This window comes from Amblyomma mixtum, chromosome 4 (assembly GCF_055824585.1).
Source record: "Amblyomma mixtum isolate Tamu chromosome 4, ASM5582458v1, whole genome shotgun sequence".
Classification (NCBI taxonomy): domain Eukaryota; kingdom Metazoa; phylum Arthropoda; class Arachnida; order Ixodida; family Ixodidae; genus Amblyomma; species Amblyomma mixtum.
The window spans coordinates 13,834,762-13,906,850 of NC_143015.1; the positions used below are offsets into that span (position 1 = coordinate 13,834,762).

Here is a 72,089-nt window from a genome sequence, read left to right on the forward strand (position 1 = left end):
CCCGTGAAGCTGCACCCACGCGTCAGACAAGCGGAACTGAGTCACGAGATCGCGGAGCGCGGGGGCACCGCAATAACGGCGACCGTGACCCTGTCCGCGGACGTCACGGTCGATGTTAAGTACACAATTGAAGTCACCGACGATGAAAGTGGGGTAGGGATCAAGGAGGTAGGAGTCGAGGCGCTCAAAAAAATCGGAACTACTAGTCTGCCGTGCTGGCGCATATACAACCAACGCACGTACCCGCCGCTGGTTTAGTGTGAAGTCGACCGCAAGAGTGCGGCCGTCCAGCCCGAAAGTGCAATGAGCACCCGCGCGCAGGCAGGGGTTTACAAAAACGACACCAACATCGCACATATGAAAATCAGTCAACGAAAAATAAGCAAAAACAGAAAACCGGGTGGTGAAATTCAGCACATCAAGTGAAGTACGGAAGTTGCATTCCTGTAAAAACAGGATGTCGACGGCCCTAGCCCTGGCAAAGTGCATCACCTCTCTCTGTCTGTCTACGGATTGAAATCCCCGAACATTCAGGGAGAGGAGATGCACAACCGCCATGACTGCCAAGAGCACCGACGGCATAGCATACAACCTAAAGAGCGCTGCCATGGGCGGCGCTTGGCGCGCGCTTCACTTTTTTGCTAGAACGTTCGTTAACAGTCCCTTCGGATTCCGATGATTGGGGGTGGGCACGTTTGAAGTCTGGTCGGGAAAAGTCCATGTTTTCGGGGCCGTCGGCGCTTGTGGCCTCGCTCACCGGTTGCTGCGTGCTCTTGGCGACGCTCGCAGATGAAGCCGATGCCGACGCCAATGTCGCCGATGGGAGGGTGTGGCTGGCTGGTGACGGGAAGCGCGCGTCGTCCGCACCTCCAGGAGTCGTCGGTCCTGACACCTGGCCGCACGTCAAGTCGCCTGTCAGGCGAAGCGGCCTGACTTTGTCCGGTACGTCCACCAGGTCGCCCGACGCCACGCTCGACTCATCGCCGCTGCTGCTCTCGGCGTTGAAGGAAGCTGTGCGGGGTAGGGGCGGCAAGGGTTCCGCGAAAACAGCACCGAACGGCTCCACCTCGTCTGAAGGCGTCCCTTCGAGCTGCTCCTTCACGGGCACCTCCATCGCGGGGGCGGGCTCGGGCTCCCTCGGGCTGCTGGTCGTAGGGACCACGTCGGCAACAGGCGTCCGGAGGGTTGGTGTGCTCCGTGTTTCCGCGGCCACGTTGTCTTTGCTCGGGGCCATCCTCGAGGCGGCGGCCGCCGCATACGACCGTGGCCGCAGGCAGTCCGCTGTGGCGTGGCTTCCACCGCAGCGCCTGCAAGCCGCTCCGCATCCTGCCGTGTCGTGGCCGAACACCTCGCAGCGAGCGCACCGCGGCGTTCGACACGCCGCGCCGATGTGGCCGTCCTGCCCGCAGCGGGAACACACCTTCCGGACGCCTCGGTAGTCAAACATGACGCGGTGGCCCTGGACGGTCAAGAAGTTCGGCACCGCCTGCTTCATCTCGATCCGGACCACGCGCGTCCCGTTGCCGACGTGACGACGGCCCTTGAGGACGATGTGGGTGATGTCAAGCACCTTGCCGTAGGAGCTCAGTGCCGCCGCCAGCGCCGCGTCTCCCACGAACAGCGGCACACGAAAAGCCGTCACGTGGACCACGGCAGGACCCACGCAGGCTACTGGGACGGAAGTGCCATTCACGTTGAAGGCGCCTTCCACTAGCATCTTCTCTGCCGCCGCAGCCGAGGCCATGGCGACGCAGAACTTCATGCCTCCATGGTGTTGGAGGCTCTCTAGCCCTTTCGGGCCGACAACCGACTCGATGCCGTCGACGATGTCGTCAGCCGTCGCGTCGGAAGTAACTTCGAACTGGAAACAGTGCGCCTTTGGGGGCGGCGCACGGAACACCGGGGGGGGGGGGGGGGCAGCAGGTCCCGGGCCTCCCATGACGTCACGGGTGGCCGACTGGGCTGCTGCTTGAAGGTCTCGAAGTTGCCCGAGCACCGGCAAAGGCTCGGCGCCTGGGCTGGGAGGCTGGTTGCGGAACCTCGGGGTCGCAGTGGATCCGAGGCCCGCCTGCACTTGTCAAAACTTCTCAGCAAGCCAGCGCCGAAAATTCTTCGCTGGATCTGGACGAGCTCGGGCGTAGAAAGAGAAGTTTATTTTTTCTGTTTTAACATAGAAAATACAAAACAAAACAGATGAACTTAATGCTCTGATGAGTCAAGCACATGCGCAGTGACGCAGCACTGAGCACGTCAGTAATGCAGTAAAAATGCCGATACTCGACCGCCGCGCAGGACGACAAAATATGTCGACCATTTGCGCAAGAACTCAGCCTCGCTCATTGACAGAGCGTCCACGCATGCTTGTTCAAAGAGGCGCGTGCGCAGGCGCTGCAACATTGGGAACATAGTTCTTTGCGGACGCCCATTTAAGGATGCCACTCCACGCTGCCGCCACAAAACGAACATGCCGACACACTAGAGCATATTTTGAAACACTTCAGGAGAACTAGTGCGCGCTTCCAGGCGGGTTAAAAACATGCGTGACACTAATGTCAAAAAGGTGCGCGCAACTACACACTCAAACATTGCGTGCTGCAAAATTTCAAGGAGACCGCACTGCGGGCATCGGGCGGAGGGCGCCACGCCCCAAGCCGCAAGGCGGTCTCTTGTGGGCAGGACCCGCCAGCCTCGCAGCCAGCCGAAGTCCCTGACATCTGCAGGAAGCACAGCTGAGGTCAGTTGGCGCCAGCGTGCCCGTCTCGTTTTCTGGAGTTGTTCGCGGGTCAGCGCAGCGACCGTTAGTGCTTCACACATCCTGGAGGGCGGGGTTTCATCAACATCGAGATCGGGCACGCTGGCAGTCAACGACGTCAGTGTGCGACGCGCGTTAACGAAAAATGCCGGCGGCTGCTCGGCTGTAGGGCCAACCACGTGTTGTGAAAAAAACACGTTACGCGCTGTACCCAGAAAGTATGTGAGGAGTGTTCTCCCGGGATAGTCTGGGTTGCGTACAAGATCTCGTACTCCTCGCAAGGCGAGCACATTGCACATGGTGCGGATACAAGGTATACCAAACCCACCCATGTACGATGGAAGGCGCATGAACATTCATGACACAAGTTCGGTTTTGCCCGCCCAAACGAAAGAGCCACAGGCCGAGGTTAGCCTGCGAGCAAACGTGCGCGGTGGGTTTGCGACGCGGGCGACAAAAAAACATGCGTCTAGGATTGTAGACTTAACTATATAGCAGCGCTCTGCCATTGAAAGGCGGAAAGTTGACGCCACCGAGAGGCGTTTCTCAGCGTTCGTGCGGAGGTTAGTCCAGGTTTCGCGGGCTACTTCTCCGCTGGCGAGGAATACTACTCCCAGGACTTTCACTCCCTGCACCCACTCCACCTCGCCCGCAAGGTTCGGTGTAAAGGTGCCAAACCTTAGTGCCTTGCTTTTCACCTGTTCAATAGGGCCCCAGATATCTCGCTGTACTCGAGACGAGCTCGGGCAGCAACAAGCGTGCTCGGCGGTCGTCGAACAGTAGCCCGCCGCTGCCGGCCGTGGTCTTTTTAAAGCTGATAGCAAACATTCGAGACAAAGCTTGGAAAGTTATTAGAACATTCTGGTGCAAAGTGAATCGGCTCCGCCTGGATGCGATCACTCGAGATAAATCTAGGCGCGTCTTGCGTTACAAACGAAGCGATAAAGTGGCGTGTCGGCAGCCTTGAAGCATGAACAAACAAACACTACAAACCTTTACAAAGATTCGCGGCACTATTTACAAATAATCGGCACAGCCATGGGAAGAAGGATGGCCCCCACCTACGCCAACATCTTCATGCATAGTATTGAATCTAAATTTTTGCGACTCTCTCATTAAGGCCATCATATACAAACGCTATTTGGATGATATTTTTTTTTAATTTGGACTGACAGAGAGCAAGAGCTCCTACATTTTATTGAACAATTCAACCTTGTTCACCTCTTGTCCAACCTTGTCCACCTTGTAACTTTTAAATGAGGCAAGAATTACATTGGGCAAACCGGTAAACGCATAAATACACGCTTACGCCAGCCCAAAACCTCATTGAATGGTGCTCCTTCATCAAATCTGTCCCTTCTTTGCAGAGATTCTCAACTGAACAAACCCGGTGTGTCCAAGGTGTCTAATAAAAAGGCATGCTTTCCACTGCTTAACAGGGCTAAGATTAAATTCAGACATCCAGATCAGCTGACTAGTGAGTTGTGTGAAGCGTATCACATTCACAAGAACAGCGACACGTGCGATAGCATACAATCTGTAAGCATACATGAGTGTGAAATTTTGTATCTACATTCGTAACTTTCTTTTGCGTGCTTTTTGCGGGAAGCGCAGGCGCTTTGGGTTGTCAGTTGTGTGCATATAATCTGTCTTTTTTCAAATAAGCTTTAAGTTGTTAGTAGCGCTTGTCCTTGTCCTTCCTTCTCTGTTCTTGTTCCTCGTCGCAGTGCTGGTGAACTTTTGAAGATGTACCAACTAGCTCAAACCATGATTTTGCTCCACCCCTACATATCGTTCACTCACGCGTACTCCCACACCACAACTAACTTCCTAGATGTTGAGATTTCAGTAAAGGAAGGCTCACATACCACTAGCGTATTAGAAAATCGACGGACCGTCAACAATTCTTACACTTTCAAAGTTGTCATTCTCGTCACTCTAAAACAAGTATTCCATACTCCCCGGCACATCGATTTAAAAAAATCTGTTCCCAAGATCAAGAGTTCATTAGGCATTCCAACCGGGTGCGAGAAGTCCTCACCAAGCAGCGATAACCACCCGCAATTGTCGGCGATGCAATTCAAAATGCATCTAAACTCAACCGAGAGGAAATATTAGAGGGACGTCGACGCAGCGAAGAAACAGATCGCCGGGCAAACTTGGTACTTACCTTCACAAGTAACCCACCCAACATAAACAGAAACCTTAAAAAACATTTTAACATTCTCGAACAAAGCGAGCGCCTTACAAAAATTTTCGCTACTCTCCCTCACGTAGTCCACATACGACCGAAAAACATTCGAAACATTCCAATACACTCATGAACATGTAACCACCTTCGTGCCGAGTACCCGTTACGGTAGCTCATTAGTTATCGCGATCAGACTATGCGGTCTTGCGTGCGAAACCAAGTCCCGACAGCGATCGTCGCATTTAAATGATGCGGGAATACAAAAGACGTTTGTTTGCACTGCGATGCCAACACGCATCCAACAAGCCCCAGTTGATGGAAGTTAATCAGGGCGCCTTCATTACAGAAGTTCATCTCCGATAAACCCATCATGTACTCTTCCCATCACACAGTTAAGGTGTATCCACAGATCGATATACCATATACACGCGTGTAATGGCCGCATGGTTTTTACATGATTTGGGTCAAAATCGGGGTTGTGGACACTACAAGAGGAAAAAGACGACAAAATAATTTTTTGTACTTGCCTTTATTAAACTAAAGTACTCAAAGGTGTTGGCAGAATAGAAATACAAAAAGAAAACGTTGGTTTGTTCACGAGCTTGCAAGAACGATAGCCCTCGTCCTCCTTCTCGCACCTCATCGGGGCCCCGAACGCGCCCCTGTCTCAGATCAGGAAATCCTCCGTCCCGTCTTGTTTGTTGGAGACTCCCATGACTTAAACCTTTTTTTACAGTCTTGAAAGAAACCGCGGCCCATGCTTCGATGATCCAGCCTCCCATATCTGCACAGGATGCCCTCGTCAGCCGACCAGTCAGTACTTCTTGTGGTACACATTTTCTTCGTCCAGTCTGTCTTTTAATGCGTGAGCATTGTATGGCTATGAAGGCGGTTTCGGCGTGGACTAGATAATCTCCGTTTTATAACGGAGGAGCTAGTTCGTTCTACGCATAAAGTTCTACATGTTTGCCGGCAGTAAATAGAACCATACTCTGAAACTCTTGCACCCCAGAATGAAGCGGCGCAAAACTTCGACTTAGACACATTTCGAACTGTTTTTACAAAGTCATCGGTGCGGCTGTTCCATAAATGCGACTTTACGCGCTTACACTGTACTTACTTCGTCTTTGCTTTACTCTTAACGAATTGTTGTTTTATTATATAATAGATTAAGCGCGTAAAAAATGTTGCATCTTAAAGGTGCCCTGAAACACTTGTTGAAGGAATCCCGCCTATACTACAGGGGGTCCTTTATGTCACATAGATGCGCACTGAAAAAGAATGACAGAAAACGGTGAATAGGAACGGTATTTATTCAATGAACAAATTTCAAAATACAAACAAACAAAATCTGGCCCTCAACTCGACTTTCGCGGTGCTTCCCATTCCAATTTCACTTTACCAATGACAACATTGGGTGGTACTAATCAAAACAGCCTATCGGAGCAAATCGCGGAAGCTGCACACCATATTTGCGTGTTCCCTCTAACTCCTTCTTGCCAAGGCTGGCAGCGTTGTTCCCGTGGTTAAAACAACCATGCGAACCCCCAGCTGGCACAGCGATGCTTCACCGTCACGTCGACGGCGGAGAAGAAAACATTGATCTATAGCCTTCCCTGACTTGTCCGAACTCGAGCGCGAGATACTACGACGGTGTGACGACCCGCGCGAGATACTTTTCAGCATAGCGTGTACCGCTACCGCCACCGCATACCGCGTGCCGTGTGCCACTGCGTGATATTGATGGGAATGTGGCGCCATCTGGAGCCACCGCCCGGTGATCCTGCACAAGTTGACGATGGGCACTTGTAAATGTGAAACGAATGACTTTGGCGTGTTGACGCATCCTTCGCTACAATTAGCTATAGGAAAGCCTCAATTATCTCTCTACTGATTCTGTCTGAGCGCGTGGCTAACACACGTGGTTTTTCTAGCCGTGGTTTCGTTTTTTTCGCAACGATCGCAAACGTTGCAAAGATATGCAAGCGTGCCTGGACTGCTAATGCTGCCCAGGTTTCTCGAGTGCTCCTGCAATCTGATGTTCAAACACCGGTCAGTCTGTCCAGTATAGCTGGCACCACACGCGAGAGGAATGCTATAGGTAACAACCGTTTGGCAGCGCACAAACGTTTCCTTATGTTGTTTCGCACAGGAACTGCGTCTGCCCTGCTTCTCCATCCTGTTGACCTGACACAGCGACTTCAGTTTTTTCGGAGCAGAGAATACCAGCTTAACGTTGTGCCTGCTGGCAATCTTTTTGATGCGGTGCGAGTTCCTATGCACATATGGAATGACGACTGGCCTAACCGTTATCTGTTCCACTCTTCGGGTGGTGGTCGCTTTCTCTTGAACCCATTTAGGCAATACTCCGCTACCAATCTTATAACATGTGCCCGGAAGCCACTTTTCGATAGCCTGTCAATCTGTCTGTCCAAGCTGGCTTGCACCTTGTGGTGGCAAGACTTCTTTATTGCCTTTAACAGGCATGTCTTTGCCAAGCCTCTTTTAAGAACCTTGGAATGGTCTGAATTGAAATTTAGAAGTGCCTTCTCGCACCTAGCCATATAAGACCAGCACGTGTGACCATCTACCAGGTCTATGCAAATGTCTAAAAATTGGAGACAGCCATCTTTTGGAATGTTCACTGTGAACGCCATGCCTACGTGCGCCGCTTGGAAAGACCCTATCACCGCTTCTGGCTCAATCATGTGGCTCACTGGTGCTAAGAGTAAGAAATCAACCACGTAACGGAAACACATAGCAAACCCTCGACTATTAAGCTCTTGTTCCAATGCTCTGTCACCTAGCGCCAAGACCAGGTCTGAAAGGATTGGCGCCATACACGAGCTATAGAGACCCCTTTGCACTGAGAGTAAAGCACGCCTTCATGTTGAACGAACTTCTAAATGCACCTGAAGGATATCAATGAACGCGGCTGCTGACGTCCCGCAAGTATTGTGAAACCAGATGAGGCCATATTTTTCGATGGTGGCCTCAGTCGCTTGTTGCACCGCACTATGGGGAATTTTATAGTACATATCCGATGCGTCAACGGAGATGCACGTCAGGGAGGCGCCGTCATCAAAAAGTTAATCAACTTTTTTCACTTATCTTGAACGGGTCGTCAGTGGGAAGAACACCAAGGTGCGTCTCCAAGAAGTTCACCACCTTCCTTTGCCAGGTGCCCTTGTCCTCGACGATGACCCTGAAAGGATTGCCTTCCATGTGCGTTTTTATTCTAAAAAACGCCTTAAGCGAGATCACAAGGCTGGCCTTCACTGCGACGTCAAGCTTTTCCAATCCATGCGACGAGCTGGCCTTTGCGACTTCAAGGCGTCTCTTCCTCAGACCTCGGTCGCTTCGTCCAGTCCTGCATCGTCTTGTTCTTTTTATACTCAGTGCATTTTGTGCTACAGATCTAAACTTGAAACACCAACCAGCCCCACTTATCACAGTGCTATTCTCAGATGCATGGAGAGTAACATTAAGTGCTGTCTGCTAGGTCATAAATGCATGTGTACAGAGATGTGCAAAGTCCTGCGATGCAAAACAATAGCCAGAGGCTCTGATGGTGCTTGTTAAGCATGAAATGCTTTTAGCTCCCGTTGTAGGCAGTGTGGTGACGTCACGCCGAGACCGAGAGCCAACATCCGGGCACTGAATTCCACTCATCCGGGCAGTGAAACGAGAACATCCGGGCACCGTACGAGATTAAACGAGATTCAACGAGACTCTGTGAGCCCTCCTACGGGACCGGCATACAAGCGCCGGTTGCTCTTCAAACGAGTCACAAAAAATAACTGCTGCCAGTGTCTTCTCAATGTTCATCAAGATATCACTCGAGCTGTGCATTTGATAATGCACGGAATTATAATTTCCGATTTCTAATAACGCGTGCAAAAAGCACATGCATGCAACAATACACTTCGTTGTCATACGTGATCTTTTAGGGGTTTTGAGAGAAGGCCGCTTAGAGAAAGACGGGAGCTCCAGGGCGAGAAGGGCTTTCGTCTGAAACACTGCTTTCGCGCCGTCCCCAAGGATGGCGCTGCGGTCCTACACTCACGCATATAAAAGACCGGCCTCTGGTCCTTCAGCTCTGCCCTTTCCCCCTATGGCAGGCAGATGTATACACGCTCGCGGAGTATTCGAACGCGCTGCATATACATTCTTGTCAGGCCTGCGTCTCGTCAACATTTCATGCTTACTCTACTCTCGGTTACGGGAGAGGCAGAATTTTTTTTTCTTCATTTGCAGTGCTTTTACGTAAAGCAACTGTGTTGGTTTTGGCGATCGAATGTAAAACCCGAAAACGTAACAAAACGTATCTACATTCATTAACATCGTTTTAAGTGTGTTTATTCTTTGTCCTGTCATGAAGCTCGCACCTCATGATGTCATATCCACTGATAAAAACCGGCACTGCGTGGTCAAAGCACTGGTCGCCATGAATTTGCTGTGATATACTCGCTACGACCGATGCTAATAACATCACTATACCTTATTATATGCAACCAACAGGCAAAACAATGCACTTAGAATGTTTTCTGGCATCTTTAATAAATATGTGAGCATCGTAAAGTGTGAGCTTTACCGTCCAGAACACAGACATAAACTATGAAAGACGATCTTGTGTAGGGCTCCGGTATACATTAGCCATTTCGTGAAACTAAGTGTCGCATTGATTAGGTTAAACTCAGAAGTACGTCCGGACATAAGTATGAAGACGCCGAAAGGGCACCTCTTGCACTGTCAGACGCCTCCCCCGAAACGGGCGGCGGCTTTAGTTTCCCCGAGGCTATCGATGTTTCTTATTTGTGCAACTAACTACGAGGCGATCCAGAGTTGAGATTCCTCATTGATCACTGCGAAGGTGAACCCATCACCATGTGTACTTGCTTTTTTTAAGGCCTGTCACTGTTCCCGCTGAATATAATCGTGCTGTCTAAGAAGCCTAGTTCAAATTTTCAGCTTGCCTGCACGTCGACCCAATAAATTTTCAAGACGAAATTCATTCTGAGTGAGACGAAGAACCAATGGCTGACTACAAAAAAATGCATGAAGCATGCAGGGATCGTGTAAAATTAAAATGACATCAGGAAGGCAATGGCTGCATCGCACAACATTATGGATGTGATGCCTGTCAAGCAACTACCCGCTGTACAGTACCTAAGCGGAGCACTACATGAATAAGTTGAAAGCAACAGCGAGAAATAATTTCCTTTAGTTTCCACCATTACCTTTTGCGCAATGCACAACTTTCCAATTCGCGGGAAACAGTATGACAGTGGACTGTAAAATGATCTGTTTTAGTTTCGTATAGAAGCTGGAGATACTCGAGCTCAAGAACACATCGCTCCTTCGGTCGGCACTGCTAAGCGCACTTCAGAACGTGTTCAGAACGAGATCCGCACGGAGACATCCGCACGGAGCAAATAGTAGCAAATAGTAGTTTTGCCGTCCTTGCGAACGGAACAGCAGATAATCCAGGAACAGAGCAGGTGTCTATACGCATTCACCTCACTGACAACGCAGGAACCGATGCTTGCTTTCGAGACCAGTTTCTGGGATTTGTAGAACTGGAGCCACTGAGCTCTGCTTTCATCGCCGCTGCGGTCTATAAATTTTTACCAAATGCCGGGCTGATTCATTTAAACCTTGTTGCACAGGGGACAGAGGTACGATGGATGCTTTACAATGGCCGGAAAAGAAGCTGGAGTGAACAGAAAATGGAGAGCTTCGAAAGGCACTATTCTTTCACTGCGCAAGTCAGAAAGTGAATCTCGTGATCAACCATTTGAACTAGGTCTCTAAAAATCTGAAACACAATAGAGATCGTCAAAAGAAAAGCGGAAACTTCTTCCGTGAGAGCGTGCTCCGAAGGAAATTGGTGCCCAACATTCCGATGTTGTGTGAAAGAATGTGGTATACACAATACAAGAAAATTAGGATCTTTTCTGAGCAATACGTGGCCATAGTCGAAACACTCGAGGAGCTCGCGTCAATGAAATCAAGCTGCAGCGCTGCAACTAGACAACCAGCTCACATCTTCTATTGTGAAACAAGGTCATCTTTCATCGCTTGCTTGCAGATTGTAGCAAAGTACAGTGTGAGACTGGAGCCAGCTCCGAACGTTCTGCAAAGTGTATTTAGGGACTTCCATTCTGTATAAGACACACATCACTGAGCTGCAGAATGTTCTTCGCAGCCACCGTAGTAACGCTGAAGAGCAGCTCTCTTACATCATGAACACAGCAACAGCCAATCGCTTAAACCTGAAGCCTCTCGGCAGGCCCACCGAGATAACTAGGGGATTCAGCCGCCGGAGGCCTACTCTCACATGGCAATGCATGTGCCCGGCTTGGACTCTCTCACTGCCTCTTTGGCTCGCCGCCTTTCTGAAAGCAATGCGAAGAACTTCAAATTTCTCCAGCTGTATTTAGTGTTAAATAGTTTGCCTTTATTTCACTTGTTAGGGCAAAAGTAGATTTTGACACTACTGTTTCCCTACAGAAAAAAAGTATATAATAAAAATAGAAAGCATAAAAACACAGGCGGTGCAATTTTTACATTAAATTAATATACTTGTTCTCCAGAACCGTTAATGACCCACAACCAAATATGACACCTGTCAATAAGACGAAAGCTTCCTGATTTAGTACTTATTCATCCGAGCCGCCGCGGTGGCTCAGTTATTATGACGCTCTGCTGCGGACCCAAAAATACGCTGGCTCGATCCCAGCAGCGGCGGTCGCATTTTGATGGAGGCAAAATTCTAGAGGCCCATCTACTGTGGGATGCCAGTGCACGTGAAAAGTGGTCGAAATTTGCGGAGGCCTTCAATACGGTGTCCTCAAAGCCTGAGTCGCTTTGGGATGGTAAACCCCCATAAAAATAAAGGCTACCAATTTATCTGATGACATACAGTCTCGACAGCCGAAGGAGCTTGTACAGTCGTGAGCAAAAAGATTAGCACTAGTGACGAGCCAATGGAGCACCGGTTATTAACACACCGATAAGTGTGCCAGGTGTGTTCGCAGAGTACGGTGCCGCGTCAGCCGTGGGGTGCAATTTTGACCCCTACGGTGAAGGAAATGTGCTAGTCTTTTTACTCGCGACTATACAGCCGTTTGCGTTCTCAAGTGTCACGAAACCGACAAAGTTAAGAGCGCAACCGGCAAGTCTGGTAAACACACGTACCAAGAATCTGCCTCAAAGTACTAGACTGCTGACACTAGATTAGCAATCATCTTCTAAGTTCGTTAATTTCGCATTTGCACAGATAAAAAAGATTTTAAGAAATGTGGCTGTAGTGCTATAAGCTGTCGTGTACTGCTCAACGTTGACAATAGCAGAAACTACAGTTGAGTCGTACACTACATGCAGTGAAAGCGTAATGCTCAACCTCTTTTTCAATAAATTTAGCTATGGCATACACGGAGAGCTTGTAATTCCATGATCCCTCCTCTCTTGTTACAAAAGCAAGGAAAATAATTTTTTAATCCTTTGAAATCTGGGAACATAAAGATATACCCCACCGTTAAAAAGCACAAAAAATGAGGTCGCCTTTTCTAATAAAAGAATCAACTCTGAGATATTGCGAGCAATAGTTTGCCACAGTCAGAATATGCCATAGAAACTTGTGCGCTTAATTTTATGGACATCTTTTCCATATAACATTCAAGCGGCATGCATCGTAGCGTTCACAGTATTGCTAAGCGAGAAGAAAGCCTCGTCTATATGGAATGTTAGTAATGCGATAGGATTTGAACCCTATCAGAAAAAAACCCGTCGTGGGTCATAAATATCGCCGATTGGCTCGAAAGAAGTGACGCCACCGTGACTGACATTTACACTGGCTGCTATCTGACATCAAAAGAGCAGATGGGACGGTACCAGACCAGACGTGGCGCCATTTCTGGTGAAACTATCAACAGTATTAAATGCTAGCGCATTGACAACACAAAATGTGATTGGTTGTGTGTGTGTGATTTTTTTTAGGGGTAGCTGCACAAACCACATCAGAAATGTACAACAGGCAGAAAACCTTAAAATACACCAACCTTACGTTCCAAAATCTATAAACTTGCCTCCAATTAATCTACATAAAGAAGAACAAGTTATAACCAAGGTGGTGTCTGTTTGAGGCGGTTTTGAAGAAATAAAATTTTTATGTAAATATACGGTTTGGTATAAAAATAACATCTGTTCTGGGTCGTAAAATTATTGCTATTGTGTTTTAAACACGGGCGTTTCTATCCCTGCATGAATACTGCACATCTGTCCAATTTTATGTGTTGCCCTTCACATTACTGAAAAAATCACCCAATATTTTTTTAGGCTGTGGCTAAAGTACCGTCCAGACGGAACTACAATTTGCGCTAGAGTTCCGTCTAGACGGAACTACAATTTGCGCTAAACTTCCGTCCAGACGGAACTGCATGTAGCGATGGGGTTCCGTCCTGACGGAACTTTATCTGACACCATACAGTTCCGTCTAGCATTATCTCCCACAAGAGTTATGTCAAGACGAAATTAAAGCTGGCGTTAGGGATTGGGAAACCAGTTTGCTTGCAGACTTTTAAATGTCCATTAAAAAAAGTGGCAATCCTGTTCCGCCTAATGTGTGACAGGATATTCTGCTGCATCATTTTATTGTTCAAGCAGTCAGTCAGAAATGGCAATAGAACGAGTTTTGGCTTGGGTTTGTTGGTGCATTTGCATAATGCTTGTTAACTGTTTGCGTGTCTTAGTCTTTTTCGCGCAGCACATCTTTTTCGCGCAGCACATCTTGCAGCACAGACAGCGGCAGGGCTCCACATCACTTGGCGAAGAGTTTCTGCACTATGCTTCTAACAGTGTAATTTTCCCGATCCTGCGTGCATGCACGGAAGTTATACCTTCTAGGATGTAACTAAACGCAGTACGCGGACAGATATTTTGGTGCCGTATACATGCGTAGAGAGAACATCTGGATACAGCTTTGTCAACTGGTTATTCCAGAGGGAAAGAAATGCTTTATGTGGGTAAAAATCACCCATTTTGTATATGGAGAGTACGGACATTAGACAGTTTTAGTTTTACGTACGTAGAACCTTCACGCACGTAACCGCGAGCAGTCTACGTAGCGTAGGCTCGTGTTGCTTCGTACAGTTTTAGCTACACGTACGGGACAAAACTGTGTAGATCTGCCATAGAAGCAAAAAAAAATCTCTGCCTCTCCCGTAACCGAGAGTAGAGTAAGCATGAAATGTTTGCGGGCCTAATGTCATCTCGGTGGACACCCGAACCGCACCGTACAGGAAGGGAGGAACGCCACCACCCGTTCAGCGCGATGCCTTGTCATATGAACGCAAGGTTTTTTGAGGAAAGGAAATGGCGCAGTAATTCTCTGCCATCTCGGTGGACACCCGAACCGCACCGTAAAGGAAGGGAGGAACGCCACCACCCGTTCGGCACGATGCCTTGCCCTTTGAACGCAGCGCTTCTCCCCCGGATCACGTACGACAACGAAGTGCAACATGCAATTTATGTGGTTTTTGCACGCGTTATTAGAAATCGGAAATTATAATTCCGCGCGTTATCAAACCCACAGCTCCACTGATATCTTGATAAACATTGAGAAGGCACTGGCAGCAGTTATTTTTTGTCTCGTTTGGAGACCAACCAGCGCTTGCATGCCGGTCGCGTAGGAGGGCTTACGGAGTCTCGTTAAATCTCGCTAAGTCTCGTACGGTGCCCGGATGTTCTCGTTTCAGAGCCCGGATGACTGGAATTCAGTGCCCGGATGACTCGATTTCAGTGCCCGGATGACTCGATTTCAGTGCCCGGATGACTCCATTTCAGTGCCCGGATGACTCGATTTCAGTGCCCGGATGACTCGATTTTAGTGCCCGGATGACTCGATTTCAGTGCCTGGATGAGTGGATTTCAATGCCCGGATGAGTTTATTTCAATGCCCGGATGAGTGGATCTCGGTCTCGGCGTGACGTCACCACACTGCCGACAACGGGGGCTAAAAGCATTTCATGCTTAAAAATGCGCTAGCATGTTGTTCCGCGCCATCTAGTATAGATGAATAAACCTAATTTTGTTTTGTCGAGCTGATTGGAGCAGAGCCAGGCCACGCCACAGTGAGGGCGGTAAATACTTTCTCCCTTTCTTCTAACAAACGTTGAGCGATTTCATTCCACCGAACTGTATGTTGCATGTTATCTTCAAAGAGATTGCATTCCTTAACGTCCCGCGGCGTATTTAAATCACTGCTTTTCGAGAAGCGAAGGCGCGCGGATGTCCCACTCATGTTGACGACGTGTGCGTATGGAGTCGAAACGTGCACCGTTTTGCTTTTCCCGGTGACTGTGCCGAGGGACTCGCGATATCCCGCGAGTCCGTCGGCACACTCGTTGCTATGACGACCACAAACGCTTCCCCGTTAGGCTTAGGAGCTGCTGAAACGGATTTATATCTGAAAAAAAAAACCTAGTTCTCCCCTAAAATTTCATGTGAGAGCAAGATTGGACCAACTGAAGGCAAATACAGCAGTTTACAGCACGACACCACGTCGAGGGATTAGCGACGAAGCTATTATCGTTGTGAAGCGGGCGGGCAGGGCGCCGTCATCTTGCCAACGCCACGTACGCAAGCAAGCAAAGTGAAGACCGCAACGCAAAGAACCGAATCTCACGTACGTCCGTGCAACCCACGCAGACACTTCACGTTCTGCGCATGCGCGCTGGTGACCCGTAAGCGCTCTACGTACTGAAGCTTCCACGTAGGTGAAACTAAAACTGCCTATTGTATTGCCGGAACTCTAGCTGCATAAATATTCCGCCTGGACGGAACTGCAGCAGCAGAAAATGTTCTGTATGGACGGAACTCTAGACACTCCGATTTTTTTAACCGCAAGCATGACATAATAAGTGCACCACTATATAGGGATTGAAAATAATTCTCTAGGAAGTAGCGTTATGATATCATCAAGTCAGGCAATGCATTGTAAAGTTTCGCCCATACAGTGTTTGCTATTACGCTCGTTTACTTGGTTTGTTTTGGTTTATTTGGGTTTAACCTCCCGAAGCAACTCAGGTTATGAGGGACGCCGTAGTGAAGGGCTCCGGAAATTTCGACCACCTGGGGTTCTTGACGTGCACTGTCATCGCACAGCACACGGGCCTCTAGAATTTTGCCTTCATCGAAATGCGGCCGCCGCGGCCGGGATCGAACCCGCGTCTTTCGGGTCAGCAGCCCAGTGCCGTAACCACTGAGCCACTTAGGCGGTGCGGTCGTTTACTGGTTTGAATAAACAACACGACTGAGAGCCTCACGCCGTTCTCTTTGAACTCTATATGTATAGATTACGCGCAATATTTCTCAATTCTCACTCCTTTGCTTATCCGACTTGTGCTAATTGTCAACGTTAAATTAGAAGCAACGTCTTAAGATAAATTCAAGAAAGTTGCTCCCCAGGTGGACCGTTCTTATTGTGTCAGTACTGGAGGCATTGTGTAGAAGTCATCAAACTTAATTGCGCAGGAGACATGAACGTATTTTTCAGCATTTCATTCAGTTATTAATTTTCAAAACAATAATAATCTTTGGATTAGCATATTCCCTAGATTACAAACATTCCGGCGAAAGTTTGTAGTGTTTGTTCATTCTTGAAAGCTGCCGGCACGCCGCTTTATCGCTTTGCTTATGATGCAAGACGCGCCTAGATTTATCTCAATTGACCGCATCCAGGCGGAGCGGAATCTACGTTGTTCGAGAGTGCCCTAGTAACTTTCCAACCTTTATCTAGAAAGGTCGCAATCAGCTTTAAAAAGACCACGGCTGAGAGCGGCGGGCATTCTGTTCGACGACCGCCGAGCACGCTTGTTGCTACGCCGCCGCCGAGTGCTTCAGTTCTTTGCGGGCGCAAGGCAGCCCAAATAAAGAGTTTCGTTTCGAAGACATTCTCGCTCTTTTCCTGTTCGCCGGATTGCAGTCACCACTACGCGACATCTGGTGGAGGTGCTGACCTGCTATCCAGTTATGCCCCTCACGATAGAACCTGGTGCACCGCCAACGCCCGTCGTGCTTCGCCAGCCCCGTGAGCCACCGACTTTCCGTGGAGAACCCCACGAAGATGTAGAGGACTGGCTAGACATTTACGTCTAGCCGTCGCGGTTGCAGCGCTGAACACCTGGGACGACAGCGCTAAGCTTCGAAACGTTTACTTTGCGTTGGACGGCCCTGCCAGAACGTGGTTTGAAAACCACGAATCTTCTTTTACGACCTGGGGGACCTTCAAGAAGCAGCTACTGGGTACGTTCACTGGCGTCTTACGTGAGGAAAGAGCGGGGGTCCTGCTGCAGTGAAGAATTCAACGCCCAAACGAGACCGTGATTCCTTATGTGGAAGATATTGGCATGTAGTGGTGACTTCAGTACGGCGAACGGGGAAACAGCGAGAACGTCTTCGAAACGAAACTCTTTATTCGGGCTGACTTGCGCCCGCAAAGAACTGAATCAATCGGCGGCGGCGTAGCGTGCTTGCCGGTCGTCGAACAGAATGACCGCCGCTGTCGGCCGTGCTCTTTTTAAAGCCGATAGCGAACCTTCGAGATAAAGCTTTAGAAGTTACTAGAACATTCTGGCGTAAACTAGAATCGGCTCCGTCCGGATGCGATCAATCGAGATAATTCTAGGCTCGTCTTGCGTCACAAACGAAGTGATAAAGCGGCGTGCCGGCAGCCTTGAAGCATGAACAAATAAACACAACAAACAAACACTACAAAGAATCGCGGTATTACTCCCCTCTCAAAGAAGCATCGACTCGATGCTTTAGAACATAATGCGGCTATCAACAATCAAAAACGTATTATGGAAAAATAAACACCGGATGTGGAAACACGGCGTCCTTTAGCTTGCATGATAGGGCTTTAAGCTAACGACATGGACTACTTCGGATCGTACGTGGCGTTGCTGGGATGCAGTCATTTGGTCAGGGACGACTTCATAGTCTAATTCACCTAGCCGGCGAAGAACCTTGTACGGGCCGAAATAGCGTCGCAAAAGCTTTTCGCTCAATCCTCGGCGGCGAATGGGCTTCCAAACCCAGACACGGTCTCCTGGCTTGTATTCCGCGCTGCGTCTTCGTAGGTTGCAGCGTGTGGCGTCGGTCCGCTGCTGGTCTTTGATCCTTAATCGGACAAGTCTCCGGGCCTCTTCTGCGCGTTGTAGGTAGGCGGCAGCGTCGACGCTATCTTCTTCGGCAACGTTCGGCAGCATGGCGTCCAGCGTAGTCGTGGCATCTCTGCCATGGACGAGCCTAAAAGGCGTCATCTGGGTGGTCTCCTGCACTGCGGTGTTGTAGGCGAAGACTACGTAAGGGAAGATCACCCAGATGACGCCTTTTAGGCTCATCTCGTCGTCTCCTGCACTGCGGTGTTGTAGGCGAAGACTACGTAAGGGAAGATGACGTTCCAGGTCTTGTGTTCGGCATCGACATACATGGCGAGCATATCGGCGATGGTTTTTGAGGCGCTCAGTCTGTCCGTTGGTCTGCGGGTGGTATGCAGTTGTTTCCGTTGGCTGGTTTGGCTGTAATGGAGGATGGCTTGCGTCAGTTCCGCCGTTAATGCTGTTCCTCTGTCAGTGATAAGCACATCAGGGGCGTCGTGTCGCAGAAGAATGTTCTCCACGAAAAATTTGGCGACTTCTGCTGCTGTTCCGTTCGGTAGGGCTTTTGCCTCGGCGTAGCGGGTCATGTAGTTGGTCGCTATAATGATCTACTTATTTCCAGATGTTGATTTCGGGAACGGGCCAAGCAAGTCTATGCCGATCTGCTGGAAGGGCCTTGAGGGGGGTTTAGTGGGGTTCAGAATTCCTGCTGGGCGGGCTGGAGGGGTCTTTCGTCGATGACAATCTCGGCAGGTTATCACATAATGTGCGACATCGGCAGATAGTCGGGGCCAGTAATACTTGTCTTGAATGCGGCGGAGGGGGCGACAAAACCCGAGATGTCCAGCTGTCGGCTCGTCGTGTGAGGCCTGAAGAACTTCTCCGCGCAGACTTGCAGGTACCACAAGGAGGTAGGCTGTCTTGTTCGCTGCAAAGTTCTTCTTCACGAGGACATCGTTCTGTAAACAGAACGAAGACAATCCTCGCTTGAACAAGGAGGGGGTGAAGAAACCTTGCCTTCCAAGTATTCGATGAGGCATTTTATGTCGGGGTCCGAGCGTTGCCGTTGTGCAAAAGAGCTGGAGCTTACGGGTCCCAGGAAGGCGTCCTCATCGTCGTCCGGCTGCGGTGCATCTACAGGGACCCGTGACAGGCAGTCAGCGTCACAGTGCTTGCGGCCGGGCTTGTAAACGACGGTTACATCAAACTCCTGGAGCCATAGGCTCCATCGAGCGAGGCGGCCGGAGGGGTCCTTCAAACTGGCGAGCCAGCACAAAGCGTGATGATCGCTGACCACCTTGAACGGTCGTCCGTACAGGTAGGGGCGGAATTTCGACGTAGCCCAGATGATGGCAAGGCACTCCTTCTCAGTTGTCGAATAATTAGTTTCGGCTTTGGACAGGGAACGGCTAGCGTACGCGATGACCTTCTCCACTCCGTGAATTTCCTGAATGAGGACAGCGCCTAGACCCACACTACTTGCGTCGGTATGAATTTCAGTATCGGCGTTTTCATCAAAGTGCGCGAGGATCGGTGGGGTCTGTAAACAGCGCTGAAGTTCTTTGAAGGCATTTGCGGCGCTTCCCATGTAAATCGCATATCTGCCTTTGTCAGGTGGGTCAGAGGCTCGGCGATGCGCGAAAAGTTTTTGACTAAACGTCCGTAATACGCGCACAGTCTGAGGAATCTGCGCACAGCTTTCTTATCGGCCGGTGGCGGAAACATTGCGATAGCAGCTGTTTTCTGCGGGTCTGGGCGTACTCCCTCCTTGCTAACAATGTGGCCTGGAAACAGCAGCTCTGCATAGGCAAATGGGCACTTCTCTGATTTCTAGGTTAGCCCGGACGATTTGATTGCGTCTAGTACTGTTCGAAGCCTTTCCAGGTGCTCCTCAAAGCTCGAGGCAAAGACAACGACGTCATCTAAATATACCAGACAAATCTGCCACTTCAGGCCTGCCAGCACTGTATCCATTACTCGTTGTAATGTAGCTGGTGCGAAAACAGAAACCAAACGGCATCACCTTGAACTCGAAGAGGCCATCTGGAGTGATGAATGCGGTCTTCTCGCGATCTCTTTCATCGACCTTAATTTGCCAGTAGCCGCTCTTTGGGTCCATCGATGAGAAATATCTGGCGTTGCAGAGCCGGTCCAGTGTGTCGTCGATGCGAGGGAGGGAGTAGACGTCCTTCTTTGTGATGTTGTTGAAGGGCCTATAATCAACGCAGAATCGAAGTGCACCGTCTTTCTTTCTCACTGTACAACAGGCGTCGCCCAGGGGCTCTTTGAAGACTGAATAACGTCGTCGCGCAGCATTTCTTCCACTTGGCTCCGGATGGCTTGTCGTTCTCGCGGCGAAACCCGGTAGGGTCTCTGGCGGAGAGGTCGGGGGTGCTGGTGGGTCATAATGCGATGCTTGGCAATCGGTGTTTGTCGGACCTTCGGCGATGACGAGAAGCACTCACTGTAGCTTCGAAGGAGAGTGCGGATCTGGTCTTGTCTGTTCCGGGGCAGGGCTGGGTTATGTCGAAAGCGGGCCAGTTGTCGTGGCCAGGCGAATCTTCTACAGATGGGTCGGAGAGCGCGAAGAAGTCTCGTACGTCGGATATTTCGTCGAGGAATGCAATCGTGGATCCTCTGTTAACGTGCCGGTATTCTTCGCTGAAGTTAGCAGTACTTCGGCTTGTCCTTTGCGGAAATGTGCGATGCCTCTTGCGATGCTGATTCCTCGGTCGAGAAGCAACTGCATGTTCCCCTCGATAACGGCTTCAGTGTTATTCGCTTCCGTGGCGCCTACGGTGATGGTAACGCTTGAGCGGGGTGGGACACTCACTTGTTCCTGCGGGACACTAAGCGCAACGTGACGTTCTGGAGTTCTCATCGATAGGATGGCCTCGTGCGGGGAAAGTGTGATCATCTTGGATCGCAGGTCGATGATCGCCTGATGCTCATTAAGGAAATCCATGCCCAAGATCACTTCGCTGGAACATTGCCGTAGCACTACGAAGGTCACGGGATAGGTATGTCCCTTCAGAGCCACTCGCGCTGTGCATCGTCCTGATGGCGTAATGAGGTGGCCCCCTGCAGTGCGAATTTGTGGGCCGTTCCAAGCGCTCGTTACTTTCCTCAGCTGCGCAGCGAATGATCCGCTCATCACCAAATAATCGGCTCCTGTGTCGACTATAGCGGTGACTTTCCGGCCGTCGATAACCACTTCTAAATCGGATGTCCTGGCTCTGGAGTTGCACGTCGTTCTCGGCGTCGGGTTGCGGCTTCGTCGGGTATGTGAATCGTGGGTGGGGCGTGTGGTCGGAGCTTTCCTTGATGGCGGCGTAGTTTTGAAGGCGGTTCGCGTCGTGGTCGAGGTTGATGTGTGTGCCGTCGGCATAGTAGGTGCGGCGTCTTCATACGGCGTGGTCGCTGGAGGATCTTCGTCGTTTCCTCGGGAAGCAACCTGACCTCCACAGGTTGCTTCGTTTAGTTTCCCCTACGGGGGCTAGGGGACCTTCCTCGGACAGCCGCGGCGTAGCTGCGGCCCGGTGATGCAAATCGAGCGGTGGACGGCGACGGGGAGCGGGAAAAAAGGCTTAAAGACCCGTACTCCCCTCTACGCTGGTAGTCGTCTATTTCCCGTGGTCGGTGGCCGGGGAGCGGTCGAGGGACGTCGATGGCGAAACCTCGCAGCCCGATGCGTTTGTACGGGCAGTGGCGAAGTATATGCCCGGTATGGCCACAATGGAATCACAGCGAGTGGTTATCGGGAGTCCTTCACTGGTCGCATTTCCTAGCTCCTTTGCTTCGCACGTAAGGTGGTCGGGCGGGAACTAGAGGTCGTCGTTCTTGTAGAGCTGGTGCCCGTCGAAGAGGGCTTGGGGGTCTCTTTGGGGCGCAGGACTGCGTAGTGCGGCGGCGTAGTTCTTGGCTTCAACTTCCGTTGGTGTCGTCTGTGGCGGGGAGCCAAGTGCATGCTGAACCTCTTCACGGATGATGTCCGTGAGCGACGCCACCTGAGGGTGCTGCGTCTGCTGCAGTGGGGATGGCAGCAGCGGACGAAGTTCTTCGCGGACAATTTCGCGTACCAAACCTCTCAGGTTATCCCCGCTTGGAGGGGTATCTCCTGGGGGGCTTGCCGTCAGCACTTAAAGTGGTCGGTGGTAGTGACGGGTCCGCGCGTCAAGGGTCTTTCCGATTGATGAAGCTTCAGCTTCAAACTCACCGACCGTTTTTGGAGGATCCCTGATCAAGCCGGCGAAGATTTGCTCCTTTACGCCATGCATCAGGATGGAGAGCGTCTTTTCCTCAGTCATGTCAGGGTTGGCGCTTCTGAAAAGTCGCTTCATATCTTCGACATACGCAGTCACGCTCTAGTTTGGGCGTTGAATTCTTGATTGCAAGAGGACCTCCGCTCTTTCCTTACCTACGACGCTAGTGAACGTACCCAGTAGCTGCTTCTTGAAGGTCCCCCAGGTCGTAAAAGAAGATTCGTGGTTTTCAAACCACGTTCTGGCAGGGCCGTCCAACGCAAAGTAAACGTTTCGAAGCTTAGCGCTGTCGTCCCAGGTGTTCAGCGCTGCAACCGCGACGGTTAGACAAATGTCTAGCCAGTCCTCTACATCTTCGTGGGGTTCTCCACGGAAGTCGGTGGCTCACGGGGCTGGCGAAGCACGGCGGGCGTTGGCGGTGCACCAGGTTCCATCGTGAGGGGTATAACTGGATAGCAGGTCAGCACCTCCACCAGATGTCACGTAGTGGTGACTGCAGTACGGCGAACAGGGAAACAGCGAGAACGTCTTCGAAGCGAAACTCTTTATTCGGGCTGACTTGCGCCCGCAAAGAACTGAATCACTCAGCGGTGGCGTAGCAACCAAGGCAGCACAAACCTTTGGCCCAATATTGTGAGTCTGTTGGCTATGTGTGGCCCTATACAGGGCCAATGTTGCCTTCATTGTCCCCATATTGGCACTGCCACAATGTGCCATTTCCAACACTGGCCCTACTTGTCCAATGTTTTCCCCATATTGGCAATGCCGCTTAGTTACACCTCCAACGACGACCCTCCTTGTCCGATGTTTTGCCCATATTGGCAATGCCGCTTAGTTACACCTCCAACGATGGCCCTACTTGTCCGATGTTTTCCCCGTATTGGCAATGCCACTTAGTTACACCTGCAACGATGGCCCTACTTGTCCGATGTTTTCCCCGTATTGGCAATGCCACTTAGTTACACCTGCAACGATGGCCCTAAATGTCTGCTGTCGTCCCCATATTATCAATGCCGCTTAGTTACACCTCCAACGATGGCCCTAAATGTCCGCAGTCGTTCCCATATTGGTAATGCCGCTTAGATACACCTTCAACCATGGCCCTAAATGTCCGCGTCGTCCCCATATTGGTAATGCCGCTTAGTTACACCTCCAACGATGGCCCTAAATGTCCGGTGTTGTCCCCATATTGGCAATGCCGCTTGGTTACACCTCCAGCGATGGCCCTAAATGTCCGCTGTCGTCCCCATATTGGCAATGCCGCTTAGTTACACCTCGAGCGATGGCCCTAAATGTCCGCTGTCGTCCCCATTTGGCAGTGCCGCCTCATTACACCCGCAACGATGGCCCTACTTGTCCGCTGTTTTCCCGGTATTGGCAGTGCCGCTGCACGACACACCGAAGGATGTCGCTGTGATTATCGGTGGTTATTTCTCTCAATTTGTTTTTTTTTGCAATATTCGGACTTGTTTATTTATTTCTTCTTTATGACCAAGAACAGCGCTAGCGTCGAACACTGACGCGAAATTACAATAAAAAGCGCGATGTAATTGATCGCGCGAAAGTGAGCAGAGGTCAGGTTCTTTCACGACGGTATACGAATGTTGAAAAGCGGCGTCTTTTGTGATTATGGTATGCAAAGAAAAAAAGAGAGAAAGAGGTGCCACAATCAAGAAAATGAAATTTCGATTCGAGCAATGGTATAATAACGCACTAATTAACGTACTGCCTCGCATATCTCTGCGGACACCCAAAGCCCCCGGTTATAGGTTGCCGGTTCAAATTCGTGTCTCAAGATATAGGCTCAACTTAAATAAGTTTATGCTGCACGAAACGCTGAACCGTATGACACAATCCGGAACACAATGCCTCACCCACAGGATGCTCACCCTAGAAAAAAACAAATAAATCGCTTTTTCCTCTACTACAATTCAACTAGGTCACAAATTATTGCGTGGCGCATTTGGAGAGAAGAAACGATCTGAGTAAAACGGGATTTTGGTTTTATCGCAAATAAACAGTTGACTTGCAGCACATTTACTGCGTGAAGAAGCAGCAGACAGGAAAGAAGATGTAGATGTATGTTAGATTTAAAAAATATAAGCGAACAAACGGCTCTGCTTCCTCACGCCGCGAAGCTAAGGTGGCTAGGTTTTTGAATGTCGCAAATTGTTTTGTTATTCTGCTGTGCTTTTTGGGTATTCTATATCGACGGCTCTTGCATACGTTTTTGCTTTATATTATCACGTTTATCAGATTAAAGATCGGAACTTTTTCCCGCTCGCATTTCCACTCGTTTTTGTTTGCCTTTTCTTTGCGCGAATCCTTAATACCATTGAGCCAGAACAGGCGCATTGCTGAGTAGCGCGCCGCGTCATTTCGAGCTAGCGCAGACACGCACGGGTGGGCCGCATGACTATGGCTCAGACCAACCTGCCTGCACTGGTGCGTATAAAATGTAGGGTATTCGTCACTCTAGAAGCGAATCATTGGATCATATTGATGAATGGTGTTTGCTTGGACGTATGTCATCCTACTTTGTCCGCCACAAGCATCATATATGAAACACTCAAAGAACACGCATTGTTTCTGCTAATTTTAGTTATTGTTTTATATTTCCGGTATTTTCATAGTAACACATTTATCTCAGCTTCCACCAAAGAGGCACACGACCGCAGAGATTACGCTAATGTTTGGAGCCGTTTTGACGAAATCCGTGCCCAAGCTCCACGTTTCCACTTCCAACATGTCCGCATTGTCGTTTACTTTCCGCTTTTCACGTGCCCAACTGCCTATGGCGCATCCTCCGGACATTCCGGAATTCTTTCACTCATTTCACCCCCCCCCCCCCTTCAAGTCCCATACACGCGCCTTTTGCCGGGCCGAGCCTCTTTCTTGGAAGAGCGCTGGCCCTCACCATACTAGGAGTTATTTTTTTCTTTGTGATTTTAGGTACACTGACCTTCTCTAACCTGTTTTCGCCTCGCGCCCAACTAAGTGCAACGTCGCGCATCCACCCTCCCTAGATTTTCTTCTACCCCTTTTCCAGCTGCCGTTTCTCTTGCTGCAGCAAATTTTCCGAAAAATATAAGAAACCTGTCCTATCGTCGTCTCCTCCTTTCCCCAACATTCGCCCAACGAGTATCGCCTGTAGCGAGCAAGGCGGTGAAAAGCCACACAACCAGCGTGCCGACGAAGCATGCGCGCTCAAGCTGACGCCGTTCGTTGTCGAGAATCCACATCCGATACGTTTTGACAATTTGACGTAATTCAGTAGTCTGGCTTGCAAGATTCTATTTGTGAGTACCACCATACTTTTACCTTGAAATGTGTTCGAAAATGAATATGGTTCTTGGCGTAATTGCCGCTTTGACTCAGCGCCGACCTTTTTTTTCTCCGGCAGGTAAAGAGAAAGCGACAAAGCACTGGCGCGACTTCTTAAGGCCAACTTTCACAGCGAAATGTCTAGCGAAAAGGCATGCACAGAATGGTGAGAACGTTATTTTTCAGCTTTGATGAAATGGATTTACCGAACGTTGACTATCTCTTCAATCACCGTGGCGAAGTGTTGTATGGCCCGACTTATACTGCGTTCATTACGACATTGGTCGTCTGTCGTTTGTGCCAGATGAGTATCAGAAGCTCTTATTCTTCCACTCCAGCAGTTCTCTGGCGGCATGTAATATTCCCGTGCCGGGTGCCTTTGTCTTGCAGGCGTACAAGAAAATGCGGAATTCCTGGTCCAAGCGAACTTCATCCATATTGTCTCTTAATTAATCTCCCATGGACTATCAGAAGAGTGGTTTCGAGTGGTTTTCAAGTAAGATTTCTTCTCCCCTGTTACATGCATGCGAAGCGACATCGATAATCTGCTTACTTAAAAAAAAAAGTGTATTCGGTCTCCTGCGTTCAGCACATTTCGCAAAACTGTGCAAGCCGTCTTTGCATGGAATATTATATTTCATAGAGAAAAAAAAAATATCTCACAGCTGTTCAAAGGGGAGGAGATACTACCACCTGTGTCATACTTTGCTGGAACAAAAAGGCAAAGAACCAGCTCGCAATAGACACATAATTTTGATAGGAAATGTAAAAATAGATTGCTTTGTATTAAACAGTATATTTATCTCTTTTTGTGACTTTTAATATGTATTTGAGGGTGTGACACGGCAAATTGGGATTACAAATTAGCAATACGGTGGAAAAAAATTGGTAATTTCAATTCAACATTTGCTATTAGTGTGGGGATTTATATTAAGCATAATTTAGTAATTATACTTTCAACATGTGTTGCTAGTATCTTCTCGCACACTGCGCTGCGCTGAGATCAATGTGTTATTTTATTGTCGTTTTTCTGCGATTGTTGTACTTACACTCATGATCACATCATGCATCTCTTTGCAGCTTCGATGTACAGCCAGGTCATCGTGCAAGAGCTTGGCGAGGAATTTGTTTCAAGGCACTGCAAAAGTTCTCTTACAAGAACAGTGCAACGATTAGTGCCGATATGACTCATCGATTCAGCGGCTCCGGGCACAGTGCATTTCACGATGTACTGGCACCTTAGATGCGATAAATTTCGTTCCTTCAATCCGTTCTTTATTTTTTGTATGTCTGCTGACTGCTTATATGTAAAATGTTACATATACAAGCTCCGGCTGGTGGAAAGCAAGCGCAATATGTCTGCATTGCTGTTGGCCAGCAAGAGGTGTGGTACAAAACTAGGTGGGACCCCCGATCGCATACAATTTCCCACTGGCCTTGCAATTCATATGCCACCTATAAAAGTTAGATCAAGAGTGGAAAAGCGGGCACAAGTCGGAGCGAGCCTGGGGCTTTTATTGATACTGGCTGAATTGGGCATAGTATTGGTGCGAACGTACGGCCGTTATTGACAGATCGGCTGAATGTGGGCACACTATTGGCGCGAATTGCGGGACATTATTGACAGATCGGCTGAATGTGGGCATACTATTGGCGCGAATTTCGGGCCATTATTGTCAAATCGGCTGAATGTGGCCATACTATTGGCGTGAATGTCGGGCCATAATTCATAGATTGGCTGAATATGGGCATAGTATTGGCACGAATATCGGGTCATAATAAATAGATTGGCTGAACATGGGCATAGTCTTGGCACGAACGTTGGGCCTTTGTGGATAGACTGGCTGAACGTAGGCCCAACCCAGGCGTGAATGATGGGTCAATGCTGGTAGCTAGACTGGCTGATTATAGGCCCAATCTTGGCATGAATGAAGGGCCATTTTTGGAAAAAGTCTCGCATTGCTTAAATGTCGGTGTAGGACCAATATCCATGCCAATTTCCGCCACTCTTTTGCCACTGTTGGACCAATCAATTTTTGCTGCTTGGGAACAAGCGCGCTCGGCGGTCGTCGAACAGAATGACCGCCGCTGTCGGCCGTGCTCTTTTTAAAGCCGATAGCGAACCTTCGAGATAAAGCTTTAGAAGTTACTAGAACATTCTGGCGTAAACTAGAATCGGCTCCGTCCGGATGCGATCAATCGAGATAATTCTAGGCGCGTCTTGCGTCACAAACGAAGTGATAAAGCGGCGTGCCGGCAGCCTTGAAGCATGAACAAATAAACACAGCAAACAAACACTACAAAGATTCGCGGCACTATGAAACGCCTTTTCAGACGCGCCAACCGTGACATGAATGAAAAAAAAGCTTTCCTTCCTGATGCGAGGCGTGAAGGAAGCAAGTCTTCGCTAGACTGATCCTGCTTCCTCTAACAACCGTCGCCGAGTTTGTAGCTGAAGATTTAACCATCGAAAAGACCCTTCACGCCTGGACCCGTCACCACAACCGAAGACGAAGTGCTGTCGAGATCTAATAGGCGAAACTGTTCGCGATAGGTTTGGTTCGGTTCATGGGGCTTTACGTCCCAAAGCGACTATGGCTATGAGAGACGCCGTAGTGGAGGGCTCCGAAAATTTCGACTGCCTGGGGTTCTTTAACGTGCTCTGACATCGCACAGCACATGTTCGCGATAGGATAGGATAACTTTATTCAGCTCTAGCACAAGTGCTTTTATGCGTTCAGATGAGTCCAGCCGCAACGGTCGGTTGCCCTTATTCCAGGGCTCCGCTGGATGCTGCCGTCAGCTGAGCTCGCCGTATCAAACTGATCTGGTCATCGCGGCAGTCGCTGGAGAGCAGACCCTCTCATTGCTCCGCACTTGGGTTTGGTGTAACGGGGACGACGTCGACTTTTTGACATGCCCATGCTATGTGATACAGTGTAGGTTTTCGTGAAAACACGGACAGTTGTGTGCGTAAAGTGTGGGGTGAATTTTACTTAGTGTGTTTAGATTTGGATATGACCCCGTTTGAAGTTGTCTCTATGTGACAGCCTTCTTCTTTGTTTAAGGATTTGTGCGGTGGTGGGTGCCGCATCCTGCTGCCTTTGTAGTTGTTGAGTATGACCGAGTATTCCTGAGGTACTGGCAGGGATTCCTCACGGTCGTTAACGTTGGATGCTCGGTAGTTAGTATATCGTCGAGCTAGCCTGTCCGCCTATTGGTTTCCTGCCACCCCAGTGTGCCCCGGTACCCAGATGATCGTATGTTTGATCGGTTTGTGTGGTTTTGCATGTGTTTGTTGCTTCTTGCAGTCTATAGTGCGGAGTATGCGGAGCGCTCTGTGACCGACTCTGCCGCAACTATCTTTGCGGCAGGCTGCTTGTGAATCAGTAAGAATTGCCAGTGACCGCCCAGTCTGATAGCCCTCCGCTGCCGCTAGAGCGACGGCCGCTTCTTCAGCCTCATCTATCGTGCAGTCTTGCAGTGAGGCGCGGGTAATCTCGTGTATTTCCGAGTTGACTACAGTTGCCACTGCGTTGTTGATGCCTTGTCCCCTTGTCATGGCGGATGTGGAAGCGTCCACATACACTGTTGAATGATGGGATGCGTGTGTTTTCTGTAAGCAGTCGGCCCTTGCCTCTCTGCGGTCTTTGTGGAGGTTAGGGTCCATGTTTCTAGGTATTGGTGCCACCCTGAGCGTGCTGCGGTACTCATCGGGGATCGTTTCAGTTCTCAATATTCCTCGAATTTGCTCGGTGTAGCCCAGTTTCTTTAAAAGAACTCTGCCTGTGGGGGTCTGTTGTAGTCTGCGCATTTGAGCAACATGCTGCGCTTCCCGTAATTCCTCGAACGTGTTGTGCAGTCCCAAGGCTAAGAGCTTTTCAGTTGAGGTGTTATGGGGTAGTCGAAGCGATGTTTTATACGCTCTGCGTAAAATCGAGTCCGCCTGTTGTATTTCACTGTTAATATGATTGTAGTACGGGATACTGTATGTCGCCCGGCTGACCACTAGGCTCCTGATCAGTTTGACTGTGTCTTCTTCTTGATTGCCATGACGTCTATGTGAGATGCGCGGAATCATGCGGGACACTTGGAGTGTAGATGCCTTCAATCACACCAGGGTATGAGCACAGCGTTGATTTGACTGTATCCACATCACTAGTACTCGTATGAGTGTCTTCTCTGGTATTGGTTCTCCTTCGAAGTACACTTGTAGTCGAAGTTCTGTACATGTAGGGACTGTTCGGCTCTGTTTTGCTCTTGAAACACGTAAGAAGTCAGATTTTTCGGTCGAGCATGCTAGCTCTCTTGCTTTGACTTAGTTTTCAATGCATGTGGCCACTTCTTGTAGCTTATCCTCTTTCCTGCCGAGTGAGCCAGTGTTAGTCCACATTGTGATGTCGTCGGCATAAATGTTATGGTGGATGTCGTCAATTTCTTTTAGTTGCTTCGCTAGTCCGATCATGGCCACGTTGAATAGCGTGGGTGAAATGACTAACCCTTGAGGTGTTCCCTTGTTAGGCGTTCGAAACTTCTCGGACCGAAGTTGTCCTATACCGGTGGTTGCAGATCTGTCTGATAGAAATGCTTTGACGAAGCTGTGAATCTTGCGCCCGCAGTTCAGGTCGTCCAGGACCGTAAGGATTGCTTCATGGCTGTCATTGTCAAAAGCCCCTGTGAGATCTAGGGCCATTATTACGTTTTCTCCGTCTCTAGGAATGTTCCGAAGTACACCTTCATATAATTGAAGGAGTACGTGTGGAGCTGATAATTTTGCTTTAAAGCCGAACATGCTGTGAGGGATCAGTTCGTCGTCTTCCATGTAGTTTTGAAGTCTCTGCGTTACCACTCGCTGGTATAGTTTTCCTAGGCATGACGTAATCGAGATCGGTCTGAGGTTTTTTTATCTGCAGTTTCTTGCCTGGCTTGGGTATCATCACCACTTTGGCATGTTTCCACTCCTCGGGGACAGTTTCAGCTTCCCACTGTTTGTTGAGGAAGTCTGTCAGTTCAGCGATCAGTGCATCGCTGAGGTTGCGGATGAGTGCGTTGTTTATTTTATCCGCACAAGCAGCCGTATTTCTGGTGGTGTTTATGGCCGCGTAGACCTCTTCTCGTGTGATGGGTCTGTCCAGATTAGCGTTATCGTCCCCACGGTACTCTCCTGTATAGATCGGGGGGTACGTGCTACCAAAGCATTTGGCGCGCAATCTGTCGAGGTGTTCCGAGTCAGTGCCTTCGAACTGATGAATCAACCGGTATATGGATTTATTGTTTTCACCTTTGTCTTAATCGGATCGAGGAGCGCTCTAAGGATACGCCAAGTCCGTGTCGTGCTTAGCGTCCCACTAAAAGAATCGCTGAATTGTTAGAAATTTTGTTTCGTCAGCTGTGTGGCGTATTCCTCTGGTTTCGCTGTAGTTTCGGTGATTTTAAGCTTGAGTTTCCTGTTGTGTTTTTGTTTTTTCCATCTCCCAGTGAGACTTCGCCTAGCATCCCAGAGCTTGAGCAGCCGACCGTCCACCTCGGGTGTTTCCGCAGTTCGGTTTATGGTTTCGGTGTACTTGTCTTGCGTATCCCTTAGCATGCTTCCCCATTCCTCTAACGACTGTATGCCATTCTCGGTAAGGTTGCTCTCGCATGCTTCGCGGAACGCATTCCAGTCCGTTATTTTTTCCGTGCCCAACTGGCGTCTCAGCCTGTCTGAGGTTACTTTCGTCTCGAGTATGTAGTGGTCGCTGCCTAAATTTTTCAATAGGTTCTCCCATTGTGTTTGTCCGATTCCTCTTACGAATGTGAGGTCGGGGCAGGTGTCGATGCTGACGCTATTTCCAACCCTGTTAAGGGTTGCTGGGTCCGCGAAAGAACTTCGCCGACTGCTGCCATCCCTAACACAGCCGACGCAGGAGACTCAGGTGGCATCGCTCATGGACATTATCAGTGAAGAAGTACATCATGCACTTGGCTCCCCGTCACCAACGACACAAACGGAAGCCACAGCGATGACCAACGCCGCAGCACTACGCAGTCCTCCGCCTCGACGAGACCCCCCAAGCCCTCTTCGACGGGCGCCAGCTCTACAAGAACAACTGTCCCTAGCTCCTGCACGCCCACATTGCGAGAGACGCCTCAGCTTTAGGAAATGCGACGTGTGGAAGACTCCCGACAACCGCTCACTGTGTTTCCATTGTGGCCACGCCGGGCACATACTTCGCCACTGCCCGTACAGACGCATTGGCCTGCGAGGTTTCGCCATCGACGCCCCATGAATGCTCCCCGGCCAGCGACCACGGGGAATCGAAGACTACCTGAGTAGAGGGGAGTACTCATCGTCAAGCCGTCTTTCCTGCTCCCCGTCGGCGTCCACCGCACGTTTCGCATCACCGGGCCGCACCTACGCCGCGGGTGTCCGAGGAAGGTCCCCTAGCCCCCGTAGGGGAAACTAAAAAAAGCAACCTGAGGAGTTCACGTTGCTTGCTTTGGAAACGACGAAGATCCTCCAGCGACCACGCTATTTGAAGACGCCGCACCCACCATGCCGACGCTGCATACAATTCTTAGAAAACATAGCGCAAAAAGGACACGGACGACACAGAAGTGGACAGGACAGGCGCTAACTTGCAACTTTATTTTTCGAAAAGCCCCCACGTCTAATATATACCAGTCGATCACCACCGTCAAGCGATGAGCATGCGCAAAGAAGAGCACAATCAGGATTACAGCGTGTGAAAAAATAAGCAAAAAAATTACGATAAAATAACAAAATGAAAGCACGGGGCCGGGGGAACACTGAAAGAAAAGAGACATCGTGTACTGAGACTTACTGCAAAAAAGCGCTTTACAAGCTTGTCAAGGTTAAGAGCCAAACAAATAACGCGGCAAAAAGGGAAAAAAAACAGATCGACTAAAAGAAGAGGGGAGTGTACAAGGCTCCACACTACGACAAGCACGTGGTGGAGAAAGATAAAATGACAATGGGGAAACTACATTTATGGGCATGGCAATGGAAGTAAAAGATAGCAGAAAATTAGGCCGAAAACAGATAAGGGCTGTGATACTATACATAACCAAATGAAAAAAGTAAAAAAATGAAAAAGTTAAAAGCTAGGAAATAACGAAATATATGTATATGAAAAAAACAGAAAGACCTAAACAGAAAAAGGATAAAACCAGAAGTATAAAACACGAGTGTAAAGGGCTCCACGCTAAAACAACGAGGGGGGGGGTGCGAATATGAGAAATGGAAATAACAAATGAAGTAAAAGTCAATAAAATGGAAATAACAAAATGAAGTAAAAGTCAATAAAATGCCAAGGAATAAAAGCAGCAGGAAAACCCAAAGGAAAAGCGGAACCGTTCTAGTTCACAACAACCAGAAAGGGTGCTTACCATAAGCATTCTTGACACATGGTTCACACCTACATACAATGACAGCCTCGACCACGACGCGAACCAACTTCAAAACGACGCCGCCATCAAAAAAAGGTTCTTCCAGACGCCCCAGCCATGATTCACATACCTGACGAAGCCGTAACCCGACGTCGAGGACGACGTGCAACTCCAGAGCCAGGACATCTGACTCAGAAGTGGTTATCGATGGCCGGAAATTCACCGCTATAGTCGACACAGGAGCCGATTATTCGGTGATGAGCGGACCATTCGCTGCGCAGCTGAGAAAAGTAATGAGCTCTTGGGACAGTCCACAAATTTGCACCGCAGGGGCCACCTCATAACGCCATCAGGACGATGCACAGCACGAGTGACTCTCAAGGGACATACCTATCCCGCGGTCTTCGTAGCACTACGGGAATGTTGCCGTGAAGTGATCTTGGGCATGGATTTCCTTAATGAGCATCGGGCGATCTTCGACCTGCGCTCCAAGCTCATCACGCTTTCCACGGACGAGGCCATCCGTTCCATGAGAACTGAGGACCTTCACGTTCGACTCATTTTCCTGTAGGAACAAGTGAGTGTCCCACCCCGCTCAAGCATAATCGTCGCTGTAGGCGCCACGGAAGAGAGTATAACTGAAACCATTATCGAGGGGAACAGGCAGTTGCTTCTCAACCGAGGAATCGGCACCGCAAGATGCTAGACGCCATGCTGCCCATTGTTACCGAAGGAGACAATGTCGACGTGATCGCCTACTTTTAACGCGCAAAAGCCCGAAGGCTTGCCAAATTATGAATCAAAGACCAGCAGCGGACTGACGCCAGATGCTACAACCTACGAAGACGCAACGAGGAATACAAGCCGGGAGACCGAGCCTGAGTTTAGACGCCCATACGTGGCCGCGGATTGAGTGAAAAACTTTTGCACCGCTATTTCGGCCCGTACAAGGTTCTTCGTCGGCTAGGTGAATTGGACTATGCAGTCATCCCTGACGACATGACTGCATCCCAGCGACGCCGTGTACGACCAGAAGTTGTACATATCGTCCGCCTGAAGCCCTATTATGCGCGGTAAAGCACGTTGCACTTACACCCTTGGTGTTTATTTTCACACAAATAGTTTTAGTTGGTTGTGGCCTCATTGTGTATTAAAGCATCGGGTCGATGCTTGATTGAGAGGGGAGTAATGCCGCGAATGTTTGAAGTATTTGTTTTTTCGTTCTTCAAAGCTGCCGGCACGCCGCTTTATCGCTTTGTGATGCAACACGCACCTAGATTTGTCTCGATTGATCGCATCCAGGCGGAGCGAAATCTACGTTGTTCCAGAGTGTCCTATAATTTAGATAATTTCCGCGTGGTGTTTGTGGAAAAAGTTGTAGTGAATAAATTCATTGTCAACTTTTATTTTCTCCTCAGGCGTAGATGTTTTTGGCGAACAATCGATGCAAAATACTGGTGTGTAATAAAAAAATTGTGCTCAGAAAAATGCCGGGCTGTAAATTCAAAAGGTTTAGATAACCATTTTTTGCTGGTAATGGAGAACGGCTAGGCTATATTCACCTACATTTTAGGGTCTTGCTTTTCTCTTTATAGAAAAGGAGGTGGAAGGCCATTTGAAGAGTCTAGTACGCTCATCCCAGCACGCTAAGGGAAAAGAGCTGGTAATGTACGTCTCGAGAAGTGGTGGAAGCTACACGATAATTTATATTTCTGCAGAGGCATGCACCAATATGTCCATTGTTTGTTGTAACTGATTTAAAATAAGGTTCATGGCCTGTCAGCACCACATGAAGATTAAATGCCGTGTTAATATTAAGTTCAAGACAAAATGTTATGAATTCGAATGACCAGCGCGAAAACAGACGGAGACAGGAGAAGAAACACAGAAGACAGGACGGGCCCTGACTAACAAGTGTTTATTTTCGAGGAAAGCACACCACAATATATGTCAAAAGTCACGTGACAGTCAGGGGGAAAAGATTACAACCTAAAGAACAGTCAGCACAGAGCGGACGACACAAGCATGAAACGGAAATAGAGCCAAATTTGAAAAAAAGGGCCAAAGATTATAACCTAAAGAAGAGTCATTACGGACGGCCGACACAAGGATGAAACGGAAAAAGGCAAATTTGAAAATATGGGGGCGGGAACCTTTATGACATCAAAAAGCACTAAAACCAGCATAAAAACCCAAAGAAAAAAAAACGCGCGCAAAAAACATCGCGGCCAAACGGCGGTGTCAATAACCCTTAAACAGCCACAACAAGCAAGCCTGAAGGGGGGCCCAAGCAAGCGAAGCAAAAGCTTCGCTTGCTTCGCTCAGGGAAGCGCATTTCTTTGTCGTGCAGCGAAATTGAGGGCGTGTTTACGCAAATGTCTCCTGCCTTAGCAATAAAGTAGGCCTCAGTGACTTCCCTTTCTGTTTTGTTTTTTGACTCTGCTAATACAGGTTTACACTTGTGGCGGGGCTGGTTGCAGCAGTCTGCGAGATTACCTCAAGTCCCTCTATCTACGTTGAGGAAGCGCTCCCTGGCACATATATTAAAGCATCTTCTCGTTGGCCTATGTACATAGTACCGCACGTTAGGGGTATCTGATAGAGAACCCCGTCCGACGAGGTGTGTACCGTTCCCCGTGTCTCGTAGTGCAGGCCGCCTGTCTTGCCCTATTGTTTAAGACACATACATATCTTAGAAGGCTTGCACGGTGCGGAAAAGGCTACCTGGATGTTGTACCGCCCAGCTACGTTTTCTACGTTGTGGGACATCCTGTGGAGGTAAGGCATGACTGCAACGCGTTTCTTCTCTCGCTCCTTCCAAGCCTTAATACCCTCCTTCAACGTTTTCAGCATGGCCTCTCATAGATTAGCTACTAACGAAGGCAAGTACCCAGTAGAGTAGAGGCGCTGTAGCATGTAAGTTCATGTTTGCTGTCGATGTTCATGTTCGCTGTTCATGTTTGCTTGTGCCCACACTTCTCAGGCTTTTGGCGCGGCTGTAATTGTAATTAAAGTTGTAATTGTTTTACATGTGGACTGTTAGTTTTCTGTCAGTGTTTACCTCTTTGCCTTCCCAACATTGAAAAACCTTTTGCTCCTTTTTTAGGCTGTGTTCGTTTGTTTTTAGCGACATTTGTGGGATCTGTAAGATTTTATGTCGTTTTATCTGATTTTAGTTTCTGACTGCTTTTGCTTCGCTTGCTTGGGCCCCCCTTTCAGGCTCGCTTGTTGTGGCTGTTTAAGGGTTATTGACACCGCCCTTTGGCCGCGATGTGTTTTGCGAGCGTTTTTTTTTTACCTTCCGTTTCTTATGCTGGTTTTAGTGCTTTTTGATGTATCATTTCATAAAGGTTTCGGCCCCTATTTTTTAAAATTTGGCTTTTTCTGTTTCACACTTGTGTCAGCCGCCCTGTGATGACTGTGCTTTAGGTAGTAATATTTGGCCCTTTTTTAAATTTGGCTTTTTCCGTTTGATGCTTGTGCCGGCCGCCCTGTGATGACTGTGCTTTAGGTTTTAATCTTTGGCCGCCCTGACTGTCACCTCACTTTTGGCATATATTGTGCTGGGCTTTCCAAGAAAATAAACAGTTGTTAGGCAGCGCCCGGCCTCTCGTCTGTGTTTCTGCTCTTGTGTCCGTCTGTTTAAGCGCTAGTCATTTCGAATTACGTCCCACCAACTCACCCAATCAGCAATTTTCATAGAAAATGTTATTTTGATTTCGATCTGATATTTTACATTTCGTCATTCTTATCTCATTTTTTCGCGCTGTTTCTGTACCCCGTCGAATATGAAGTATTATACACATAACAGCGTCCTTCAGAGAAACGAAAAAAGAATGAGAATCTTCAATGTAGCTGTGCCACTTTTTCTGTGTGTCCGGAGGAAGAAGGCATCTGTTCTTCCTTTACACTACCTATATGGGTACGCAATAAACGCATGCTCTGGCACTAGTCTTCTGCAGCCTATAAGTGTGTAAACTATTTTTGGAGTGCAGCTTCAGGAAGCTGCAGGAGATTTTATTGCAATTATTTCCGACATCAATTCGTTTCCTAGCTACATCAATCACTCGCTTAGCCTTTTTCATGTTCGGTAAAACTGCACCACACCCGTCCCCTTTTTTAGAACCTTAAGAAAATGTTCATGAACCGAAATGAAAATCTATGTTGCCATATTGCAGTGGTTTCATTAAATCAAAATAAGCAGTTTTAAGTGGTTGTTTCCTGACAGATATCTTTATACAGAATTTAATCTATCAAAACAACTGGAAGATATAGCTGCAGACATCAAAGAGATAAAAGAAAAACGGTTGACTGACATAGAAACTAAACTGGACGCAGTATCGAGACTGGTAGCCAAAATCGTTCTCTGTCAAGACCAGCTCGAATCTATGAATCGTGTAATTCAAAACCTGGAAAACAGAATAGATGATTTGGAAAACCGCAGCCGTAGATCGAACCTAATTGTTTACGGCTTCAAAGAAGAAGAAGACGAGACTTCTGAGTTTCTGGAGCGTGATGTTAATGAAAAGATCATTCAAGACAAACTTGATCTCGCACCAGTTACCATAGAGTGCATTCATCGTTTGGGAAAACCTGCAGAGAACAAAACTAGGCCAGTTATATTCAAGCTCCTGGACTCTCGTCAAAAAACCGAAATTCTAAAGCAAGGACGTAAACTGAAAGACAGTGGTATATCGATCGGTGAAGACTTTTCCTATAAAACAAGAGACATAAGAAGAAATCTCTGGAACAGTACCAAGCCGAACCGCGATAAAGGCGACAAAGTTTCGTTAGTTTTCGACAAAATTTTTATCAACAGTCAAGCCTACGTTTGGGACTATGAAAAGAACGACAAGGTGCCTTTGCGAAAAAACTATCGTACGAAACAGACACGACCCTTAACGCCTTCAGTGGTGCAGTCAACTCCATAGATCACGCAATTCTAAGCCATAAAAAGGTCTCTGCTTCTAAATACCGATTTCCCCAACATAAACGTTATAGAGGCGACAAAGGAATTGCGACAGTGACAGTGAATAAGCATCTCCGAATAATTAATGTTAACGCTCGAAGCGTCGCCAATAAAACCGAACAGCTTGAAATCCTTTTCCTACAACATGACCCTCACGTTGCGGTTATAACAGAAACTTGGCTGCACAGCGAGATTACCGATGACCTCATTTTTCCACCCTCGTACAAGGTATTTCGCAAGGACAGGCCCTCGAGAGGTGGAGGAGTCGCAGTACTCATTAAAAATAATATACAGGCTGTTTCGCTAGAAGATGTACCTGATCTTGAGTGCCTTTGCATGAAACTGTTTTTCTGGGGACATTGCTTTATTTTATATGCGGTTTACAGGCCTCCTAATGTAACACAAGATTATCTAACTAAGTTATAAGTTCACATGTCAAATTACAAAAAGAGTAAAATATTGCTATTCGGTGATTTCAACTTACCTGGCGTTGACTGGGAACGTCTGCATCCATGTTCCGGGTACAAAAAAAACGTGGATATTGTATTCGACATTATGTTCACGCACAACTTGTGTCAAGTGGTTCGCGAGCCAACCCGCGAATTTCGCATGAATAATTCAGTGTTGGATCTTGCATTTGTTCCCCATGTTTTCCATGATTGCAACGTGTCTGTCGCACCAGGACTTTCAGATCATCATCTTGTTAGTGTTTTCATTCCCATAAAACCGCTTGCCAAGACAAAAACATGTAAAGCACATCCTATCATGGACTTCACACGTGCCGATGACGCCTCAGTTATTGAGCATCTTGAAACATGCATTGTCGAATTTGATGGAACCGACGCCTGCGCACTCTGGAATCAGTTTAAGAAAATGTGTCACTATTGCCTTAAAAATTTCATACCTGTAAAATACAAAAACATTCGCAAGCAGACGCCTTGGATGACACGCAGTATCATTCATCTCAGACGCCGAATCAAAAGGCTAAAAAAGCATCGCGCACAACAGAGCACAATCAACCATTTAAGAGAAAGCCTCGCCCTTGCTGTACGCCGTTCAAAAGAATATTATTTCAAAACAACTCTGCCGAACTTTATAAAAAACGACCCGGGTAAATTTTTGCGCCACATTAGCGATAAAAAAGTCCCTATATCAGAAATGACTATCAACGGTACAACGGTTACCAATCAGCCTGCCATTGCTCACCATTTTAATAATTACTTTCACAGTGTATTTTCCCAACCAAAACCGTACGATGCACCAAGCACAACTTCAGCACATCCATCTGAAGTTAACTTCATCTCGTATGATGGTGTCGTTTCAATGTTACTAAACCTGAAAATTAAATCATCCCCAGGGCCCGACGATATTCCTAACGTTTTTCTTCGGAGGTATGCTGAATCTCTGGCCAGGTTTTTGGTTATTATATTTCGCGTGTCATTGTTAACCGGGTGTGTACCTGAAGACTGGAAGATAGCCCGAGTCGTACCTGTATTTAAAAAAGGCGACCGCCTTCAGGTGACCAATTATCGACCTATATCCTTAACGTCATCTTGCTGCAAATTAATGGAACATATTGTCGCAACTAGCATTAATGAATTCTTAGATCGCAACAACATTCTGACAGATTACCAGCATGGTTTTCGCAAAGGGTTTTCCACAGTAACTCAACTACTTTCAGTTATCCATTCATTTGCGGCATCACTTGACAATAACAGCCAGATTGACGCGATCTTTCTAGATTTCAGTAAAGCGTTTGACAAAGTTCCACACCACAGCCTAATTCTAAAACTAAAAACTATTGGACTTCCGCCTATTTTTATTTCCTGGATAAATGATTATTTAACTAACCGGAGTCAACATGTTTCAATCGGTCGGCACCAGTCTGGCTGTCTCCCAGTCACATCAGGTGTGCCACAGGGAAGCGTACTGGGGCCACTACTCTTTCTAAGATATATTAACGACATCATCGATGAAGTTTGCCCTGGCGTACATATTCGATTATATGCTGATGACTGTGTCCTATTTCGCGATGTTAGCAATGAAAACGATCAGAGTGAGCTGCAAAATACGCTTACTAATATTGTACAGTGGTGCAAGCGCTGGGACATGACACTGAACGCAGATAAAAGCGTTTCTCTTCGCATAACTAACAAGATAAACGCTCTAGAATATGTATATAAATTAGAATCATCACCATTGCAACAAGTAGCGTCCGTAAAGTACTTGGGTGTAACACTTACTAATAACCTTTCTTGGAACTCTCACATAGATAACATCTGTTCGCTCGCATTCCGTAAGCTCTGTTATATAAGGCATAAACTTCGAAACGCCCCCGCTAACGTTAAGCTCTCAGGTTATAATACTCTAATTAGACCCAAGCTTGAATATGCTTGCATAATTTGGGACCCGTATACTAAGTCTAACATAAGAAAGCTCGAGAACATTCAAAGGAAAGCAATTAGATTCATATATTCAAAATATTTACCCACTGACTCCCCCTCAGACTTGATGCATGCTAATGGTATTGAAGAACTACAGGTAAGAAGACAAAATTTTCGTTTAGATTTTCTTTCATTACTTCTTAACAATAAACTCAGACTAGACCCTTCTGCTTATCTTTCCCCAGTGCCAACACGGAATACACGACACTGTCACAAAGCTCTTTTAAAACCATATTTTGCCCGGACTAACTCGTTCAAGTTTTCCTTTTTCCCACGCACCATATCCGACTGGAACTCATTAACCGAACCTAATCAACCCTGAAAATCAGACGCGTTCCTCAGCCATCTTTTTTGATATTGCGTATTATGTATTTTTTTTCTGCTTTGTCTTGCATTGCTGTATTGTTGTTTTACTGCATTATCTTTGCTGTATTGTTGTATTTTTGTTGCTATAATTTTGCTTTTTGTGCACCTGCCCTTCCTGCTTGGACCTAACCATGGTCTGCTGTATGCACATAAATAAATAAATAAATAACTTTTTTCGCCACTCTGCTGGTTTCTTTATATGCAGGGTGCCATTGTCAAAAATTTTGACACGTGGGCCAAGGACCTGGGCCGCCAAGATCTCTGCTTTACTGTTACCACGGCAGTTAACGCAGTATATTACTGGAAAGAGGAGCCACATTTAGCAAAGCATAACGAAAGCGATATAACAAAAATAACCAGACGAGCGGTAAGAATACTGAAGAATCTGTTATGCTTACGTTTTATCTGAAAGCACTGATTGTTCGGTCATCACAAGAGCAGGGCTTCTATTCAAGGCTAACAATGCTATGGTTTGGCTTTTGCCCTTGCTTTTATCACCGCAGGAGGATGTAATTAACAGTTTCGAATCATGACTCTAAACACAATTCACGGAAATGCCTGCAGTACATGACCTATGAACAGTGCTACACGAGTTTCAAGACTTCTTAGATTGTCACATCATTTCTGCTCTATTTGTCAAGAATTGAACGCTTCTTGAGGAACCACACTAATTTCATCCCTGCGTAGGTTTACTCACCTCATTCGTTGCCGATGAAAATGGCGCTGCTGCCAAGGTACTTTTGGTATTAAGCGCCGTAGAACAAAAAATTGTGAACAACAGCTGTATCTTAACAGTACTCGCCTATGGGGCAGAAACGTGGAGGATAACGAAAAGGGTTAGGTTTAAGTTAAGGACAACGCAGCTAGCTATTGAAAGAAAAATGACGGGTGTAAGGATAACAGACCGGAAGTGGGCAGATTGGGTGAGGGAATAAACGCAGGGTTAATGACACCCTAGTTGAAATCAAGAGGAAGAAATGTGCTTGGGCAGGGCATGTAATGCGAAGGCAAGATAACCGCTGGTCCTTAAGGGCAACGGGAGTGGATTCCAAGAGAAGGGAAGCGTAGCAGGGGGGGTGCAGAAGGTTAGGTGGGCGGATGAGATTAAAAAGTTTACGAAGATACGCAGGCCGCAGCTGACAGAGGAGAGAGTTAATTGGAGAGCCATGGGAGAGGCGTTTGCTCTGCAGTGGGTGTAGTCAGCTACCGCTTTAAGTCGGGCTAGTTGGTAATCGGTATCACACATATTTACTAGCGAAATTCACACACATAGGACAAGAGAAGGCGCGTGTTCTGTCGCCTTCTCTTGTCCTGTGTGTGTGAATTTCGCTAGTCAATATGTGTGATTGTGTAGCCAGGCTGATGATGATGTCACTCGTGAGAATCTTCAGGAAATGATCCTTGCCTTGCAGCTGAACCTCTGTTTCATGTCAAATGCCATCCTCAGGGAAGCGCATCAAATGGGTATAATGTAGTGAAGCCGATTTAGCATTCGTCCTTATTAGAACAAGCGCTAACGACCTTGCCCACCGTCACTGATGTGTTGTTTCGAAAGGCGATTACGTCAGCTCAACTCTCGCCGCCACAGTCTAGGTGCGGCACTAAACAACTCGACGGCACACTGTGACACTTCCATTGGTTCAGGGTGCAACACTGAAATATTTGTAGCACTTACAGGACGCTCATGAAGAGCAGCGCGAATTCGGCGGTTTTCCACTGGGCCGTTATTTATAGCCGATGCGCGGCCTACGGAGGATTGAAAGCTCGGTCCGCTTGCCGAGCACGAGGCGCCACCAACCTCCTTCTCCTCATCGTCGGCTTAGTCACCAACGCCGACCACGCAGAATAGGTATCGCCTTTTCATGGGCGTCAGAGTATTATGCCTGCTAAACCTTCAAGCAATTTTTTGTTGACTGCCACAGAAAACTCGAACAATCGTCTACGCTAGACACTTTACGCGAAGCTTTGTGCTTAAAGGAAATACGAGAATTTATTGTAAAAAATAACGGGATTGGCAGGGGTTTGCAAGTCCTGCCCAAGATTGAAAGAATGCCCTCTCCGGAGGCTTTGCCGTTCGTCTGCTCATCCGAAGGTCGCGGAATCGAATCCTTGCGGCAGCGAACGCATTTCCATGCGGGTCCACTGCAATGAAGTCCACGTTTTGTGAGGTGTGAGCTCGCAATAACCGAACACGCCGCGATCTAAAAGAAAAAAAACAGAAGCGCTTTACTTAAACACCCGTGACAACCAATGTGTCTCTTCGGTCAATTTACTCCATAATTCTTAGATCTGACCATAAAAAATTTGTCGCGGCCTTGGTCTCAGGACATAAACGCAGTTGCCACAAAGCCATCGCTAGGGCTGGTCCATATGCTAGCTGAACGAGCAACATCTTAAAGAGGACCTTACGCTGCAAAACGAAAGAATGATACTCAAATTACATTAAAAATATAAATAAATTTAATAATTCAGGTCTTGACTGATGCGAATTCCAGTGGATTCCGTAGGTCCATGCCCAGAAATTATAGATAAGCGTGGTGTTTGTACAGTAAATTCTTTCTGAACTTACTATTTTTAGTTCTGAACGTACTTTTTCTAGTTTTGTAGTTTCCTCGGGGGACCGGTAGTTTTCTGCTGTAATTACAAAAGCGCCCCAGTAGTTTTCGAAGGCTGTCTTAACTCCTCGGTGCGAGCCAAGGACAAATTTTGAAAGCATCATTTTGCTATCCCTCGGAAAAAGGACCATTCCCATGAGTATGTTAATAATATTGTTGTTATTACCAAAGGAGCTGTGTTTTTTCGATCACCAAGCAAGGTCTACACCCAGTGGCCCTCACGTGCGAGTGGCCCGCTTCGTCGTCGTTCGGGTTAAGCGCGGAGGCCACGTGGTGCCAGGAACGTAGGTATAACCACCCCAACCGCATCTGTACAATCCGCTCTAGTTGACAGGAGGGTGTTGCTGCTCAGGTAGCATGGTCGGGTCGAAGAGGGGATGAGGGAGGTCGGAGACGAGGTTACGGGAAAGACATGAAGAAGAACTTTATACAAGTGAATTTACATTATATACAAACAGCAACTGAGAGAACGGCTCAGTAAGAGAGTCTCAAAACAAGGAGCTTGATGACAAGAAGCTACTCCGCCGTCCTCGCTGCCGAGTTTTATATCGTTTCTTTTCCCTGGGCTCCCTAGATGGGGGCCGGGCTTGTCGGGGAAGGAGTGTCCTGAAAGTACACTGAGGCACCCATCAGACATCTTTTCATTAAGGAACACGCCCCGACACGTGTGGGGAGAGAGAGAAGGATGCCATCTGCGTCGCGCAGACGCTGGAATGTTCCCGAGCAGCGTTCCCGCGCTTTTCATGTGGTCGCACGTGCAGGGTCGCACGTGTGCGGTGTAGGGGGAACGGTCGCTGACCACTTCATCCTGGAAGACGGTTGCTTCTGTCAAACTTGATGACTGGACCCGGCTGACACCCGGGCCCCTTGGAATGTCAAGTACTGACGACCGTGGCAGCTAACTTCTTTCTGTTTTGGAGGGTGCACTGCAGAGCTGGCTGGCTAGTTGCGGGTTGGATTGCTGACGCCGCTTCCGTGGCTAATTCAGGCGTTGACCCCGCGTGCCTTTCGTGACTCATCGGCATTCCGTTGCAACCACGCCGATTTTTCCTCACGACGAAGGCGAAACGTAACAGACTGCCCCGCCGGGAGAAGGAGATCCCGATGGACAGGGGACTGCATCCGCTGTCCGGAGGGATGTCGCTCGAGGCTGCTTTTAACCGGAGTCGGTCATCTCTCACTGCTTCTTGAGCTCAGCGCACCTCGAAGGCTTCCTTCGCACGTTCAGGTTCACAAAGGGCACTGCAACGTGACTTCAAAACGACTGGTTCCCCGTTAGCGTTAGAACTACGCCGAAAACCCAACCGGTCAGTCAGCAAGCACTACACAATCCCCACCAAGCAATGCCAGGCTCTTTTCCTCTTATTCAGTCCTTTAATCCCTGGGAGTAGTCCATCAGCACCCAGTGTCCACAAATCTCCACATTACACTGCAAAACCCGTCTCACTTTGAAACAAAAAAGCAAAAACAATGTTCAGAAGCCTATATCAGGAAAAAAAACACCAGTAAGCAGCAACTTTGAGGCTGATTCTTGCGCTAGAGACCCCGACTTAAACCATCGGCGTTACCGTTGAGACTCCCCTTTTTGTAATGCACCTCAAAGGAATATTGTTGCATTATATTCAGGAACTGTATATATTCAGGAACTGTATATTCAGGAACTGTTGTATTATATTCAGGAACTTGTATCCAGTACCGGACAGACGGCTAAACTCTGGAACAAGGTAAATGCTCTTACAGGACGGAAACAGAAGGGGGAACAACCACAAGAGATTTCGTTAAATGGACGCTTAGTGAGAGACCAGGAGCTTGCTGATGCATTTAATCAGTACTTTGTAACAAAAGATACAGACCAGAATGCTCGTCCTAGCAATGACCTCACAGCACCTAGAAACAATAATTCCATTTTTTTCGCGCCAACTGACAGTGAGGAGGTGTGTTCCATTTATCTCAACCTTAAAAATTCACGCAGCTGCGACATGGACGACCTGCAGATACGGCCTGTTAAATATGCCATACGTGAACTCGCCCCTATACTGGTGTACATTTATAACATGTGTATCTCTTGCGGGGTTTTTCCCGACAGAATGAAAACCGCAAGAGTAATTCCTATTTTTAAAAAAGGCGACAAACAGAATATAAAAAACTACCGTCCAATATCGATTCTCCCCATTTTTTCTAAAGGTTTTGAGAAAATTATCCTCAATAGGCTGTCTTCATTTTGCAGTAAACACCAGCTTATAACCGAAGCACAGTATGGATTTCAGAAAGAGAAGTCCACAGAACTAGCGCTTTTAGATCAGAAAGAGCACATATTAAGAAACTTTGAAAACAAGCTTTTAACTCTCGGTATATTTGTTGATTACACTCAGGCGTTTGACCATATCAATCACAATATTCTCCTCAATAAACTAGAATGGTACGGCGTAAGGGGCACACCTCTCGCTTTATTATCTTCCTACCTCAAAAACAGGCACCAATTTGTCTCATTAAGCGAATTCAAATCGCAAACCCAGAGCATAATCTCAGGTGTACCACAGGGAAGTATTCTCGGGCCGCTACTTTTTAACATTTATGTTAATGATATAGTATCGATTTATCAAGAAGCAAAATTTATAATGTACGCAGATGACACGAGTATTTTTTTATCGTCCCGCAATTACACAGAATTAATAAGAATGGCAAATGAACTTCTCGGGAGACTTTCGATTTGGTCGAAAAAAAATTGCCTACAGGTTAATTGCAGTAAAACAAAAGCAGTAATTTTCCGAACTCAAGGAAAAGAAATCCCACAGTACCATAATATACTGTTCGAGTCTATGCAAATTGAGGTTGTTAACTCAATTAAAATTCTTGGTGTAACCTTCTCCAGCAGCCTACAATGGGACGAGCATGCAGATTCAGTCCTCAAGAAGCTAAGCAGTACGGTTGGTATGCTAAATCGCAATCGACACATTTTTCCTACTTTTGTTAAAATACTTTTGTATAATGCCTTGTTTGCCTCGCACATTAATTATGGTCATTTAGTATGGGGTACAACGACACAATCAAATCTTAATAATATATTAATCATGCAGAAAAGGGCTCTACGTATTATTGCCAATGTATCCTTTACGGAACACACTGAACCACTCTTCGAGAAGTATAACATAAGAAAGATTCACGACATTTACACATACAGACTTCTGCGGGATTTTTACTATAGCAGCAGGAAACATAATTTTACGCTAGTGAAAATCGCGAACCTGCATCAGAATGTACCTGCCTACACCACACGCCGCGCAGAAATATGGAATGTTTCGAGATACAGAACTAATTATAGCAAACAGATGCTTGAGAATAATTTACCAAGGTTGTTAAATTCTCTAATTGAAATGGGTATCGACATTCTAAGCATGAACCCGTCAAACTTTAAAGCCTTCTTACGCTCCTATACTGCATAAAATGTAATATAATATATTTTTGTCTTTATTATTTCCTTAATACCTCTGTCTCTCCTTCATACATATTTGTGAATGTTTCTATGTTTTGTTTTGGGCTTTCTTTATTCACTTCTTGTGTTTTGATGAGCTGACTGCCACCGCCGCTCTGCCAAGTGTACACCAGGATGCAGGACCGGTCAAGCCTCCAGGAGGCTTTTTGCCTGCCATCCTCGACATTATATCTGTATGGTGTAATGTTGGAATAAATATTTGAATTTGAATTTGAATGCGAGGCTCCAGCGCAGGAGACGGCCATTTTTGGATGAGGTCTGCAGCCATTGGAGAGGGCAATGATCCGTCTCCATGATAAACCTCGAGCCGGCTAGGTAGCACGATAATTTCTGAACGGCCCATATGGGACACGCGCATTCTTTCTCGGTGGCGCTGTACGCCTGCTCACGGCTGGTCAGCTTACGACTAGCATACAGGACAGGGTGCTCCTCTTTTCCCTTTTCCCTCTGGCACAGCACAACGCCCATGCCCCGCTCACCAGCATCGCACTGAATCACGAAACCTTTAGAGTAGTCAGGCGATCGTAGCACAGGCTGACTCGTTAGAGCGCTCTTTAGGGTTCTAAAGGCTGTTTCCATTTTTTTCCTCCCAGACGACTTTTTGTCGCTCTGTTTTCCTGACAGCATCCGTCAGGGGACTCGCGGTATCTGAATACCTGGGGATGTACCTCTGATAGTAGCCGGCGACACCCAAGAAAGAGCGGATATCAGTCTTTGTGCGCGGCTGCGGGAAGTCTCGTATCGCGGCCACCTTTATTTCAGAAGGGCGGCGACGGCCCTGCCCATTCACGTGACCGAGGTAGACAACCTCGGCCTGTGCCAACTGGCACTTAGGAGCCTTGACCGTCAAGCTCGCGTCGCGCAGGCGGGTTAAAACTGCCCACAAGTGTGCCTTATGCTCAGGCCACGATCCGGAAAATATTGCTACGTCGTCTAAATACGGCAAAACGAACTCTTCCTGTCCCCGCAACACTTTGTCCATGAGGCTGGAAAAGCAGTACGGCGCATTCTTCAAACCAAAACTCAAAATTTTAGGACGGAATGTTCCCTTTGGTGAAATGAACGCCGCATATCTACTAGCCTGCTCTGTAAGGGGAACCTGCCAGTAGCCCCTGACTAGATCTAGTGTGGAGATAAACTGAGCGTTACTAACTTCCTCGATGCTCTCCTCGATGTTTCGAACTGGATAAATTTGATCCTTAGTGATGGAATTAAGCTTCCGGGCAAGGACGAGGGTCCTTGCCCGGTACCTCCACTAAAATCAAAGGGGAGGTATAATCACTCTCACAAGCCTCAATAACAACCAGCTGAAGCATTTTATTTACCTCAGCTTCCATAATATCGCGCTGGCGCAGCGGCACCCGGTACGCCTTGGACCGTACTGGCTCCGCCGAGGTAAGTTTCATGTCATGAGTAAGCACGGAAGTCCTACCTGGCCTATCAGAGAACTGACCTCGACACTCTTGCAAGAGCTCGTGCAGCTCGGCTTTCTGCTGCTCAGGCGACAGCGGTGCTTTCGATACCAAGTCATTAATTACTTGCTCAGTGCCTTCCCTGTTCGCCACTGAACACAATCCCGGAAGCTCGACTGGGAGCTCTTCGGGAGCGTTTACCACCATACACACCACTGCTTCCCGTTGTCTACAAGGTTTGAGCAGATTACCGTGGTAAACCTACTGTACTTTACGTTTTCCCGATAGGTTCACTACGTAGTTAACGTCGGACAGTTTTTGCACAATTCGTGCCGGGCCCTCTCACTGCCCATCGAGCCTGTTTTTGAGCGATGTCCGTAAAATCATTACGTCATCGCCCACCTCAAAACGACGGGCCCTTGCTGTCCGATCATAATAAACTTTGGCCCTCTGCTGGACGTTTCTCAGTGCTTCACCTGACAACTCCTGTGCCCTTTTTAAACGTTCGAGTAGCCCCAGCACGTACTCCACCACGACTGGGTCGTCGCCCCGGCCTTCCCACGATTCTCGAAGCATGCGTAGCGGTGACCGCACCGTGCGACCGTGCACAAGCTCAGCTGGCGAAAACCCCGTAGCCTCATGGGGCGCGGTTCTCAATGCAAACATCGCTGCAGGCAAGCATAGCTCCCAGTCTGTTTTCCTTTCAAAACACAACGCTCTCAATACCCGCTTCATGACGGAGTGGAGCTTCTCCACGGAGTTTGACTGAGGATAATACACGGAGCTATGTAAAAGCTTTATTCCACACCTTTCCAGAAAGGCCGTGGTCAAAGCGGTTGTAAACACCGCGCCCTGGTCTGACTGGATTTCTGCAGGAAAACCAACCCGCGCGAATATGGACAGTAGTGCATTAACAATCTCAACCGAGCTGAGTTCTTTAAGCGGTACGGCCTCGGGGAACTTTGTTGCTGGGCACATCACAGTCAAAATGTGTTTGTAGCCTGAGGTCGTTACCGGCAGTGGTCCTACTGTGTCAATAACGAGTCGTCTAAAGGGCTCCGTAATGATAGGCACCAACTTCAACGGCGCTCGCGCTTTGTCCTCAGGTTTTCCCACACGCTAACAGGTGTCACATGTCCTTACAAACAGTTCTGCGTCACGAAAACACCCCGGCCAATAATATTCTTGCAAAAGACGGTCCTTAGTTTTTTTAACTCCTAGGTGCCCGGACCACGAACCTCCATGCGACATGCGCAACAAATCCTGACGATAGCGCTGAGGCACGACGAGCTGATCGAACTCAACTCCCCTGCGGTCGAGATACTTGCGGTACAGGATCCCACTTCTTTCTACAAAACGGACATTTTTCTGGGCGATCCCTTCTCTTACATTGCAGTGGATATTCTCTAGGCTGCGGTCCTTTTTTTGCTATGCTATCAGATCAGAACTGGGGATTTGGTTGGTTGGCTGATGCGTTTTAACGTCACAAAGCGACTAAGGCTATGAGAGACGCCGTAGTGGAGGGCTCCGGAAATTTCGACCACCTGGGGTTCTTTAACGTGCACTGACATCGCACAATACACGGGCCTCTTGAATTTCTCCTCCAAAGAAATTCAATCGCCGCGGCCGGGATCGAACCCGCGTCTTTCGGGTCAGCAGCCGAGCACCATAACCGCTGAGCCACCGCGGCGGCGAACTGCGGACTTCTAGTAATCTATTAAGTCCCTCTGACGTAGGTGCGATGAGCAGGTCTGCAGATAGTTCCTCTATTTTTCCGCTGTCCGGCATTCTCTCTAGCACATCCGATGCCTTCAATGTTTCAGGCTCCTTTCTACCCAGTGTAGATATGCTCTCAATCTCAGTGTGTTGTACCTCCGACTCTTTTTCACTGTCCGGCAACGTCGCCTCCGCAACTACCGCCTTTGTAGCAAGCTCCAGAGCTCTCGATCTAGTTCAGGCCTGAACACTAGCCTCACCAAACACAAGTCCCTTTTCGCGGAAGAGTTGATCGGACCTGTTTGAAAATAGGTATGGGTACTGAGGGGGGAGCATAGATGACACCGCGGCCTCTGTCTCAAGTGCGCCGAAAGGTCCTTCAATACGCAGTTTTGCTACGGGCAAACACACGCTCTGTGCTTCTACGGCTTGTTTGATCCACGCGCACTCGCCGGTGAACATATCGGGTTTTACGTACGAGGGGTGAACCACATCCATCGTTGCCGCAGAATCCCGAAGAACTCGCCACTCTTTCCCGCTCACAACGAGGTCTCGTATGTACGGCTCGAGAAGTTTCATGTTCGCGTCGCCACTGCATACTGACAAAAGCACGAGCTTTGTTTTCGCTTCGGGACACTGCGCCGAAAAGTGTCCCTACTTCTGGCAATCATAACAGACGCTCGGCTGCCTTGCCTCGAACCTCTTCCTGCGTTCGGCTTCCGCCGCCTCTTTGCGCTCGGTCGGACCGTTTTCACTCTGGTCCGCACCACGTTTGCCCTCCTTTATTCTAGTGGGCGTGGACTTCGGCCTCTCAAATTAGAGTCGAATTCACTCTTTTGACCGTCCTTAGCTCCGCGAGCCCGACGAGTCACAAACTCCTCTGCTAGCTCGGCGGCTCTCGCCACCGTACTAACGTCTGGCCTGTCCAAGACCCAGTACCGAACGTGCTCCGGTAACCGTCTGTAAAACGGTTCCATCCCGAAACACTGCAGAACTTTCTCGTGATTACCAAACGCCTTCTCTTCTTTGAGCCATTCCTGCATGTTTGACATAAGCTTGTAGGCGAAATCCGGATATGACTCATTTTTGTTTTTCTCCGTTTCGCGAAACTTCCGACAGAACGCTTCCGCTGACAGCCTGTACTTTTTCAGCAGACTGGATTTCACATGATCGAAATCCTCCGCCTTCTCTTTCTTCAGGCGAGCGATTACGTCGGCCGCCTCAGCGGGCAAGAAAGTGAGTAAGCGCCGTGGCCATGTTTCAAGAGAAAACCCGTGCTGCTCGCACGTTAGCTCGAAGTGAACAAGGAACAAACGAATGTCCTCTCCAGTATTAAACGACCGCATCAAGTCAGTCATTTTGTACGATACCCGCTCTCCTGCACCGTGTGCCTGACCTGCACTACGAGAGCGTTCCATCTCTACTTCAAGACGCTTTATTTCCAAAGCGTGCTGACGCTCCCGTTCCTCTTTCTATTGTTCCTCCTCCTTTTTCTTTGCCAATTCTCTCTCCTCAATGGTCTCAACGCATTCCGAAAGCTCGTCATCTTCAGCCTCCAACGCAAGAATAGCCTTAGCAGCTCTGGTTTTCTGAATTTGTCTGAGACATCCAGACCCAACTCTTTAGCAAGCTCCAGTAACTTTGGTTTGCGCAGCGTCTTCAAATCCATGGCTACTCTGAGTGCTGCTTTCTCTACTGTCCGCTATTGTCTTGCCGCACTAACCCGGCAGCAATGACAACCAATTACCACCTCTGTTCCTGACACTAACAAAAAGCCTGGTAAAACTTAGTAGAGGAAAGTCCCGCGCTCACGAAACCTCGCAGCCAAGAATCCAGCGCAGTCGTTCCCCTGCAGATAACAAGTCATCGCACAGCGCTATTGCACTGCTCCCGACTCGCCGAACTGCTGCTCAGCAAACCGCTGACCACGTCTCTCCGCTGGCGTCCGTTGTCTCGATGCTACCGCTGGCAACCAGTTGTTGCGGCTCAGGTAGCATGGTCGGGTCGAAGAGGGGATGAGGGAGGTCGGAGACGAGGTTACGGGAAAGACATGAAGAAGAACTTTATACAAGTGAATTTACATTATATACAAACAGCAACTGAGAGAACGTCTCAGTAAGAGAGTCTCGAAAACAAGGAGCGTGATGACAAGAAGCTAGTCCGCCGTCCTCGCTGCCGAGTTTTATATCGTTTCTTTTCTCTGGGCTCCCTAGATGGGGGCCGGGCTTGTCGAGGAAGGAGTGTCCTGAAAGTGCATTGAGGCACCCATCAGACATCTTTTCATTAAGGAACACGCCCCGACACGTGTGGGGAGAGAGAGAAGGATGCCATCTGCGTCGCGCAGACGCTGGAATGTTCCCGAGCAGCGTTCCCGCGCTTTTAATGTGGTCGCAGTGTAGGGGAAACGCGCAGTGTAGGGGTGTGTGTGCGGTGTAGGGGAAACGGTCGCTGACCACTTCTTCCTGGAAGACGGTTGCTTCTCTCAAACTTGATGACTGAACCCGGCTGACACCCGGGCCCCTTGGAATGTCAAGTACTGACGACCGTGGCAGCTAACTTCTTTCTGTTTTGGAGGGTGCACTGCAGAGCTGCGCTGGCTAGTTGCGGGTTGGATTGCTGACGCCGCTTCCGTGGCTAATTCAGGCGTTGACCCCGCGTGCCTTTCGTGACTCATCGGCATTCTGCTGCAACCGCGCAGATTTTTCCTCACGACGAAGGCGAAACGTAACAAGGTGAAAGTCAAGTCTGCACTTGTGGGAATGTCCTTTAAACGCACCACATGCATGACTTCAGGCCACTAACGCAGTTGGCGTTCCAGCGCCGAACTTTTGTACAGTCCGAAATACCGATGAAGAAGCTTTTCACACAGCCCTTTGTGGCGCCCAGGGGTCCACACCCGCACCTGGCCGCCGTGTTCGTACTGCAGTTCCGTGTGCTGAAGGATATAGACCAGATTTTTTTAGCCTCGTCAGCAGCTCACGGACGGCGCCATACTCTCGACGCCAGACGCCGCCTCCCGGAGGGGACTGCGGGATTTGTCGTGAGCGTCGTCTTTCCGAATGCGAATACGACGTTGTGTGGTCGTTTTTTGTTGTTCTACTTGTCGTTCCTGTGGTCGATGCATAGAAAGTGTTTGTCAATGTACAGCAGCTATTCCTCTGGACGGCACTGCGCTGTCGTCGGTTGCCCCAACAACCAACGAAAGCGCAAAATGCTTTTGCAAGGCATGTGTGATGTGCACCAAGACCAAAGAAGCATATGCATGTGCGGCGTCTATTCCTTTCATAAATTTCCTGCCGCAGAAGAGTGCCGACGGCAATGGGTCGTCGCGTTGAACAGAGAGGACTTCGAACCTAGCAAGCTTGCTCGCGTAAGTATCATGCTTCCTTTGGAAGCCGACGACATGCGCGTTGTCAAACTGGGTATTGCATGATGTGTTTATCGCGGAACTCTCAACTACTTGCAGGTTTGCTCTGTCCATTTCATTGACGGCAAACCAACGAAACTGAACCCGTGTCCGATGCTGAACCTCGGATACGCAAGAAAGGTGAGTTTTCAAGGACTTGTGGAAGTACGGGGCTAGTGCGCCGAACGAGCATCATGAATTTAGAAGTCTCCTTACCGCGGACGGTTTCCGTGCGCGCTGAGATTTCGTAAGCAGGGCACTTTCACGCCTATAACTATATATATATATATATATATATATATATATATATATATATATATATATATATATATATATATATATATATATATATATATATATATATATATATATATATATATATATGTCGCCAATATTAAAACTGCGTATTGGGGGCATTGGCGACGTATCTTTTTCATCGGAAAAATTTGTTGCGATTTAATACTGTCCGACACGCGAGGAAAAAACAGCAGGCTGCTCAATTTAATGAAAAGACCACGATCGAGTGCTTGTTTCGACTGCAGTAGGCTATGTAAATTTTCTTAATGAACCTAAATGCAGCTACCATTAAATATTACGCCGCAAATTATGACGACGACTTGTGGAGCGCGTCGTTTTATTGCATCGGGCTGGTATTTAGGTGTCAGTGTATTTATCTCGGCGCGGATATTTCATTTGCCCGAAACAAGGTGTGCACTTAGCTACATTCGAAAAAATGGCAGGGAGTGCTGCCCGCCACGGTGGATCAGTGGTTTAGCACGCTCGGCTACATAGCCGGAGTACACGTGGTTCAAACCCTCCCGCGGCGGCCGAGTTTCGATAGAGGCGAAACGCAAAGGGCGCCCGTGTGCAGGCGATGTCAGTGCATGTAAAAGGTCCTAAGGTGGTCGAGCCCTCCACTGCAGCATCTCTTTACTCCAACCTTCCTCAATTCCCCACTGCGCGCTTCAGGCGTCAACCGAATGAGAAAGGTACATGCTGCGCGCTTCCTTTCTGATAACCAATTATTATCAAATGCAAGATCAGTGATTACTGATATCATTAGCAGCTAACCCATGGGTGCAATTAATTATGATCTTTGGCAAAGGTTAGGCAGACTTGACTTTCCATTCTGAATTATTTAGGGCCCTAAGACAGGACGAAGGTAGAAAAACATAGGAGAAGGCGAGACCAAAACCAACTAGCCCAGCAACAATTTCTCTTAACTTTCCATAACAGCCTCAGAGTACAATTTCCGGATTTAGCCACTTTTGTTAGACCACTGAGTATTTGGCACGGAAGGTAGATTATAAATGTGCGATGCAGGTAAGATAGAATAGTCAAATGTTTAGAAGAAAGCTCGTAAGTAGGTGTGAATACCTTTATTTGCAGATAAGAAAATTTATGGCATCATTTCAATGTGAAATGAAAAATTTACTTAGCCTACCAGCTATTACTGACAGCTGCATCCATGACATTTAAGCAGTAACGTCCGATTTCTGTTCACTTAGCAAAAAAAAACAATGTTTCAAAGTAAGGAAGCACGGATTCTCTGTATTTTGGTTACATTTGGGCGTTTCTTCTCCACCAGAATATTTCAGCTTTGGTTCTGGTGACATGTCATGACTTTAAAACACTGCATGTATAAGACACCTTGGTAGTCTTGCACTATGTGGCCTTGAGCCATTGAACGTATTGTTATTTGAAATGTTTGGACATTGTTATAGTACTTGATAGCAAGTTTTATGCAGTGGAAATGAAAAATACATGCCTGTAAGGACAAAATGGATCTAAAAAAATTCAAAATGCGCAGGTTACACATGGACGAAGGCAAATCCTCAAAAAAGGTGAACCATTGGGGCATGTTACTCCAGGTGTCACTGCACAGGGATCAGAAATAAAGGTAAGACTAATTTCTGCACAGCTTTTTCTTAACCCTCCCGTACTCTTGTTATAGCTACATGTATGACCATGCTAGATGCAGGGTGACAAACTCGACGGGCCTGGCAACGTCACTGCTGTGCACACCAAGTGAATTGTGTGGTGATTCCTGTCATTACCTGACGTATTACTTAAATCACATTGAAGAGAGGGATGCCCTACCCTCATTCCTCAAGAGGGCTTGAGTGCCACACGTTTCACTTGAAGAAATTTTTTGCCCGTGCGGAAACCGGTCACTTAGGAAGGATGCTTCCCACCTTCCTCTAAAATTGCTGCAAGACACTGACCTTGACCGAAGATGGTGACTGCACCAGTTGGTGTCTATTATGAGTGCTTGTGTGCGTGGCAGTGAAGCTGTGGTATGTCACATATCGCCCTTACAATCACTATTAAGGTGTTAGTACAGCGGGGCAATTTTCGCCAGATTTTTTGCATCGCATCATGGCACACAACACACAAAATAAGGGGAATGTACAAAAGCTTGCAGAAGCACCTCTTCTGCATGCCCTGTCTTCTGTGTTGAAACACCTTCAAAGCCTGTTGTATCCTACGTATGTGCTACCACCCTTCGCAGCTGCAATCTGTCAACACGAAACCCACATTTGTCAAACCAGAGTAACTGTTGTGCCCTAGAAAAGGTGTTGCCACATTAAAGAAGGCAAAATTCAGGTACAGTCGAGCCCACCTGTAACTGCCAGAGATATAATGAACGCTCACTTATTACACACTAGGAGGGAGCTACTCTCAAATTCTGTATTCTGTGGCACAACATCTCAGATAAAACAATGGGCTGCACAGCTCGGTTATAACGAACCAGGAGGTGTGTAACCTAGCCCCCAATGATAAAAAACGTGCACCTCCCACCAGCGCGGAGACTTCAAGCGCCTTCCGGCTGCAGTGATTCCCCCAATAAAGTGGTTACCCCCCCCCCAAAAAAAAAACAATTTAAAAAAAAGGCGGCACTGAAAGTGCAGTTAAATGGCAGCCAAGTGCACCCCGCCAGGCAGCGGGTGAATCGGTGTGGGCATGTGCGCCAGCTGGGCAAGGCGCCTATGAAGTGGAAGCAGCAGCGTGTTAAGCAAGAGACAGGGGCTGTGAACCGAAACTACTGCAACAGCCGGTGATCACCCAATGACAGCAATTTAAGAAGTTTTAAAGTAAGTCATGAAATACGCGTTGCTAACCCGCCTGGCCATGTGTGTATTGCTTGCCCAATTGGGATCTCCACCTTCTGTGATACTGCAGTGTGCAGGCAGTGCGCAGATAGCATTCGGTGCGTCCTGTGCGCACGTTTGATCCTGTAGATTTGTCCCTGCGTCTTTGCAACTTTGTCGAGCACAGAAAACGAGGTTGCTGTACTACCACCAGTTACCGTGAATACCTCAACCTAAAGTGTGCTCCTTCCATGTTATGGCAGCAACTGTATGAGTCCTTGCATACTCTAAATCAGAGGGAACCCGTCAGTCCCTGTTTGCGTGGCTAACTTGTCTGAAGTACCAGCATTCTGTGTGCAATGTGATGTTAAGATTTACTCATGCCCTCATTTAGATGTGGCTTGCAACAGGTGCATCTCTCTCATATAAGACCATATCTTTTTTCCAGGTTATGCCCCAAACATCCCCTGCACCAGATGGCTCGACTCCAGACTTTGCAAGTGATCAAACGTTCCCAGCAGCAGATGACTTGGCTCCAGACTTTGCAGATGAGGTTGAAATAAGAGAGGAGCCACTTGACGCCAGCCATCAATCAGTTTTTCTGCAGACAGAATCTTCAGCTGTGGGCGAAAAATCTTGTGATAAGAGTTGCCAGACTGAACCAGAGGTGTGCACCATTGGCGTTCAGTGTGAGGATTTATGTAGCACTATAGAGGAGGACCACTCTTATGCTGCACGGTCCATTAAAACAGAATCTTCGGCAGTTCAGACTATTGAGAAGCCATTGTCTGAAGATATTTCAGAAGCTGTATGCAATTTTTATACTGGCCTTAGCTGTGATGTCTTCTGGAAACTTGTGACTGCAGTGAATCTGCAAACTTGCACTAGGCGCACCATGAGCATCGGGGACCAGGTACTGCTGACACTCATGCGCCTGAGGCTGGGGCTCTTGTACTTTGACTTGGCCATAAGGTTCAACATTTCAGTGTCCAAAGCTAGGCACGTGTTTCGAACAACGCTCGTCACTTTGGACAACCTGATGACAAAGGTTGAGGCATGGCTACCACCAGAGACAATTCTAGCAACATTGCCACAGCAGTTCAAGGACAACACATATCGCAATACGACGAGCATCCTGGACTGCACAGAGGTTGCACTGCAGCGACCAAAGAAGCTCTACGAAAGAGGACAGACGTATAGCCACTATAAAAGTGGAAACACCGTGAAGTTTAGAAGAACTTCTTGTTGGGCAAGTTGGTGCATTGCTTGAAGGAACCTAGTTGCGCTATAAAAAAGACAAACACAGGAAAAAGCCAAGAGACAGACAGAGCTCTGTCTGTCTCTTGGCTTTTTCCTGTGTTTGTCTTTTTTATAGCGCAACTAGGTTCCTTCAAACCGTGAAGTTTCTTGTGGCATTAGCTCCAAGTGGCTTCATAACTTTTGTGTCTCGCTGCTTTGGTGGACGGGCATCCGACAAGTATATTGTTGAGAAGTGTGGGATTACAAAGCTCTTCTTTAACAATCAAGAAGTGATGGCCGACAGGGGGTTCACATTGACGCCTTCAATGAAGGAGAAAGGTGTGAAGTGGAATGCTCCTCCTTTTTCAAGGGGAAGGGAACAGTTCCCGGAAGCAGAAGCTACAGCAGCCAGGAGATTATCACGGCTAAGAATACATGTTGAGCGCGCCATCAACCGCATCAAGTGCTACAGAGTTTTGAAGGGTGCACTTCCTATACACCACAAGAATTTGATGGATTGCATTGTTCGTGTTTGTGCAGGTCTGTGTAACCTGAACGGCCCCCTAATTGCCCCGAAGATTGAAAAATGACTGTGCAAGGGAAAAATACGGTTTTCCACATCATTATGGAGAGCTTGAATTATGGAGTTTTTCTAGGAATGAAGCTTCATAAATGAACCCTTTGCTGTTTAAATGGGAACTTTCCATTCAGGCAATGGGCAGGGTGAAAATGCACAGAGCCTATTGGTGCCCATGCATTCTTGTTCCTTTATTATTGACAATGCTTTAAACAAAAACATCACTAATGCAACGAGAGGGGCCCTTTTTCGTGTTTTGAGCGTGACACCAGCAAAAGACTGAGAAAAAGTGCCTTAATAATGATTTGTTTTCATTTGGGGGGCTTCATGTGCTGCAGTGTGCCAATGTGCCATTCATTTCATTGCATGAACAGCTATGAAGCTGTCAGCAGGTTCAGTGACACAAATGTGTTGAGGAAATCTCTGCCTACTGCGTACTGATACATACTGATTCGTGGGCAGTGAACAGTAATAGGATATACGATGGCGTGCCATAAGCCGCCTTTATGCACCTTGCAGACTTTCTAGTGGTTCTAGCTGTACTGCATTTTTTAGGTAATGGTGACTGCGATAATGCATTGAAGTGCTGATGATTTAGTGCAATTAGCATTTCACTGTACACTACTAACAAGCTGATCCCATTCACAGTGTGTTTAATCGAAATTTTGCATTTTTTTAATATATGTTAGCATGGATGCTTTGTGGACAGTTTTTTGTTACTCTATAAATAAGATGCACCTGTACAAGCAGGGTGCTCATGAAAGCACTGCAAGTGGCAGGTATTAATCCAGAGCTCTCCATTATGGTAATTTTTCATTAAGCCCTTCAAGTGTGGTTCAGCTGTTTTACTGTGCTTCTTTTTTCATAACCTTCCCATTTTAGCTCGCCCATTAGGTGAGGGCAACAAGCCACTTTATTTTCAGATTTGCTCACAAAACTTGCTAATTGTTTCAGGCACAGCTCTCTGTAACAATCAACTACTGTGCTTCCACTGTCATTTATTGCACAATTAAATACATTGCCACAGCATTTAGCAGCTCTTTGTTATCACTTAGCGCACAGTTCAGCATAATCCTTGCAGAACACCAGGCTTCCACTGTGAACTTCATTGACAAGCCTGGGAAGGTAGTGCTTGAAATAAAATTGCGACAACCGACTGATGTGTCCAACTACAAATTCCACATCGTACAACACCTCAACTAAAACAGTGTTGAGCCATGACCAAACAAAAATAACAGTGGGATCTCTGCAGGCAAAACATCGTAAACTGCACTTGCAAATAGTATCCATTTCTTCCGGTTTTGGCCAGGTAACACTTTCCTCCTTCATCCTCTCTCACGTCGTAGGTGTTGCTTTTTACAAGTTCCAAGCAATCATTGATGTAGGGGCACTTGATCTCCAAGATACTGGTTTCACCAACTAATCCGTCGGGGCTAGCTGAAAAAAATGGCTGAGTTTCACTCACAATGGTGCCACACTGCTTCACCTCAACTTTGCGCAGCTTCTCAAACGTCTGCCGAGCAACAGGCTCATACCGTTGCCCATGGCTTGTCGCTTTATTTCCTCTAAAATGTGAAAAAAGGCGTGACGTCACAAACTTGTCGGGCGATGTCTCTTTTTTTCGTGGCACTTTGGCGACATTTGAGGCTGTCAGCCTGAGCTTGCGACTGTCCTCCCATAGAGGGCCAGCCTGTTGCACAGTCGCCTCTGCAAGCTGCAGCCTGGCTGGCTCTTTCAAGCGAACCCACTTGTCATAAAAGTCTCCACAAGTGATGCAGGAAGGCTCGTCATCCTCGTGCGATGTGTGCACAGGTGCGACTGTGCCAACTGCAGACGCATTGCTCGGTACTGCAGCATCAACGGTTAGCTGCAGCAAGCTCCCTTTTGCCTCGAGAAGAGGTGCTATGTCAGAGCTTCTCATGGCTTGCACGTACTCTTGGTGAGTGTTGTAACATCGTGGGTCAGCACTCCTGGCTTCCACCGACGTCTCTGTTAATACCTTTTTCATTGTGAAGCTCATATGGGAGACTTCCGATGGCACCACATTTCTTTTTGTCCCACGATTGCAAAGAGCACTTCGGTCAGTGCAGGCTTGCCCAGTAAGGCCCTGCTTGTTGGCAAATTCCATTTTCCACAAGACTGCACCTGTCATCCCAGAAGAGACGAAAAAAATATTTTTTATCATGTCCCAAAAGATAACGGCTCAGATAATTTTGATATTTTTGCAGTGAACAAAATACTAATTCAGTCCTACTAAAGAAGGCTTGAGGGGTACGTGGTGCCTGGCAGATGGCTACATAATAATCATAATAATAAATTGTTGCATTTCAGGGTACATATACGTGCCTGCAAAAGCGAACAGAGGGCTTGTGAGGCAGTGCCGGGCAGCATGGAAGATGCCAATTCAACAGCATACATAATGTAATGCTTTTGCATAATGCTTTTGAAATACAATTGGGACTAAAGCGTAGATGGTGCTGCACATATGGACAATATACTAGCACACAATTTTTGTCATCAGTTGGCACAGTCTCAAGGATTCTGTGCAGATTCTGTTTTGACTGACATGATCCATTCTTGCATAATAATTTTGTTGTGCAAAGCACCATGGTCTGCCCTTGCAAGTCGTTAACTGACTGACCAGTTTTCATGAGCATGATTGCAGAATGAAACAGACTATATGCAATATTTTTAATGTGCTCGGTCACTCCTCATGTACATCTTTATAAATCTTCCCATTTTAATTTAAAGTTATGTGTATTAACAAATACACCTTTGAACAATGCAGTATAGAAATGTAAATAAATAATAAATGAATAAATAAACCCCCCCCCCCTCAGAAAGCGGTTCCGGAGCCCCTGCCTGGTGCCACCGGAGGTTGCTGTGCCAAAGCTCGCCTTCAATAGCTGTGTATGCTCTTGGGCTTACCTATGTGGCTGCAGACTTTTGTCAAGCCAACCTTGCAGTTGCAGGCAGCAGAAAGTATGCTGCATGACTTGGTAATGCACACCCAAACTTGATATGGTCGAGCGTCGTCTGCTTGTGATGGTGCCACCGTCGTCTGCTTGTGATGGTGCCACCTTCTTGCTCCCATTCGAGAGCACAAGACATTCAGCGAGTAAAATAGACACAAAAACGAAATGGAAATACAGAAAGGATTGGTTAACAGTGAACTGCAGTAATTTCATCTTGAACATTTATCTACAGTTGGAGAAATACTATGAGAGACAACAGAATAAAAAAAAGAAAAGAAAAAAAGAGTGGTTATGCCTGGAGTGACAACAGATACATGGTGATGCAATTTTTGAAAGCTTTCAATGATTTGCTTTCTTGAATAATGTTTACAGCAGGATGGTGATCGTTTAAAAAACTGGAAATTCTGTAGCTAAGTTTCTGGGCGCCGTAGTTAGTACGTATTTTTTCCTTATTATAACTTATGTGCCGTATGTTGTAGCTGTGTGGTTTCGTGAGATACTTATGACAAAAGGCGGCAGGATCAGAATGCATTTGTTGGTAAGTGGCTAACGCTATCTTTTTGTTTATAACACTCCACAGTGTAAGCAATTGGTGTTTCCTAAACAATGGGGCAGTGTGGCTAAGGTATGGTGCATTATCCATTAGTCGCAGAAATTTCTTTTGTAATAAGTATACGTTTTCTATGCTTGTTTTAGGTGCTGCGCCCCAAACAAGAAGACAATAGTGGAAACGCGAATGTACCAGTGTGTAGTATAGTTGTTTCATTAGCCACATAGGCAAAAGGTCCTTTAATTTATACATGATACCAATGGACCTAGAGATACCTGTGCGAACTTTTTCAATGTGAGGGGACCAGTCGAGATGTTCGTGAAATATGACGCCAAGAAATTTATGAGATATTGCACGTTCAATAGATTCATCACAAAATTGAATCAGTATTTCTTGTTTAATGGACTTGTTACGTGCGCGGAATATAATATACTTAGTTTTTTAGTGTTTAACTGCAGTTCGTTAGTGCGGAGCCATGTGGATAAGTTTTGCAGCCATATATTGGTTTCTACTTGGAGGGATTCCAGATCTTGTCCGCAGAAGAATACATTGGTATCGTCAGCGTACAGTACTATTTCTGGTGTAGAGGGCACGTTAATTACATCATTTATATAAAGAAGAAATAACAGCGGCCCAAGGATTGATCCTTGCGGAACTCCATAATGTATCAGACCTAAGCTGGACTTTGCATTCGGAATGTTCGTGTACTGTTGACGATTTGAGAGGTAATTCTTTATTAATGTGAGAGCCGTTCCTCTAATGCCATATTTATATAACTTGTATAACAATATCGGGTGCTTGATAGAATCGAATGCTTTCCTAAAGTCAAGAAAAACACCTATTGTAATATTTTCTGCTGAAAATTGTCTATTATCTTATCCTTAATTTTTATTAGCGCCATTTCAGTAGATTTCTCTTTCTGAAATCCATATTGCTGTTCTGCGATGATATCGTTTCGCTTGCAGAGGTCAAATACTTGCCTCGCGGCTCTGCAGAAGGGCGCTCGACGGTGGTCAAATACACCACAAACGCACATGCACAGCACAAGTGCGCAGCAGCGTGTTACCACTGTCACCACTCATCCACTTACTATCCAATCGTACAATACAAAGATGCCAAAATGTACTCACCAAGCTTCAATACGGCGCCCGAACAAGCAGCCATCATCAGCAGCGACAAAGCGTCGATCGTCTGCTATCCCGCAGTCCCCTGGGAAATGCTCGCACCGCGGCGCGCAAGTCGCGGAAAAATGGCCCTAGGCCCTAGGGTTTAAAGATAACAATGGTCATGTAAATAAATCTGCAGTGGAAGTCAGCAAAAAGCGATTGGAGGATTGGTGGCTGAAAAGCAGAGATGTTGCATAAGGTTAGAATAGTAGAAAACCGTAGGCAAAGGTGATGGAGAATCTTAATGAGAATTGCCAACACAGTAAACAAAAAAATAATAAAGAAAGAAAAGCTGAGCATGGTGGCAATTGCCACCACCCCGTTTCAAAGGGGGCGCTCCTATCCATCCATCCATCCATCCATCCATCCATCCAATGGCTGCGCCCTGAGGTTGCTGAAAAATCTGGTCTATAGCGACGGGCATCGGCGAATTGCTGCTTCTTAATGTGCAAGCGGCCCATCTCACGGGCTTGCTCTGTTTATTCCATGAAATGGTCTGCGTCTGGGGAGAAAGCTTCATCATCGCACAAGAGCATGGTGTCCAACATCACCCTAGCGTTCGTGCCATAGATGAGACGGAAGCGGTCAACTCGGTAGTTTCCTGCGCGGTATTGCAGTCGGAGGTGGCGTGCGGAAGGACCTTGTCTGCATACATCAAAACCATTTCCTACAACGTTTTGTTTAGTCATTCCGTTAGGCCATTTTTTTGTGGTTGATGCGGTGTTGTTCGATCGTCTGTATTGCTACATATCAAGGCTTCACGTGGGAGCCGAGCTATGACCGCCTTCCCATGGCAATGATTGCCGAGGGGGATCGTGTGTAAGCACTATGTCATGCATAAACAAGTCAGCAACTTTGAATTCAAATTCTTTATTTCGTCAGCAGTATCTCGCCGAAGGACCCTTGTCTCATTATAGCGGGTGAAGTAGTCTGTCGCAACTATGATGCTTGTAGACGGTCGAAAACAGGGAAACTGACTATCGGGGTGGCTCGATAGACTGCAGTATCCCGGGAAGAAGGAGCGCAGGTTTTTTTTTCGGCATTGGAGTTGTCAGCATATCGTGAAAAAAACTGATGTTTGCAGTAATCTGCGGCCCTTCATAATTTTGCGGGACTGAGGACAGGGTGCATGTAAAATCAAGATGGCCGGAAGTCATTCGTCATTGTAGGTAAGGAGTACTTCAGCATGTAGATCCGGGCGTACGAGGAGCAGGTATGTTTACGCATTGATAGTGGACCTCCTTTTGTAAAGTCCCCAATACGGAGGCACAACAATGACATCCCACGAGCTAGGATGCATGGATGGATGGAAATCTTTATTTTGCAAGTAAGTTTCGCCCTTAAAGGCCTCAGAGCCGTCGTAATCCCTCGCATTACGCGCATGTGTACAGGCCACACAGGGCCATGAAACTGGCACCCCGGTCCTCCTACTCCTCCCATTTTCCGATGGCGGGCTGTCCCTGCGGGGAAGAATCGGCAGGGCAGCCGAAGAGGATGTGGTCTAGGGTGGCGTGCGATTCTCCGCAGAGAGTGCACTCTGGGAAAACGGGGCGTGAGTACGATAGAAGCTGAGGGGTGGGATGATTTCGGGTCTGGAGTCGCCTCCAAAGAATTTGTTTGGAGTGGCATACGCGGGCGTGGGGAGGGGGGTAGAGCCGACGCGCAAGGCGTTCTTTTTGTGTGAGCCCTGAGAATGTATGCGCCCGCTCTGTCGATGAATGCTGGCGGGGGTCGCCATTTGTCTGGAAAATAAGGCCTCGGGCCATGTTACCGGCGGCCTCATTTCCGGGATTTCCAGAGTTAGCCGGCCCCCACACGAGCTAAATACGCCTAATGAAATTTCGGATGCACATTCTCAGCATCTCCCACGCAAAGGGATGGACGCGTCCGCTGGCAAAGTTAAGAATGGCTGTTTTAGGATCGCTAACTATATAAGCCGCATTGTTTTTGGCGATGGCTAATGCTATAGCTGCTTCCTCTGCTTCTTGCAGGGTACAGGGGGTAGGGGAGGTGCGTTCTATGAATTGTGAGAGTGCAGCGGCTGCCGGATGGTAAGCCACAGCTACTGAACGGACCGGACCACGCGCGGCGTCCACCCAGCGCACATCCTCTGGAGTGCCATATTCATTAAGGTGTGCTTTGGCTCTCGCGACTCGGCCGGATTGATGGTATTCAGAGTGGACATTCTTAGGAAGGAGTTGGAGGATAAGCGCGGCGTCCATGGCGCGAGGGAGAGAGGTAAAGTCTGTAGCGTGTGCGGGTACGTGAATTACAAGAGAATTCAGTATACGAGGTCTGTTAGAAAAGTATCCGACCTTATTTTTTTTTGCGAACACCTGATGGATATGAAGCAAGCGGGCTTGCATAAGCCGACCTTGAAGTGTCGTGCGCATGCCCGAATTTTTTCCCGCCTGCCGATAGCGTCAGTCGCTGGGAGGCAGCGTTTGAGTGAGGTAGTGCGCAGTGCTCTCGTCGGTTTTTTAGTGCAAGCAAAATGGCGGTGCGACAGGAGCAGCGCTAATGCATCAAATTTTGTCCAGAAGCGGGGCGACAGCCAAGTGGAAACCATTCGAAATATTCAGATGGGTTTCGGTGATGATGCTTAGAGCAGCACACAAATTAAGCAATAGTACAACTGGTTTAAAGATGGCCACACATCGGTGGAGAGTGAGCCACGCTCCGGTCGGCCATCAACATGCCGAAATGGCCAGATCATTGCCGAAGTGAACGCTCTGGTGATACGGCACCATAGTGTGGCTATCCGAGAAATTGCGGAAGAGGTGGACATCAGTAGTTTTTCTGCACATTCCATTATCACCGAAGATTTGGCCATGAAGAGAGTTGCGGCGAAATTCGCGCCGAAGCTGCTCACGGTGGAGCAAAAGCAGCTTCGTGTTGAAGTCTCACAGGACACGCCGGATTCCACAAACAGTGACCCCGACTTCATCAACACTATAATCACTGGTGATGAGTCTTGGGGGTACGGGTACGACCCGGAAACCAAATCCCAGTCGTCACAGTAGAAGCATTCCACGTCCCCACGACCAATGAAGGCCTGCCAAATGGTCAGCAACGTCAAAGTGATGCTGACTGCTTTCTTGGACTCTCGCTGTGTGGCACACCACGAGTACGCACGCCCCAGGGTCAAACAATGATTAAAGAGTACAACAGGGATGTCCTCCGTCGCCTACGTGATGCTGTGCGGCGCAACAGACCGAAGTTGCGGTCAACAAGAAATTGGCGCATCCATCACGACAATGCTCCTGAACATTCTTCGCACTTTTTTGACTTTTTTGGCAAAAAACCAGACTCTTGTAGTTCATTCAACACACTCCTTACTCTCCTGGTAAGGCTCGCTGCGACTTCTGGCTGTTTCCCAAAATCAAAAGGCCATGGAAAGGAGCGCGATTTCAGACAAGAGAGGACATTATGGCTGCAACGACAGCTGAGCTAAACTCCACTCCGAAAAAGGCCTTTTCGGAATACTTTCAAAAGTGGCAGCACATCTGGGAGAAGTGTGTGAAGTCCCAAGGAGACTACTTTGGAAGTAATTAGGTTTCAAACGCTCCAGTTATGCCATTTGTTTTTCTACGGCCAACGGTCGGATACTTTTCTAACAGACCTCGTATGTCGTCCTGGTTGTGTACCAGCCATTCGAAGGTACTGTGTGTAGCGATGTGCGGATATAAGTTCTTGTATAGTGTTCTGCATTCCTAATTTCGAGAGCGTCTCTGTACTAGTGCTCTTTGGTATGTTGAGCGCTGCTTTAGAAGCTATGCGGATAAGAGCATTGATTTTTTTTGTCAGCCCAGGAAAGGTTCAGGTAAGGAGAGGCGTAAAGAATGCGAGTAAGCACAAAGGCATGCAGCACCTTCAGATTGTCTCTTTCGTCTAGACCAGCTTGAGAATGTGAAACCCTTCTAAGATGGATGATAGAGTAGGTGGACTGTTTTAGTGCTTTCCTGGTGAGGTTGTTGTTCACCGTGTCCTCTCAATGCAGTCCAAAAATGCGTAGGGTAGTTATTTGCGGTATGGGAGTATCATGCAGGTAAATCGTGATGGGACACTGTAGGGACACGCCGCCGCGGCCGGATTAGGAGGTGTGCTTACTTTGTGTAGGAGCATTCTAGGTCAATGCTTGCCGCGCGGGTAGCTAAGCTGTGGCTGCTTTCTGAAGGGTTGATTCTATGTCGCCATCTGAGCCGCATGTTGGCCGAACCGTTATATCATCCGCGTAAAGTTTGTGTCGCAAGTGCGGGATGCGGCTGAGAACCTTACCGAGGGGATGAGAATGAGGTTGAAGAGGAAGGGTAACAACGCTGTCATTGCAGGGTGAAGGAGGAGGTCTGTATGTAATCTATATGCAAGGAGGCTGTGCGGCTGTATAGCTGTATAGCTCTTAGGCCCAAACTGCAGCTTTTGAATGCCCTGCAAGATGTCGCTGCGCGTAATTTTCTCAGCGGATTCAGTGAGATCAACTGCCAGGATTGCTCTGCTGTTATGTGACATGTCATTGAGGATGGCGTGTCAAATCAGCAGCAGGGCGTCCTGTGCCGAGAGATGGGCTCGGAATCCTGCCATGCTATGGAGGCTAGTCCATGGGAGTCCATGTGGTGCCTGAGACGGGCAAATATGAAATCCTGAAGCAGTTTGCTCAGGCACGAAGGGAGCGAGTTGGAACGGATATTTTGGGCATTAATGCGCTTATTAGGTCCAGGGTTGAAAATTACTTTCCCATGCTTCCTTCCATCCAGCAGGCAGCTGCCGCGTTTCCCAGCACTCATTGAAGAACTCGATGACAACGGAAATAGAACGGTAATGTACATTTCTGAGGATGAAATTTGTGATTTGGTCCTCAGCAGAGGTTGAGTTTCGGAGCTTGATAAGGACTGCTCTGATTTGAACCTCCATAACGTGGGCGTCGAGGGAAGGTTGGACGGGGACTATGTAGTTGGGACATGATACAGCTTGGCCCGCAGTGGTATACGTTGACTGAAATTGGCATAATAGTGCTTTCTGACTACATCGGTCTTCATGAGTGAATCTTTTGAGTGTGTGCTCGGTTTTCTTTTTAGCTTGAATGGAGTCTATCATATGTCGTAGAAGATGACAGGCGCTGGAGGAGGATACATTACCTCATAATACGTCACATAATCGGTGCAGTCTGATTTACTGAGTGCGGAACTATGCTCTTCTATTCGTTTTTGTAGTTGCGCCAGTTTTAGCTCAAGTTTTCAGTTCAGTTTCTGGATTTTCCAACAAGTGAGGATACTGTTTAGTGCTCGTAATAGGTACGCTAAGCGCCTATCTATGAGGGTGGTCTCAGGGGGGGGGGGGGGGGGGGCATATAACGTTTGCGTAAATGCTTGGACGTCTTGTTTCAGCTCTCTCATCCATGTATGGAGGTTAAAAGCGGATTGTAATGTTTTGGCCTCTCTCGGCTTTCGAAGATTATCCCAGCTAGTTATCTATAGGCAGTAGTTTTTAGCTTTTTTTAGCGAAATAAAGCTCTATAGTGACGAAATAATGGTCACTCTCCCGTAACCGAGAGTAGAGTAGGCATGAAATGTTTAAGGGCATAATGCGAAGCGCACGCGGACACGACGAGACGCAGGCCTGACAAGAATGTATATGCAGCGCGTTCGAAGCTGTCCGAAGTGCGTAGAGGCGAAAGCGTTTTCAGCACCACTTTGCGTATGTGACACTGGTGATGGGCAAATGTTTAGGGGAATCACCCAAGGTGGAGTAGATTTGTAATAAGGGAGTAATTACTCATTGGCTGAGCAAGCTGTATAGCTTTCCTTTGTAGCCGTATGGCTGCGCTTGGGTGGATGGCAATGAGTACTTACTCCCTTGTGACACTGGTGATGTTACCACTGGATTACGTCACACATAATTCATGACGAAGTAATGACAAATTACTGATTAGTGTGTAATGACTGATTAATGACTAAATACTAATAAACTGCTAATTAATGACGCTTAAGCTTCGCCTTTAGGAGTGGAACGCGACAGCGTGTTGTAGCGCTGCCAGGCAGTCCGCGGAACGCCACCACCCGTTCGGCGTGATGCCACGTCCTTTGAACGCGACACTTTTTGAGGAAAGGAAATTACGCAGTAATTCTCTGCCATCTCGGTGGACACCCAAGCCGCACCTTACAGGAAGGAAGGAACGCCACCACCAGCTCGGCGCGATGCCTTGCCCTTTGAACGCAACGTTTTTTGAGGACAGGAAATGGAGCAGTAATTCTTTGTCATCGCGGTGGACACCCGAACCGCACCGTACAGGAAGGGAGGAACGTCACCACCCGTTCGGCGCGATGCGTTTCCCTTTGAACGCAACGTTTTTTGAGGACAGGAAATGGAGCAGTAATTCTCTGCCATCGCGGTGGACACCCGAACCGCACCGTACAGGAAGGGAGGAACGCCACCACCCGTTGGGAGCGATGCCTTGTCTTTTGAACGCAACGTTTTTTGAGGACAGGAAATGGAGCAGTAATTCTCTGTCATCGCGGTGGACACCCGAACCGCACCGTACAGGAAGGGAGGAACGTCACCACCCGTTCGGTGCGATGCGTTGCCCTTTGAACGAAACGCTTTTTGAGGAAAGGAAATGGCGCAGTAATTCTCGGTCATCTCGGTGGACACCCGAACCGCACCATACAGGAAGGGAGGAACGCTACCACCCGTTCGGCGCGAAGCTACCGGCGCTTGTATGCCGGTCCTGTAGGTCTCGTTAAATCTCGTACGGTGCCCGGATGTTCTCGTTTCAGTGCCCGGATGATTGGAATTCAGTGCCCGGATGTTGGCTCTCGGTCTTGGCGTGACTATCACCACACTGCCGACAGCGGGAACTAAAAGCATTTCATGCTTAAATATTGTGGCATGTATGTGCTTTTTGCACGCATTATTAGGAATCGGAAATTATAATTCCGTGCATTATCAAACGCACAGCCCGATTGATATCTTTATAAACATTGAGAAGGCACTGGCAGCAGTTATTTTTTGTGACTCGTTTGGAGACCAACCGTCGCTTGCATGCTGGTCGCGTAGGAGGGCTTAGAGAGTCTCGTTAAGTCTCGTACGGTGCCCGGATGTTCTCGTTTCAGAGCCCGGATGACGGCTCTCGGTCTCGGCTTGACGTCACCACACTGCCGACAACGGGAGCTAAAAGCATTTCATGCTTAAAAAAACGGTGACACTATTGCAAATTCTTGTGGGCGTGCTCAGATCATTATATATGGATAGGCTGTGCATATGAAGCGCGTTGCACAATTTCGCTCCTCTCTCGTTCGCACAAGTGTACCGCTCATCTGCATGTGCCCAGTTAAAGCCCCCTAAGATAATGAGGGATTCCTTGTTTGCAGCGGTGGAGGAGGCGCCTTTAAGAGAGCAATCAAATCCGCGACTGGTTGCCTAGGAAGAAGATGACTGTAGAGAATCAAAAGGGGATGAGGTCTTTGAGTGGATGGGCATTATTTCTAGGAATGTGTGAGCAACCGGAGAGGTTAGCACATGACAAGTGTATTTGCAAAATGTTGAACATACGTGGTAACCCTGTGGTTTGCAGTGATATCAGAGAGTACCAGAGCGTATTCTGGCAGCGATTAATATGTGCCAGCCGCCTGGAGAGCAACTACTTCAGGGGATGTGGAGCAAGCAGGGAAGAGCTGCTGCAGTGGGTCTGGTTCATGGGAAAACGCCTTGCAGTTGTATTATAGGATGCCTAATTGGAGATAATTGCCCGTCAACAGGGCCATTCTGGAGGGTGGGGACGCGAAGGTTGGGAGTGGCTATGGGGTTGCTGGCTGCGGTGTGTAAGGACATTCCATAAATTATTTGTGAAATTTGTTGTAGCATGGCTGTGGTTACCTACTGATATTTTCTGTAAGCTTATTATTATAGTGATGGCGGTTTCAATGTAATTTCGAGTCTGAGCCAGAATATTGGCTTCCATTTTTTTGGGAAATTTTTTGAATTGGAAATCTATGTCCGGAATGTTGTCTGGGCTTCGTTACCTTTGTGGAGAGGGTGTGGAGGGTAATCTACCTGGGCATTGTATGCTGCCCACCTTCGAGATGTCAAATGGACCGCCGCCGCTCGGCGTCGGCATGCTGTCTTGAATGAAGTCTTCTAGGAAGCTATCGTCGTCTCTTGTGTCTTCCGGAGGAGGTCAGATGGGAGCACACCAGAGGCTATCGTGCTTAGTGTGCTTCCGCCAGGACTTACAGGCAACAGTGGAACTGAATCTGCAGGCATAATGTGCTAAGCGGGCTCCAGGGTCCTTTAAAATTTTCAGCCAACAAAAAGAATAATGACTACTGACGACAAGAGACGATCTGCCATACTGGTATGGGCAGAACTTGGTGGCGGCCTATACTAATGTCAAAAATTCTCTTTTGTGACAAGGGTGAGGTAGGAGGCAGCGGCGTAAGGGAAAGTCCATGTCAGCGTTTTCGGTGTCGTTGCCATAAATGTAGTGTAAACCAATGGTGCTCTGTGCAGGGGAAACACCTCAGGAGACAAGTCTCCGATCCTCCTGTTTGTACAATGAAAAAAGATGGTCACGGGGGGCAAGCTCGCCGAGTCCGCCTCAGAAGGCAGTATTGATAGTGTCACGCTATAGTGACGGTAGTCCAGCGCTCAGAAGACACCAACAAGACTTGCAAACGAAGCTATTTATTTAGGCTGACTTGCGCCCGCAAAAGAACTGAATCACTGGGCGGCGGCGTAAGCAACAAACGTGCTCGTCAGTCGTCTAACTACGAATGCCCGTCGCTCTCGGCATCGCTCAATTTTAAGCCGGCAAGAAAACTTCCAGATAACAGGTCAAGATCATCTACAGTAATCTGGAAAAACGTAGATGCAGCTCTTCATGACTGTGATCAATCGAGATTAGTCCGGTCACCTTGAGCGCGAAAGAACGGACACTACAACGATACGTGGCATTACCCCCCTCCCAAAGAAGCGTCCCCTCGATGCTTCAAA

General features: G+C 47.8%; 1 pseudogene; it reads right to left on the reverse strand.

Moving 5' to 3' along the window:
* Nucleotides 1–21,930: 21,930 nt before the first annotated feature.
* Nucleotides 21,931–51,148, reverse strand: LOC149345739 (uncharacterized; annotated as a pseudogene).
* Between the last annotated feature and the right edge of the window lie 20,941 nt (nucleotides 51,149–72,089).